The sequence below is a fragment of the Prunus persica genome, chromosome G2, assembly GCF_000346465.2.
Source record: "Prunus persica cultivar Lovell chromosome G2, Prunus_persica_NCBIv2, whole genome shotgun sequence".
Classification (NCBI taxonomy): domain Eukaryota; kingdom Viridiplantae; phylum Streptophyta; class Magnoliopsida; order Rosales; family Rosaceae; genus Prunus; species Prunus persica.
The window spans coordinates 13,603,837-13,672,461 of NC_034010.1; the positions used below are offsets into that span (position 1 = coordinate 13,603,837).

At 37.8% G+C, this 68,625-nt stretch overlaps 4 protein-coding genes and 1 pseudogene across 4 annotated transcripts in view; 3 read left to right on the forward strand and 2 right to left on the reverse strand.

Annotated features, from left to right (window-relative positions):
* LOC18785613 lies at positions 10,384–13,214 on the forward strand (annotated as a pseudogene).
* LOC18785219 (beta-D-glucosyl crocetin beta-1,6-glucosyltransferase) lies at positions 37,485–39,075 on the forward strand. Its single transcript, XM_007219079.2, has one exon. It carries the CDS (start codon positions 37,531–37,533, stop codon positions 38,884–38,886), a length of 1,356 nt encoding a protein of 451 aa, XP_007219141.1. The 5' UTR covers positions 37,485–37,530; the 3' UTR covers positions 38,887–39,075.
* Positions 42,552–43,733, forward strand: LOC18785690. Its single transcript, XM_007220791.2, has one exon. The coding sequence runs from the start codon at positions 42,625–42,627 to the stop codon at positions 43,300–43,302; it is 678 nt and encodes a 225-aa protein (XP_007220853.2). The 5' UTR covers positions 42,552–42,624; the 3' UTR covers positions 43,303–43,733.
* On the reverse strand, positions 45,470–50,632 carry LOC18787392 (RING-H2 finger protein ATL7). Its single transcript, XM_007220351.2, has 3 exons — positions 49,838–50,632; positions 49,168–49,265; positions 45,470–46,390 (listed from the first exon to the last, which is right to left on the reverse strand). Exons 1-3 carry the CDS (start codon positions 49,994–49,996, stop codon positions 45,967–45,969), a joined length of 681 nt encoding a protein of 226 aa, XP_007220413.1. The 5' UTR covers positions 49,997–50,632; the 3' UTR covers positions 45,470–45,966.
* LOC18787311 (cytochrome P450 77A3) overlaps positions 68,424–68,625 on the reverse strand; it is a 2,070-nt gene continuing 1,868 nt past the window's right edge. The window contains exon 1 of the mRNA XM_007218959.2: positions 68,424–68,625. This exon is cut by the window's right edge and continues 1,868 nt beyond it. The gene's annotated coding sequence lies outside the window, so the exon portion shown is untranslated.

Here is a 68,625-nt window from a genome sequence, read left to right on the forward strand (position 1 = left end):
GGTGGAGACACATAGAGGTGATTCACCAGCTGACGGCGCGGAAGAAATCCTGGAACTGGTTCACAAGAACTGCCAGAGCGAAAAGGAGTCAAACCAAGGGCAGCCGAAATAAAGTAGAAACTGAGCGGAATGGCGATTCCACGCACACGCACAACCAAACCAGACAGAGCAACAGAGGCAGCGGAGACATCGGGGAAATTGGCATAAAATTCCCGAACAATCTGGAAATTTGGCAGAGGCAACCCTCGAACCAATGGCAGGAGACGATGCCGAGTAGAGCACACCGGAGACACAAAGCGAGAGACCGGTGGATGAGGAGACTCTCGAGACATGGGGCTGGAGCACGAGCGCCGGGAGGAGGACGGCTGAGATGAGGTGTCAGCCGGAGAGACAACCTAAGAAGGAGAAGCATCAGTCCGGCGGCGCACGGAGCGAGAAGGAGGGTGAGTAGTGGCAGAGGAGGAAGAAGACTGACGGCTCCGTGTAGTGACCATGGGGACGCGACGGAGCAAAGCACAGAGTAGCAAATGCTAAAAACTCTGGAAGACGGCAATGGGGCGGAAGAGAGACCAAATGTGACCGAGGAAGTTGACCTAACTGCACAGTTTTTTTTTTGTTTTTTGTTTTTTTTTTGTTGAAAAGTATAAATAAAATAAAGAATAAATAAATAAAAAAAGAAAACGGAAAAGAGTAAGGAGGAGTCGGTAAGAACCAGAACATAACAAGAACAAAAGCAACATACTTAGGACAGAAGACTTAAAACACCCAAGACATAAAAACACACTTGTTATGCAGACCCAAAGCTCTCTAGAAGATGTAATTATTTTCCAGTCATAAACATGCCAAGTATGTGAGCAAGAAGAGACAGTAGTAGCAGACCCATCGCTGTCTGAAACACATAAGAAGCAAAGCATGCAGAGGCAAAAGGAAGTGACCACATTTAACACACAAACTCACTGATAATCAATGAGGCATACCACAAGCATGGTGAAAAATGAACACCATCAAATGAGTCCACCATCAAGAAGCAAAGATGTGAAGTGAACTCCGTTCAACGAAGCCCAAAAAATATGTCCACCAAAGACTGATCCCACCAAAGATGACACAAACACTGAGTGCACTGTAAGTATAAGCAGATCAGTTTTTTTTTTTTTTTTAATTTTGGTGGCTTACTTTATTTAGCTTTCGACATGATCCATGTAACAGATGGTCAATCAGTGTGCTCACGTCATATGACCGGAAGCAACTGGGTGATAAAGCACCCCTGGGGAAATACTGATCCGAATCATGAAGGCTCCAAAGATAATCAAGGATAGCAGATCATCACAACCTGTTGACTCGAACTCGACGCTGGTTAGACAAGAAGCCCGGTTACTGAGCAATGAGAAGTCACCACCTTTTTATTTTTATTTTATGAGTAAACAGATCAAGAACTTACGCACAGCAGTGTTCAGGTAATCCAAAGAGAGACGAGTGCCTGAGAAGAGACATTCAAGGGACTTCAAGGAAAGGAGTGTGGTGTGCAAATAAAAATAAATAGATGGATGGATCATTTAATGAAGTTTATGAAGCACCAAGACAGTGGAAACCTTTGTGAGAAGCTGTGAGCTATGTTCTCAATGGAGTGCAGTACCAGAGCCCAATCCAAGATCAACAAATATGTTCAGACAACTAAAGGATTGATACGACTTAACAATCCTTGCACGAGCTGGACAGATTTATGAAAGCAGAAAGTAATTTAAATATCATGCAGCATATAATAGGCTTTGGTATTCAGTAGACATCGAATTAATCTTGTTAGTATAAAAATTGTATTGTCATTTCCTAGACTCTAGCATAGGTTGGGAATTAGTGTGTGAACATGTTTTACTGGAAGCTTTGGCGCAACACATTCATTCTGGATCTTTGAGGCATGACTTGACCGATATGAGAAACTGATTTCAGGTAACTCATGACATCATCATACATTCATTATAGGATTCCTAATTGGAGTTATTTTCACTCAAAGTATTTTTATCTTAATCTTATTTTTAATAGGATTAGATTTTATCTCTTAATATCACTTTCCTAGTTGAACTCTATTTTGATTTAGATTAAGAATATTATGTTTTCATTATCTTGGACTTGGAAAGTATGTTTTAATTAATATCCTATTTGGTTCTGTGTTTACATCTTGATATATATTGTTTCATTGAATAAACAATTGATTGGAGTGCAATTGAGAATATGACGAAATCATGTAGGATTCTATGACCATCAAATTAAACGCATGGCAAGATATTGAGTTATGGTTGTGGGTCCTCTCGTGGATTGTGGAGAATAAGTTTTGTATAAATCATTGTGTGCATCTCTTAGGGTTTTGACAGCTTTTGATATTTGTGTTAAGCGTATAGAATTCTTAAGCAAAAGTTGATGTGCATATATTTGAGATAAATCATCAAGTGTTCCATGTTTACTTGGTGATTTATCAAACACTTTAATAATTCATATTGCATTCATATGCATGTCGGTGACTCATACGGTTGAGGGCAACAAGACCGTGGTGGCGGTTTTCCTCCGGTGAGCTTGAAGCAATCGTGGCCAGTATTGCGTTCAACATAAGGAGTGTCGAAGATCATCCCGTGACAGAAGTTGAGTTACGAAGAAGTCGGTAAACATTATCTAGAATGAGTCTAGGATAAGTGTGTGAGTACTTCTTGTAATCATCGTTCTATAGTGGATTTGAGTTGGACTGAGGAGTCCTGTGGATTTTCCCCAGAGGTGGGGTTTTACCACGTAAAATAATTCTCTACGTGTTCTTTTATTTTTAAGCTTTGCACATCTCAGGATTGATAACTAATATCAATCCTGCTTCAAAGGTTGATCATTATTTATTGCAAAAAATTTGAATTAGCTTGTTTAACATTCTCTAGGCATATATAGATATCCTACAGGTATTATCAAATCTAGAGCACAGATACCTAATGACTGTCGAAGGGTTTCAAACCGTAGATTGTCTAGAGGTTTGGTGAAAATATCAGCTAATTGTTTTTCAGTAGAGACAAATTCAAGCGAGAGCACATTCTCTTCCACCAATTCACGAATAAAATGATGACTAATATCAATGTGTTTTATGCAAGAGTGTTGAACTGGATTTTTAGAGATATTAATTGCACTCATGTTATCACAAAACGTTACCATTTTACCTTGATGAATGCCATAGTCATTTAGCATTTGTTTCATCCATAACAACTGTGTGCAGCAGCTCCCAGTAGCTATGTACTCGGCCTCAGCCGTGGAGAGAGAGACGCAATTTTGCTTCTTGCTAAACCAGGAGACAAGGTTATTGCCTATGTAAAAGCATCCACCAGTTGTGCTTTTCCTATCATCAATGCTCCCTGCCCAATCCGCATCAGAATAGCCTGCAAGTTCAACATTTGAGTCAAATGAGTAGTATACACCAAAGGTTGTAGTGCCACTTACATAGCGAAGAATTCTTTTCACAGCAAGTAGATGTGATTCTTTGGGATCGGATTGGAAGCGAGCACAAAGTCCAATACTGAAAGAGATGTCTGGTCTATTGGCAGTCAGATATAACAAACTACCAATCATGCTTCTGTATAGGTTTTGATCGACACTTTTGTCAGATGAATCCTTGGAAAGTTTGGTGCTTGTGCTCATAGGATTCCGAATGGGTTTGGCAGATTCCAGACCAAATTTGGAGACTAGGTTTTTGGCATACTTTGTTTGAGATATGAACATGCCTCCATTGAATTGTTGGACCTGCAAGCCAAGGAAAAAATTTAGTTCACCAAACATGCTCATCTCAAATTCGGTTTGCATTACCTCATGAAATTCTTTGACAAGTATGTCAGAAGTAGATCCAAAAACAATATCATCCACATATACTTGAGCAACCATTAAATCCTGTTTGGTTCTTTTGACAAAGAGGGTTTTATCAATGCTACCACGTGTGTACTCTTTTTGAAGAAGGTGTGTGGACAGTCTATCATACCATGCTCTCGGGGCTTGTTTGAGTCCATAGAGAGTCTTTTTCAGACGATATACATGATTGGGATGGATAGGATCTTGAAAACCTGCAGGTTGTTCCACATGGAATTCCTCTTGTAAAACTCCATTTAGAAACGCACTCTTGACATCCATTTGATAAAGCTTGAAACGAAGATAGCATGCAATGGATAGCAACAATCGAACAGATTCTAAACGCGCAACCGGAGAAAAGGTCTCATCAAAATCCAAACCTTCAATTTGAGTATAACCTTGGGCAACAAGTCTAGCTTTGTTGCGCATGATTTGCCCTTTCTCATCTGTCTTATTTCGAAAGATCCACTTGGTACCAATTACATTTGTGTCTTTGGGACGTGGAACAAGATACCACACATCATTTCTTTTGAATTGATTTAATTCCTCTTGCATAGCCAGAATCCAGTCATTATCTGCAAGAGCATCTGCAACACTCTTAGGTTCAATAAAGGATACATGGCAGAAATTGGTTACCTCATTACAAACTTGTTGTCGAGTCCTCATTTTATCATTAACATTTCCAATAATATCAGAGGGTGAGTGATCTTTCTGAACTTGTTTAGCACCAGGTCTGCGTATCACAGGATTGAAATGCTGGTTACAATCCTCAAAATCAATTCCAGTACCATCTACAGGTTCGTGAGTTTCTAGATCTGTATCTTCACTGCTTGGTTCAACCTGCAATATAAAAGTGTCATTTACAACCACATTAGCTGATTCCATTATTATTTTAGTGCGTCTATTAAACACCCTATATGCTCGACTATTCATAGAATATCCAAGAAATATTCCAACATCACTTCTTGCATCAAATTTTCCAAGATACTCCCTGTCTTTGTAAATGTAGCATTTACTACCAAAAGTCCTTAAGTGCTTGACATTTGGTTTCTTCCCTTTCTAGATTTCATATGGAGTGCTCTTGGTATGTGGCCTGAAAAACACACGGTTAGATGTATAGCATGCAATACTAATGGCTTCAGCCCAAAAATGATCTGTCAAATTGGCACTTTTCAACAAGACACGAGCCATATCAAGAAGGACTCTATTTTTCCTTTCAACTACCCCATTTTGTTGGGGAGTGATTGGAGCAGAGAATTCATGTTTTATTCCTTTTTCAGAACAAAATTTAGAAAAAGCTTGATTTTCAAATTCCGTTCCATGGTCTGTCCTAAGTCTCATGATACAAGAGTTACTTTCATATTTTTCATTCATGATTAGCTTGTACAAAACATAGAAGGAATTAAAAGCTTCTGTCTTAACATGCAAAAAACTGACCCAAGTAAAACGTGAGAAATCATCTACTAAGACAAGGATATATTTCTTTCCTCCTAAGCTAGCAACCTGTATTGGACCAACTAAATCCATATGCATCAGTTCCAAAGTTTTAGAAGTAGAGATTGAGTTTGTAGCTTTGTGAGGGTTTTTGGTTTGCTTCCCCAGTTGGCACCCTTCACAGACACCCTCACGTTTACCTGAAAGATTGGGCAATCCTCTTACAGATTCACAGTTGGACAATTTAACTAAATCTTGATAATTCATGTGTCCCAAACGTTGATGCCATAAATCAAGATGATCTTTACTTGTCCTAAAACACACTTGAGAAACTTCATTAGTGGAAAAACAATAACAATTGTCAGGTGATCTATTTCCAGTCATCACATTTGATCCATCTTGATTATTGACAATACATCGGGTTTTAGTAAAACTTACCTTACCCATTTCATCACAAAGTTGACTTACGCTGATGAGATTTGCTTGAAGATTTTCAACTAATAAAACATTGTCCAAGTTAGGTGTACCAATTGCCATAATCCTTCCTTTGCCCAAAATCTTGGATTTTCTTCCATCTCCAAAAGTGACCATTCCACTCACACCTTCTGTAGAGATTTCTGAAAAATATGATTTCTCACCGGTCATGTGTCTTGAACATCCACTATCAAAATACCAAGATTTAGATTTAGAGTCAGACAGAGCAGTAAAAGCAACAAAACATTTCACATCTAATATTTCAGGAACATTAGTTTGATGTGTATCGTTTGAAATTGCCACCAAGCAGTTTTGATTATCCTTTCTCCTCCACACTAGATTTGAAGTTGGTAAAGATAAGGAACGAGAAAGTTTTGACAACCTACTTACCTCTTTTACAAGATAAGCAATCTTGTGCTGAATTCTTACCTGTCCCTCCTTGGTGGGTTTTTGACTTACTGAAATCTGTTGAAGCAGTTTGCATTTTGGTCGGATGTGTCCAAGAGTTCCACAATAGTGACACGTAGGTATGAATCTCCAAGGTGTTTGAGAGGTTGAACTACCAGTAGAAAGTGATGGTTTGACAAACTTTGTGACGGATACAGCGGAAGGCTTGTTTACTGAATCAAAACCTAAGCCACGTTTGTCTCCATCTCTTCGACCCATGCTCATCATTTTGTCAATCTTTTCTGCACCAATTGTCAAAGCAATAATCCTTTCCTTTGAACTTTTAAGCTCAATTTCAAGAACTTTTTGTTAGAGGTCAAAGAATCAATCAATTTATTTTGATCAATGCATTTTTTTTGTAGTATTTTCAATTTTTCATACATACCTTCACCAAGTGATTCTAGTTCAGCAGCAGAGGATTGTAATGTCCTGGCAATCCTACTGTTTTCGAGCTCCAGCACAGCAATCTTTTTGGCAAGCTCTTTGTTCTGTTGATTAAGTTTCTGAGAGGCAGCTAGAAGATCGTCATACTTTTCCAGCACATAACCAATATTTGGTTCTTCATCATTCCCATTGTTTTGCTGTGCCTTATCCAAACTGACAGTGGTGATTAATGCAATGGTATTTTCTTCACTTTCTGATTCTAAATCACTATCACTCCAGGTTATATTCAGTGCTTTGGCTTTGCCATTTTGCTTCTTTTGTGTGTTGGCACATTCAGAGGATATATGTCCATATCCTTCGCATTCATAGCACTTGACTCTCTCTTTAGTGGTTTTCTTCTCAGTGAACCTGCGAGATTTTACATTACCATCAGCATAATCACCATGTTTAACTTTTGAATTTATACCTGAGTGATTTCTTAAATCATAACTTCTGGAATTTTGATATTTGAAAAACTTCTTGAATTGTCGTGAGAGATAAGCAAATTCCTCCCTATTGAATTCTTCAGATTGGTGTTCACCATCTTCTTTATCAACTACTTTAAGAGCAACGCTTTTATTCTTCTTAGGAGCTAGATGCTTCATCTCATAGGTTTGAAGCGACCCTATGAGTTCACGAACTTTCATAGTATTCAGGTCACGAATCTCTTCAATGGCTGTGATCTTTGGTGAAAAAAGTTGAGGCAAGGACCTTAAAATCTTTTTCACCACCCTATCTTCTGGAATTTTTTCACCTAAACTTGAACATGCATTCACAATAACGCAAAGTTTGGCATAAAATTCAGAAAAGGTTTCATTCTCATCCATCATGATTGTCTCAAACTGTAGAGTGTGCATTTGAAGCTTGGCTCCCTTAACAGTATCTGTTCCTTCATGGGTGACCTGCAAAATATCCCAAGCTTCCTTAGAAGTATCGCAACTAGATATATATTCAAATTGATCGGAAGAGACAACAGCAAATATAGCATTTAACCCCTTTTGATTATTGGTACTGTGTGTGGCTTCTGCAGTGGTCCACTCCTCTCTAGATTTGAGAACTGTGGTTTCTTCATCTCCTTTTTCGATCTTCTTTGTGGGATCAGAAAATCCATGAAACACTGTATACCATACACGTTCATCTAAGGACCAATGAAAGGACTTCATTTTAGCCTTCCAAGCACCATAGTTGTGGCCATCGAAGTATGGTGGGTGTGCAACAGAACCAGCGGCACGATCCATCCTAAGGTATGTTAGATCTAGCTGAGTATGTCCAGCAACCTGCTCTGATGCCAATTGAGAATACCTGTAGGATATCTATAAATGCCTGGAGAAGGTTAAACAGGCTAATTCGAATTTTTGCAATAAATAATGATCAACCTTTGAAGCAGGATTGATATGAGTTATCAATCCTGAGATGTGCAAAGCTTAAAATAAAAGAACACGCAGATATTTATTTTACGTGGTAAAACCCCACCTCTGGGGAAAATCCACGGGACTCCTTAGTCCAGAACGAATCCACTATAGAATTGAGATTACAAGAAATACGCACACACACTTGTCCTAGACTCAATCTAGACAATGTTTACCGATTTCTTCGTAACTCAGCTTCTGTCACGGGATGATCTTTGACACTCCTTTTGTTGAATGCAATACTGGTCACGATTGCTTCAAGCTCACCGGAGGATAAACACACAAAGTGTCTTGGTGTCCTTAACCATATGAGACACCGACATGCATATGTATGCAATATGAATGATGAATGAATTCGATCAATCACCAAGCAACCAAAGCACTTGATGACTTTCCGAATAAACTAAGTGCATCAGCTTTTCCCAAAATATATTCAATATGCATCAATGGTTTTGGACGTTGGAAAAGCTCACACTTACAAGAAGGCAAAGCCTCCTTTTATTCACAGCAAGTTTCTCACAGGAGAGAAACTTGCGAGACTGCACTTCCAAAACAATTATAACTCTAAGACCAATTGAACTAAAACTCTTTGAACCTGGTGCAATATGATCTCCTCAATGAGACACCACACAAGGGCCAAACACTTATCAAATTAACAATATAAATTCTGATTCAATAAAAATACAAAGTCTAATTCATTAAGGACTCTTAATGATGTCACCAACCGACTCAAATTTTAACTTCAATTACAAAGACCCAAAACAAAACTTCAACTATAACTCCTATCATGAATGCATGATATGTCATGATTTACCTGTTGTCAAGTTTCTCATATGGTCAGGGTATGCCTCGGAGGTATGGGATTGAAAGAGTAGTGCCAAAACTTCTAGTAGCAATTCCTCACAAACTAATTTTCATCCTATACTACAGTCTAGGAAATGCCAATACGATTTTCGTACTAACACTCTTCAAACAACACCAAGCCTCTACAAGTTTTGGCTAAGGTAAGAACACCCTTAAGGCCATGGCAAGCATTGGCCATTATACTAAATTTGGGTTTGAGGACCATTACCAAGCACCAACAACAGCAGCCCAACCCAAATTTAAAAATCTCACCTTAAAGTTGCAAACTTTAATATGAGAAATAAACAAAATGATTTTGATGGATTTTGATTTTGATTTTGATTTTTTTTTTTTTTTTGTGGGAGATGTCATGTTGTTTCGGGTGTGAAGGACTGGCTCTCTCAAAATGATAAGAGGGAGGGTTGGATTTGGGGCTGCAAGTCTGTGATTATTCGAAGAGAGAAAAAGTTATAAAAAAAAAATAATATGTTGAATGGAGTGAAGTAAACATTAAAGTCAATATATCAAATAAGGGTAAATATGGAAAACAAAAAGTAGGTTGTTCGATATATTAATGACATTGTTTTAAATGTAAAATAACATATGTCATAAAAAAAAAGAAAAAATATCGAGAGAAGGTTGCTAGCATTACCTATAAAAAAAAATGGGAAATAGCTTAAAATGCCACCTTTTTTATAATTTTAACTGAAAATACTACCCCTTCCCAATTTTTTTTATAACTACCACATATAAATACATCTTTATTGTGAAATGATTGTACCCATATCAGTTTTTCAGAAATTGGGTTCTCTCTCAACTCTCTTGGCTCTATCTCTCTCTTCGGCCTTTCTCTCTCCCTTGTGTAACTCTCTCTCTCTCTCCGACGCAATCGTCTTTCTCCCTCAGCGGTGGCTATTCATCCAAGCTTAACTCCACGGTTCACATCCACGATGTATTGTTCATCTTCCTTTTCTTTGAAATTTGGGGTTTTTGTGAATTTGGTTTATGGTGTATGGATTTGTAAGAAATTGATTTAAGGGTTTCTTCGAAATTGGTTTTGGGTTTTAGGGTTTAGGGGTTGCTCAGAAACTGGTTTAGGGTTTATGGGTTTCTTTGAAATTGGTTTAGGGGTTTCTCTAGGGTTGAGGGTTTATGGGTTTCCATGAACTGGGTAATAACTCACACCCACTCTCACTCGCTCGCAGACACTCTTCACAAAAATCGAACTCTTCATTTTGTCACAGAACATTTGGGCTTTGTTCACCTTTGTCTGGGTAAGTCCCAACTATATATATTTTTTGATGAGATTTTAAGCTCTGGGCTCTGTGATTTCTACAAGAATTAATTCCACAATATTCTTATTTAACTATTCAAATCAAAGCAAAGGAAGGAACGTTGTTTATGGATGGGTAATTGTCAAAAACGACTTCTGGAATCTACATGTTTATAATCAAATTCTGCATATGGATTTATGGGATGGTTTCGGGTTCCCTGTAATCTTTTGACAATGTTTTGTTTATGGCATTTTTAAATGGGCTTGATTTTTGGTTTGGTAGAATGCATTTGATTGTGGTTTGGGTGATACAGTGGTGGAGATGCAGATGGAGGTGTGGGTACTTTGTCTCTGTTAAAAGGAAATTGCAGGTTTATGGTTTGGTTTAAACAATTGTGTGACTGTGTGTTCGCTTTAGATGTCCGTATCGTGATGCAAAGGAGACTGTGTTTCTAGGTTTAAATTCAGTGTTTCTATGTACATAATTGGGTGATTTCTTAATATTTCTATTAGGTTATTTCAGTTTGTTTTCTGTTTGATTTGGAGAGCTGCACTTGGCATAATTGTTTTCTTTAAACTTGGTTGATTTAGGTTTGGCCAGAAGGTGCTGGCAATGGCTACAGCGACATATCCACCACCACCACCGTATTATAATCTCTACAAAGATTACTTGCAAGATCCCAAATTAGCTCCGGAGCCGCCCCCTCCGATTTAAGGGACATGCATTTGTTATGGTGGCAATTACACTATGAGCTTTTCTCATTCTTTGCATTCTTCCTGTCAAAATTTATATAAACTGTGTAATTTGATTTCTGAAAATTGCTTTTGTCACTAATGACTAGATGCTAGAAGTTTTTGTGAAAAGTAAAGTTTGTTGAATTTACAGTTTGAAGAATGCCATCTCTCCTTTATAGCAGTTGCTTTAGCTAGGAATGTCATATATGTACCTTTAAAGTTGTTGGCTTTGAATGTTGAGTTTGGAAAATATGTGTAATTCTATAATCTACTGTGTTGATGTTATCAATGTATGATTTCTTTGTTTTCCTTGTAATCTCTTCTTAATTAGTTTTATCTTATTTTATATAGACTGAAGACATTCTTCCGAGCTTGGAAGATCAGGGAGTGCGTCAATTGTATCCAAAAGGCCCAAACATTAGTATGCCTCCCTCCGTTCTAGTTTTAATTATTTGTATTGTCATGTGAAATTACTGCTCTTGAAATTTAGGAATTAATGTGAACTTTTTCTTGCTTCAAGCATTGTTGCAATCATCATTTATTGCAGTTTCTTCTTAGCATTGGTTGAATTATCTTATTATTATTTATCATTTTTATAAACTAGTTAACTATAATTTTCTTTGGAAAGATGTTAGCAAAAGAGAGATTTTCTTTGCTAAGTTAGAACACGGTTACTAGACTGAGAAATGTTCTCTTGGTTACAGTTATCTACAACTTTCTTGGTTACAGTTACTCCACATTTCTGATTGATTGCCATAGTTTTCTAGGCTATGGCATATATCCAATCCATACTAAAAAATGTTGTCATGCATGATAAATCCGACATTACGACTAAAATATGATCCCTTAATGAGCCTTCTTTAGTGCAATACAAATGTCCTCTCTAGAAAGAAGAAGAGTGATAGGGGGTATGTATCATCTGGTTTGCAGAGCATGATTTTATTGATAATAACTAACAAGAAACAAATAAGAACTGCCTGTGCACATGCGTGTATGCCTGTTTATTCTAGTGTCTTCTTTACATATATATATATATTTTTTGTGCATATGCATGTGTTTGTTTTTCGCCTCTAAAATGTTTTATGCTTCTCTGACAAAAATTGTGATCCTTCTTAGATTTTAAGAAGGAACTGAGGTCACTTAACAGAGAATTGCAGCTGCACATTTTGGAGCTGGCTGATATTCTTGTAGAGAGACCATCACAGTACGCGAGGAGAGTGGAAGATATATCTCTTATCTTCAAGAACTTGCATCATCTTCTCAACTCATTGCGTCCCCATCAAGTAAGATAGTTTTGGGTCTTAGAATGCATTGTATTGGTTTGTGTTTTGAGGTACTTTATTTTGTAATGTATTTTATCAAACAGGCTAGGGCAACATTAATTCACATTCTAGAACTTTAGATACAACGTCGTAAACTAGCTGTGGAGGATATAAAGAGGTATGCTTTCAACAATTACTGGAAATATTTGTGGTCTGAGGCTGAAATGTTTTTCTTTGTTTTCCAAAACAGTTGAAAGAAAATTTCTTTGTCCTTCGTTCATTTAAATGAATGACTTATATAGCATTTTATTTAGAGTAAAAGTACTTGAATCTACTAGGCTATTCTTTTGGTGCATTGTAGAAGTTGTTGTAGAAAACTCCCCTGTTCTTGTATGTGAGGCATCGAAATGTTGATTTTTAGTTTCTTTCAACCTTGAATTATGAGGTTAAAAGTAAACTGCGGTGTGTGCATGGTCAGTGTAAGAGTTTGAAGATGCATATAAATTCCTTAAATCTACTGGTACTGTGACTGTGTAATCAATCTGCCATGTGGATTGGATGTTACATAATTGCTTGTGACTATTTGCTTCACTTTCTTGTTTAGGAGGAGAGAAGAAGCACGGAGACTTCTCAAGGAGTCTATTGGAACGTTGGAGGACACCGACGCATCTTTTGTGCTAAAGTAAGGGCGTATGCTCATGTTCGTTCTGCCGCCGATTGAAGCCTCTTGGACAGTTGCATCTCAATACCTTCATCATGCTTCATGTATTAGAAAAATTATAGGTTTAATTGTCATTGTAATCAGAGTAAAAGCAATTTGATAGCGTGCATGATAGTGTTCTCTCTTGCTCTGCTGCTATGAAATTCTTATTTACCGATTGGCAAAGAAGAAAACATAGTTTCGACAAAGTCAATAGATCATTACAAGAACCTTAGAATACACTAGCGGAACTAGGACAAAGGCTACAGTGGGCTGTAGCCTAGGGAGGTTTTGGGGTTAAACAAAAATCAAACCTATATATTTGCCTCATTTGAAATGCAGAGCAATAGGCTCTTTAAACACACAATTTTTCAAAGCAAAATGTGCGTTTAGATATAAAAAAATGCTCTTTTGAATACAATAGTAGGGTAATATGCTCTTTGAACACAATGATATAATAATAGGCTCTTGATAAGTGTTGAGTTTGTTTTGTTTTATTTTGTTTTTTAAATATGTGAGCTTAATTATGAATTTGAATGCAATAATTTTGAATAATTGATTTATAATAGAAAAACAACATGCATACATTCTGAACAACGACTCTTTGATCATAGGATATTGGTATTGCTAGCAGCTAGTTATTAGTATTTGTGTTCAAGAAGACCCCATTGTGAGCACAACTTTGACAGAGTGGTTATATAGATAAGAGGTGCTAAGAAATTAGATATTTTGATTTGTTCAATTACATTGCACCATCTTATTATAGTTACAGCTAACCTTAACTGGCTTATTGAACAATTGTAACTGATAAAAGAGTTATAACCCGCACTATTTATTTGGATATGACAATTTTCTAACTGGCTTTGAGCCGTTGAATTAGTAGGTCAGTTGTAAATAGCTGGGGTTTTGTTTATGCTCTGTATTTTTTGTTTATTTTTCGCTTAATATCCTATAATAGGTTGTTGATAAGTGTTGATTGTTTATTGCTTTTTATTGTCTAGATTGCAACGAACTCAAATTATTTTTATAATATTGGCGTGCATGGAAATATGGTTTCTCCAATTAAGTTGATGATTACAGAGGAAGAAAAGTTCCAGGAAAAAGCATTGTCCCTATATACTTCAGACAAGTTCCTACATATGACTGAACCTTCCTACCATTTCTGCAGCATAGGCACCTTCTTAACGGGAAATGTAACACCCCGACCCCAAATTTCCCCAAATTTTACCCTCATTTAATTATTTAATTATTTAAGGGTATTTTAGTCATATTTTTAACCGGAGAGAGTTTGGGACCGTGACTTATATTTTTAGATAGGTCGTACTGAGACGAGTTCATAGACACGTAGTGGGCTCGAATCGGAGTTGTAACGAGAGAGATATGGTCAAAAGAAGTCCAGTGGCACAATCGTAAATATTTCGAAATGGGATTTTTTTATAAAAAACCTGGTTTTCTCTCTCTCTCTCTCTCTCTCCCCCCCCCGCGGGTCTCTCTCTCTCCTCTCCCTCGCGCGCGACAGCCGGCCACGTTTTGGCCGGCCGTGCTCTCCTCCGGCCACCAATGGCGACGGGACCGGTACCAAAATGACCGGGCCGTCGTCCTCTTCCTACCCCAGCCATCCCCCGCCTCCAGCCGCCGTGGTTTCGCCGGAATTTGGAGAAGAAGCGGCCGACGTCGCCGAATTTTCAAAGCCGTCGATCTCCCTCCTCCGGCCACCAATTTCGTCGATCCAGGTATGGATTTTGAACCTCTCAAGCTGCTCTAGCTGATGGTTGGGTAGGATTAGATCGATTCTTAGCGTAGATCACTCGATTTTCGAATTGAAAATCGGCCGAAACTTCGGCCGCCGTGATCGGCCACTTCCGGCCAGTTTTTGGGGTAGGTCCAAGAACAAAAGTGACTCCAAATGAGGTGTTTTACCTAGGATAGGAGTTTGGAGTCTTGGTTCCGAGATTTTTCGACGAACCATAATCGCTTTGGACACCCGATCTGCCCGCGCGTGTGGCAGCGCGTGGGCGAGGGTGGTGGAGTGACTCTGGGCCGTTTTGAGATCCTCGTGCCGTCACGAGCGCGTAGGATTTCGCGGATCTCAATTCGGACGTCGTTTGACTATCGAACGGAGAATCGCATATTGCGCGTTATCCGGGTTCGATAGGTTGGGACCGTTGGATGGTCCCGAATTTAATATATATGAATCTAGGAATTTCTATGATCGTGTAGGAATTCACGGATTTTGAATCGGAGCCCCGGATGTTCCGAATAATAATTTAAAGTTTATATTTTATATTAACTGTCAGATCGTGCGATCGTGAGAAATCCGACCGTCCGATCTGAACCAAACTTGCAGGACAAGTGTCCTATACCTGGTAGAACCCATAGAGACTTTCAGATCAGAAATTGGAGGTCGTGGGTTCTGCAGGTCCGGTTGACCAGGGTTAGAATAGTTTGACCCTCGGTTGACCGAGAGTCTCCCGGAGTAATCTCACCCTTCCAGGGGGAATTATCGGGAGCTAGACTATTGTGGAGGGTTACACAATATTAGAATTATTTATATAAATTATGTGGTTGTACAAGGGTACAACAAAGTCTAGATTGTCAGTTTGGAGTGCTATACGCACTACTTTAGGTACCTCCTCGGATGTTGGATCCACTACAAGTACCACCAAGTGAAAGTAGGTCCCACGTGGCGTAGGTTATCCGGCGTTGGGACAGACCCCATACGTGGCGTTGGTTGTACCGGCGTATGGGGAGCTATGTAATATTATGTTGAGGTCGCACGTGGCGTAGGTTATCCGGCGTGTCGACAGACCCCATACGTGGCGTTGGTTGTACCGGCGTATGGGGAACTTTGCGATATAATATTGAGGTCCCACGTGGCGTAGGTTATCCGGCGTTGGGACAGGCCTCATACGTGGCGTTGGTTGTACCGGCGTATGGGGAGTTATGTGATATGATGTGCAGGTCTCACGTGGCGTAGGTTATCCGGCGTTGAGACAGACCCCATACGTGGCGTTGGTTGTACCGGCGTATGGGGAGATTATATGAAATGAAATAAGGTATCGCCCAAGTGGGGAATTGAGTTTTAGGGAAGAACTACGTGTGGCTTGATCCCTCAAGGAGGGTACGTAGGCAGCCTAAGGTTAGGTGCAGCCGCAGACTAAATGTTAGTCATTTTTGGTATTGGAATGGTTTGGTAGTTGGATAGGAATTATTGAAAGGCCGAAGGCCATTTGTGTGAATTGCATGAAATTATATTGTGCATGCTGCCAGTTGGGAATATTAAATGTGTTTTTATGCAGGTTGAAATTTTGGGAAATGTCCAATCTATAGGGGAGACTCTGCCGAAATTTCGGCAGGAAGTCTCAGTTTTTAGTAAGCGGGCCTGACATCGGGGTGATGTCAGGAATTCCAAAGGGTTCGTCTCGGGTTTTTGAGAAAATTCGGGGCGGGTCCTTAAAGGAAAGGTAATTATTCTTCATGTTATTGTTGTTTAAAAGTGTTGAAAACGTCAAACTGGATACTAAATGTACCTTTATTTGTTTTTATGTAGTCTGCAGTTCTGAATTGTCCCCACTGATACTTAAAGATGTCGGATGTACCCCCTCCAAACGAGCATGTCAGTTACCCGGGAGACCAGCTGTGGCATGTGCTGTTCCCATCTCCACCTCTGACTCCCAATCATGATCCCACTTCATCTGGAAGTGAGGCTGAGAGCAATGATCCACTTAACAAAATCTCTGCCATCAAGCACGACCTCCGATATTTGTCTAAGGCAACAGATTGGTGGGAGAGCAAATGTGATATTCATGGCCAAGTTATGGGAAACTTGGCCAACAAGTTGAACAAAGCATTGCTGGAGAAGTGAAGCAAACTCTAAAAGCAATAAGTCAGAGCAAAGAGTTAGAGTCCCTCAAGTTAAAATTGGAAAAGACAAAGAAATATGTTGTCGAAAAATTCACAAAATCTGAAGAATATAACCATGACATGGTTGAATGTTTCAACAACGGCTTCGAAATATTCCAAGATTATGCTTCGGTCATCGCACCAGACTACAATTGGAGTGAAATTGATGAAGATGGTGTCTGGCAGGTGCTGAATATAGGTGGAGAGGGAATGGCTCATCATAGCCTCGTGCATGCAGCGAGGAGGAAGGGCAAAGACATAGATCTTTTGACGGACCTCTAGTAAGGGTGAGTGCTGATTCAGTTCATGCGATGCTGGGTGATGCGATGTCAAAGTGTTGCCTTCCTTTTCCCTTCGCGGGATAGTATTGTTAGGGTTTGGTGGCGATTTATTTTGCATGTTTAAATTGTAGTCTGTAATGGATGTGTGTGTATTGTATGTAGATTGACTTAATTTGCTCTCATATTGCATGTGTATTGTACTACTATTGCCTTTGTATTGCATAGATATTGTATGCATATTGCCACCCTAGTGCATGTATATTGTGCTACTATTGTTGTTGTATTGCTGTTATATAACTCTAATATTGCCTCTCTAGTGCATGTATGTTGGCCACATATTGCCATTATATTGTATGTATATTGAGTACGGCTTATCAATGGGTTTACGGTTTAGGTCCTACTTCATTCAAAAAGAAGACGATGACGAGAACGAAACAACGTGCCTTTCAAAAACAGGCAATTAGATGCATAATAATTGCACCGTAAGACATTGTAAGAAATTATTTTTAAAAATAATAACTAAAAATAATGTACACAAAAAGGAAGGTATGAATAAATATGCAAATGCTTCGTGATGGGTTGAAGAAAAGGATGATTACATTTGGTGGTTTGATTATGTTTGGTGATACGATATGTTCTTCATCTTAATCTTCTTCATATATGTACTTGTTGTATTACTAATTCACACAAATTCATCTCGTAATCATCCAACTATTAAAGCTAAGTAAATGAAATGAAACAAAAGAAGAAGCCCAAAATAAACAGAAACAGCAATTTCTAGCACCCTTTTATCGCCTCTCTATTACTACTGTATCACCAACCTATCACCAGTTTATTGCGTTTTAGGCATAAACAAATTATGCACTTCCTCTGTTTTTCATTTTTGACATATGTCCATTGTTTGACCTCCATTTTCCTGTAAGGAAAACAAAGAACACATGAATTTAATTTGCAATGATAGCTTTCCAATAAACCTTTTGACAAAAAAAAGTAAACAGCAGAGCTTCTCCGAGCAAGCGAAGGCAGGATTGGGTTGATGACCATTAGTTCAAACATTATGTGATCTAATAGGGATAACTAATTTTGGGAACAAGTAATGAATCTTCAAAACGATAAAGAACAACTAGTAAACTAATTTATACATTTTAACTTTGCACGGGTCACAGCGCTGAACATGATATTTGGTAACCATCTCTATACTTAGGGGTTACAGTGCTCAACATGATATTTGGTAACCATCTCTATACTTTACAGTTATGAAATTGACATGTACATTTCTTTTCCAAAAACCAAAGGTTTTTAAAAATTCCACAAAGTTTATGTATAATACTTGACTGTATGCAAACTCAAAGAATTCGATTAATGTATGAATAACAAATAATTCTTCATATATGCAAAAGTCAACCACATGACTCGAAATTAGAAATTCTCACCGCACACAAATCCACCATTACTACATACAAATAAACATCCACAATTCCATAAGGCAAAAGGCAAGTTCTAAGGGATACACAAGGAAAGAAAGAAAAAAAATATTTCCAAGAACAGCCAATGAGAAATAATGTTACAGACCAAAAGCAAACAAGGCAAAGTTAAACCACCCTTCTTAAGACAAAAAGCACCAGACAATTTCTATTTATTGAATCAGCTCACAAAAAATGGTCGATGTGTATCACTTCAGGTCTCTCTTTGTCTAGATCAATTCATTAATTTGCCATTGCACTTCTGATATCTAGGAAAATCCATTGGCTCAAAAGACACCATCAGCTTCAACTCTGAAATTATGCATGGTTCACTACACAAGTTGTTTTGACCTCCAAACATGGAAAAATTTCTCAAGCCTGCAAGTACGCATATAACATCTCAAGAATGGAATGATAAACAAACTTTGCGAAAAATAAAATAAAATACTACATGTAAAAAAAAAAAACAAAAAGATAATTAAACTGAACACAATAACTTACAGCAACATTTAGTAATCTAATTCATGGATACAAAGAAAACATTGACTTGATTTGCTTTCTCTTATGAGCTTTAGTATTATTAAACTGCAGCATCCTATCAAGTGCATACAAGAATCGGAAGATATTTTCTGAAACCCTATATTTTTAGAATAAATAAAGAGAAAACAACATCAGCAAAATTGTTAAAACATTAGTCAAATTGTTGAGAATATAAAATCTCACATCCACTATTCTAAGCCTTGCATTTCAATATATAAAATTATGAACCTCTTCAGCCATTATCACCATAGTACTAGACTTCACTGACAAATAATACATAACAAATGGATATCGCAACAAGTGGATGTCTCATCAAATAGACTTTGTAGCTAAAGGAATAATTTATTACATGATACATATGCAATAAACAAAGGAGCTGGAAATTAAATGAAACCAGGATGGGCAAATCTATTTCTTCAATCACAGAAGCATTTAATGGGTAAATTGAACAAACAACATATAGGTTCATGGGCTGAGGTAGAATTTCTTCATTCATCGTTAGCCACCTTAGTCCTTAAGAAGAAGAAATACATTAATCCCTAACCCTCCTCTTCCTCAAATTTCTTTCCTTCCATGCCTTGAATTCTATCCCTATTCATGCACCCATGACATGATCAGTCAAAGAGCAGTATCAACAAGCTACAAAAACAAGTCTCCTCATTACCCATTCGAACCATGCTCAAATGACACCCAAAAACAGAGTGATGTTAAAACAATTCCTTCTGAGCCACAAAACATGACGAAGAAGTAACCAGGCTAGATCACGGGCAAAAAGTACTTCATAATGAGAGCAGCAGAGTCACTGCTCTGTCGAAGAACTCTGTACTAGAAAACCATCATATGATGACAGTCAAAGTGAGGATTTGCAAGGTTTGTCATGTCATGCAATAATACCAGTCCATCGAACACATCTACCTAGTGAATAAAAAAAAAATACATTCCAACCTTAAATATGAATGGAATTGATTTCGTTTAGATTTGAAACTCTGCACCATCTTACAAAGTAAACAACCTATATTTTCACATAAGAGGACTAGTAAACATCTAACAAAATTTAAGACCCTGTTGCACCACATATGCACTTGTTTATTTGAATTGAACCTAGAAAGAAACCTCACCCATAATTTTTTAGCAACACCTATAATACCCAATTAACACACAAATCAATACCACAAATCAATCTGTCGAAGAAAATCATGAAGAAAGTGCACACACAGCCCAATTGTATAGTGCCATCTGCTCTGCACTCCTTTTCATCAATTCATGATTTTGTGCAACGAAATGCAAAGAAGTAAGAACCCCTTGAACATCATCCATGGCTCGCATTTGAAGTTTTTTATTCCATTTGAAATACCCATTTATTTACTTTAACACTAACCAAAATCATAGATATGAAACCAATCTCAAAACCATATCAGATGACCCAAAACAAAAACCCATCACCCAATCCTTAGCTAGCAGGAATAAAATACCAATTTATTTACTTTAATACTAACCAAAATCATAGATATGAAACCAATCTCAAAACCATATCAAATGACCCAAAATAAAAACTCATCACCCAATCCTTACCTAAAATCACAATCACAATAAAGAAAAACAAATTAGGGTAATCTGAAGCCTAGATTAGATATCTCATCAATTCCAAACCCTAGACTCTAGAGAAACTCCTAAACCAATTTCATACCAACCCATAAACCATAAACCAATTTCAGAGCAACCTCTAAACCCTAAAACCCTAAACCAATTTGGAAGAAACCCCTAAACCAATTTCATACAAATCCATACACCATAAAACAAATTCACAAAAACCCCAAATTTCTAAGAAAAGGAAGATGAACAGTACCTCGTGGATGTGAACCGTGGAGTTAATCTTGGATGGCTGAGGGAGAAAGATGATTGCGTCGGAGAGAGAGAGAGAGAGAGTTACACGACAGAGAGAGCTGAGCGACAGAGAGAGACGGGCTGAAGAGAGAGACAGAGCCAAGAGAGTTGAGAGAGAACCCAATTTCTGAAAAAGTTATATGGGTGCAATCAGTTTACAATAAAGATGTATTTATAGGTGGTAGTTTTAAAAATTTTGGGGAAGGGTGGTATTTTGACAAAAAATTATAAAATATGTGATATTTTGAGCTATTTCCCAAAAAAAATTGAATTATTCTAAACCTATATCGAAGAATCGGTATGTTTCTTATGCCTCCATGGCCACATGTGTCCCTTCAGTACTGTAAACCTCATCTCAATGCAACCCAAAACTCCTTGATACCCTCCATGCATTTAATTTGTGACACATCATCACAACCAAAATCATGATACTTCTTCAATAAAGAAATATTAGTGTAAAATAAAAATAAAATTCTCTATGCATCGAATTTGTGCCACCTCACTATAACTACAAAAATCTTGATAGTTCTAACTCAAGTTTTCTTCTGGGAGATCATCTAAGTCAAGGTGCATGGACATTCTTTTTATTATCTGAATATTCCCATTAAATGAATTAAAAAGTTTTTTTCATATATAGGAAAAAGCGATAATTATATTTATAAATTAGACACAAAAACCATTAGCCACAAAGACAAATACAAATAGCCACAAAGTGGTAATATAAATGTGAAAGCATGTAGTAACTAAAAAGAGTTAATCCAGATATAGGCCACATAAGGTTAGAAAAACTTCAGCATAAAAGCTGCAAGCAAGACATGAATTGCATCGTTCAAATCTAATACGGCTACAACTTTTAAACTCTCATCAGTACGAAAAAAACAAGTTGAGGCTAGAACAATCAAGCCAAATGAGAAAAAAAAAACGCAACAAAAAGCCAACATAGCCACTGTTACCGCTTCTGTCTCTGCCACCATAATCGTCGTTGCCACTTTAAAGATTGAGAACACCACCAAGATTGCAGTCACCAACCAAAAACAGATCTAACCACCAAAATCACATATCCAACACACATATGGGTAACCTGAAAAGAAACAAACAATATGTAATTCACTTAATAACTTTATAAAATGCATTAAAACATCACTTAAATATCACTCGTCTTACATTTTTTCATTAAAAAATATCAGTTAACTTTACATAATCAAAATTTCACCATAATTTTTTCAATGGATAACATAGCTAAGTCATTCAATCTTTCTTGTGGCATAGTTTACTATGGATACCAAATCTCATTTGTTGTGGCTTAACCCATATGCCACAACCAAAAGACATGGGATGATCGAGCTTCCCTCCCACTAGAGAAGTGCGGAGCGAGGGAGATGCAAATCACTCATCTGATCCCACTTCCATGAAGTGGGGGACGGGATGTGCAAGGCTAGGAAAGCATGGCCAAACCCAAGAATTCGAAAGGCTATAACAACCCGGCTAGACCTCCAGCCAAAGAGGGACAAAAATTGAATTAAACACTAAGAGTACGCTGCGCAAATACAGACTTGAACGTCGGAGTGACTTTTCCAGGTACTCACCCCTCTTCCATCGTTCGACCTCGGGAATAAAGTCCGGAGTTCTCTTTCGACCAAGGAAGCGTGCGGACTTCAGTCAAGAACCTGTGGAGGTATTTCTTCTTGAAAGAAATCCTGCTCCAACAGTTGGCGTCGTCTGTGGGAATCTCGCAAAGTTGATCATAAATATGACTGAACCTGCACAGGGAACTCCAAACACTTCCATCCCGGGGAATGCGACGTCCACTCCTCGACCTGGAAGCGGTTCAACTCCCAGGATGGGGAACCAAGCCTTACTGTTATCCAATTGAGGGAACTCATGAAAGAGCTGCGTGAAACGAGAAAGGTAGTAGAGAAAGCTCTGGAGAAGGCGCAGAACACTGCTCGCCATGAGGGCCCAAAAGAAGGCAAGAGAAAGCAGAGACATGAGATCTTTCAGGGAGACTCCTCTAGCAGCACACACTCGAGCGTCCGGGACAAGGCCACGGCAGAAGATCAAGACAAAGATCGCGACCTGCATGAAATGGCGAAGAGGGCGAAGAACACTGATTTGTGCAATCAGATCGAGAAGATTGTCAGAGGGTACAAGCCGCAAACACCCGCGGAACTAGCTTTGGAGGCGGCGAAAGGAATTTGCAAGTCGCCATTAACGGAAGACATCCTGAAAGCCAAGAAGCTAGTTAAGTTCCCCCAACCTAAGTTTAAGTTGTTCGAGGGCATTACCGATCTCATTGAGCATATCTACCATTTCCAACAACAAATGGTGCTCGAAGGAGATGACGAGGCCCTATTATTTGAGTTGTTCCCCTTAAGCTTGTCAGGATCGGCCCTGATCTGGTTTAGACAGCTGAAACCAAGGTCTATTGGCGGTTTCACCCAACTCTGTGAAATGTTCATATCTCAGTACATTTGCAATCAAAAGAGGAGAAAAGATGTCACAATCCTATTTAGCACAAAGCAAAGTACTGAAGAAAGCCTTAAAGACTACTTGAGGCGTTTTACGAAGGAAATGTCTACTCTTGAGGAGTGCGATTCTCATACTGCTTCATTGGTATTTCGTGAGGGAGTCATACCTGGAACAAAGATGCACAGGTCTCTAGTGAAGACCCCACTAGTGGATATGAGGGAAGTAATGGCCCGGGCGGATGGAATCATCATACTAGAAGAAGAAGAGCTCACCCAGCCAAAACGAGCCACTTCCACCATTGCGATCCCAAAGCCTCCATCGGAGCAAAAGGTGAAGACGAAGCGATATTCCTTAAGACAAGGGCCTAGCAACGAACCTAGGCAAAGCCGACTCTTCACCAGGCTCACGGTGAGTTTAGACAAAAAATTTCACGAGAACAAGGGCAAAGGTATATTTCGAACGCCGCCTGCGATCCGTGAATCCCCAGAAAAGCGAGATAGGAACAAGATGTGCGCCCATCATAACGACTTTAGACATACTACTGATGAGTGCCGAAGTCTCAGGTACCAGGTGGAGGCAATGCTGAGAAAGGGAATGTTATCCCAGTACCGCGCTGAACCTGAGAATAGGGCAAATGAAGAGGGTGGGTCAAAAACAATGACAGACAATATCGCAAATGAAGAACTGCTGGAGATCAACACCATCCACGGTCGACCGAATCCCGTGAAAGGAAAATAGGCTCGATTCTGGTTCGAAAAAAGACGAGCCGAAAAGGTGAGACGCATAAACGGGATGGCATTTGCCTCTGAATCTGCCAAAGCCTTAAAGAAGATTAGAGTCATCTCATTCACGTAGAAAGATATGGAGGAAATTGAGTTCCCTCACAATGACGCATTAGTGGTAACCCTCCGCGTTGCCAATTTGATGGTAAAAAGAGTGATGATTGATGGGGGAAGTAGCGCAGACGTGTTATTCTGGAGCACCTTCAAAAGAATGAAGCTGGATGAAAAGGAGATTCAGCCAAACCCAACACCAATCCACGCGTTTGAAGGGACAAAAGCTCAACCGATCGGAGACGTGACTCTGCCGGTTATTGCCGCAGGTAAGACCCTATTTGTTACTTTCGTAGTTGTAGACGCGCCGAACTCGTATAATGCTATAATGGGAAGAAACTGGATTCATCAAATGGATGGAGAAGCATCAACACGTTGCTAGGTGATGAGGTGCATGTCCGAAGATGGGAGAACCACAGTCGATATCAAGGGGGATCAAGTGGAGGCCAGACGATGCTACAACATAGCAACTAACCTTAAGGCTGCAACTCCGCAACAGGGCGAGGATTTATAGCAATTAATGGAAGACCCACTAGAACAAGAGAAGGAGGATAACTCAGAGCTTCCGATGATCAAACCACTCAAGGAAGAAGTTATGGATCCCTCTTACCCTGATAGAAAAGTGTTGGTGGGCTTCCTCCTATCTAAAGATGAGGTAGACCAACTAATGGAGTTATTAAGAGAGAATAAGGACGTGTTCGCGTGGTCACATAAAGATATGTCTGGGATCAACCTGGAGATCGCGTGTCTTTGGCTGAACGCTAATCCAAACCACCCCCCGTATCAACAGAAGTAGAGGAGGTTCGCACCTCAGCGAAACCAAATTATTAGCGATGAAGTGGACCGATTACTCGAGGCAGGATTCATTCGAGAAGTATGGTGTCCGACCTGGGTCTCGAATGTCGTGGTAGTAAGTAAAAAGGATGGGAGATGGCGTGTGTGCGTAGACTACATTAACCTGAATAAGGCGTGCCCAAAAGACTGTTATTCGATACCAAAGATCAATCAAATGGTAGATGCCACCGCCAGGTATGAACTTCTCTCATTCCTCAACGACTATTTGGGGTATAATCAAATCCCAACGGCAATTGAGGACCAGGAAAAGACGGCATTTGTCACCGAGCGAGGCTTGTATTGTTACACAGTGATGCCATTCTGGCTGAAGAACGCAGGGTCGACATATCAAAGATTAGTGAACAAGATGTTCAAAAGCCAGATCGGCAAAACAATGGAGGTTTATATCGACGACATGGTCGTCAAGAGCCAGGAAAATTCCAACATATCAAGCACCTGGAAGAAGTCTTTAACATACTGAGGAGGTATCGCATGCGACTTAACCCAAAGAAGTGCACATTCGGTGTTTCATCGGGGCAATTCTTGGGGCAAATAGTGAACAAGGAGGCATCGAGCCCAATCCATCGAAGGTGGAGGCGCTGCGGGATATGCCTGATCCAAGAACACCTAGAGATGTGCAGATTCTGACTGGGTGAATAGCGGCTCTCAGCCGATTCATTTCAAGATCGTCGGATCGTTGTAAGCCATTCTTCCAGGCAATTCGAAATAAGGACAGAAGCCTATGGGGGCTGGAACAAAGAGAAGCCTTTGAGCAGCTGAAGAAGTACCTCGCCAGTCCCTTGACCCTGACTATTCCAAAGCAAAGTGAACCTTTGTACCTATACATGGCTGTCATTAAAATTGCTGTAAGTGCTGTACTGTTAAGGGAGGAAAATTCAATCCAGCAACTTATATTTTATGTGAGCAAGAGCTTAATTGAGGCCGAGAAAAGATATACACTGGCTGAGAAACTCGTTTTAGCTTTAGTGACAGCCAAGCGGAAACTTCGCCAATACTTCGAGGCATACACGATCATAGTATTAACGACCCAACCAATCAGAGCGGTCATGTCAAAGCCTGACCTCTCAGGAAGAGTTACAAAGTAGGCCATCGAGCTCAGAGCATTCGACATTAGATATCAACCTCGGACAGCCCAGAAGGGTCAGGTAATTGCCGATTTCTTAGTAGAATGCTATCCACCTGACAAACAACAGGAAAATCACGATGAAGTCAAGGAAGCAACAAACATGGACAAGGCCCAATGGGAATTGTATGTACACAGATCATCTAATCATGCAGGAGCCGGAGTAGGAATCGTCCTCTCGTCGCTTGAAGGAGTGGACCTGAAGTATTATGTCCGATTAGACTTCCCCGCTTCAAACAACGTGGTGGAATACGAAGCCCTAGTGTTAGGACTCCAACTAGCAAGGACACTGAAGGTGGGACGCTTAGTTATCCATATCGACTCTCGCCTCATAGTCGGCCAGATAACTGATGAATACGAGACTAAGGATGAACGAATGGGGGCATATCAACGGTTGGCAAAGGATTTAGCCAGCAAGTTCAAAAAAATAGAGTTCGAACGGATACCAAGAGAAATGAACGTTCAGACAGATCGCTTGGCCCACGCTGCATCAACATCGGTAGAGGACATGAGGGTCTCCCTAGTGGAACTCTTATCGAGCCCCAGTATACCAACTGGCCTTGGAGTTATGCAGATTGATGCCGAAGAAGAAACGTGGATGACTCCAATCATGAACTATCTCACAAAGGGAACCCAACCCAATGACTCGATCGAGGCAAGGAAATTACGAATAAGGCTGCAAGGTATGCCATTATAGATGACACACTTTTTCGTAAGTCTTTTTCGGGGCCATATCTCAGATGTCTCGATCCACGTGAAGTCGAATGGATGCTAAAAGAAATACACCAAGGGACATGTGGGAACCACATGGGTGGGAGGAGCTTAGCCCACAAAGCGCTGACCCATGGATATTTTTGGCCTTACATGGCCCGCGATGCAAAATAATTTTCACGAAAATGCGACAAATGTCAAAGGCATGCACCCCTTATTAGACAACCAGCCGAGGAACTTAACCCTGTTGTAGGGCCTTGGCCATTCGCCCGCTGGGGGATGGACATCGTGGGACCACTTCCCACCGCAGTTGGGGGCAAGAAGTTCGTCCTTTTGGCCACTGACTACTTCACCAAATGGGTGGAGGCCGAGGCTTACAAGACAGTGACCCAAACAGATGTGGTAAGATTCGTATGGCGGAATATAATTTGTCATTTTGGGATACCAATGGCCATCTTGAAGGACAACGAAATTTAGTTCGATAACCGTAAATTCAGAAGTTATTGTGAGGAAAAAGGGATCATTCAACAGTTTTCGTCCCAGAGTTATCCTCAAGGAAACAGACAAGCCGAGAAAACTAATCGTACGATCTTCGATTGCTTGAAGAGAAGGCTTGAACAACGCAAAGGCAAATGGTCGAAGGAACTGCCAAATGTATTATGGGCATACCGTACTACCAAACTGAAACTAACCGGCGAAAGCCCTTTTTCCTTGGCATATGGAACTGAAGCCGTCATCCCCACAGAAATTAGATTACCCACAGTCAGGACGTTGGTGATAGAGAGTAATGATAATGAACAACAACTAGCTCATAACCTTGACATGCTTGAAGAACAGCGAGAAGCTGCAGCATTACGACTTGCCAACTACCAGAACCAGGCAGCCAATTACTTCAACAAACGAGTACGACATAGGAAATTCAAAATAGGCGAGTGTACTCAGAAAGGTCATGGAGAATACTAAGGATCTAAACGCAGGAAAATTCAGACGGACATGGGAAGGACCGTACGAGGTAACAAAGGTTTATGGAAAAGGGGCCTATATGTTGAGGCATATCGAGAGCGGTCAATCTGTACCGCGCCCTTAGAACCCAATTCATCTGAGGAAGTATTTCATTTGAGTTTTTTCATTTCTTTCTGTCATTTGCGATTTTTCCCTAAATTGTCCATCGTTCGATGAACGCTTAATGGAACATGTATTTTCTTTACATTCGAATTGTTTAGTCGAAGGCCACGTCTGTTTAAATTAGCATTATTCGAACGCACGTGGTCGAAGACCTTGTGAATAAGAAAATGAATATACTACTCCATGGGCATATAAGGTGCATGGCCAAAAAGCAAAAAGTACGATTGAAGATCGCAATTAAGACGTTGCTGAAGATCACGCATGAAGAAGAGGTTGAAGATCGCGCACAAGGACGCGATTGGAAATTGCGCATAAAGAAGTGATCGGAGATTACGACATGATCGGGGACCATGACATGGTTAGAGATCAAGCAACATGAATAAGAATGCAGATATGACAGGGTCGAAGACCTCATGATTAAACATAACACTAGCATTAGGCCATTATGGCCATAAAAGGAAAAAACATGAAATGTTTTTTGGAGGAAGGCCTCCGAATTATTCAAAGCTGGAGAATACATAAAACTACCGATTCTACAGGTACAACCCACAAGTAGCACAAGCTAGTCTGACGGCAAGGGGAGACGATCCCAATCCACGTAGGGATAAACCATTTGGGCCTTGGTACGGAAGTGGTGGATACCCTGTCTAAATTCGTCTCGTATGCCATCAGAATGGGCGGTGGACACGGCGCGATCTGCATCAGCAAGATCACTCTGGAGACGAGTCACTTGGGCACCAACACATGCCAGATTCTCCTTGAGTAGGTCGCGTTCCATCAGCAACATGTTATGGTCAAAGTGGCAGGAGTAGCGAGGAACACGAGATGGACTGGCTTCATCTCGCGCCCTTGGGGTACTCCTTCTCATCGTAGCCTTCCCTCCACGTCTGGCATCACCAGACCGAGACCTAGACCCACGAAGTGAATCGAGGACTCCCTCTTTGACAGAGGTTAAGCCCTCCTCCTCGGAGAATCTCCTTTCTTTGGAATATCTGTGCAAATGCGGAAGTAGAGTTTTAGCTTGCATCTATGAGCCATGAGTGGGATAGGTATGTACACCTAAAAATCGAATTAACCTTTATATAGAAGTTCACTTAGAGATGTAGCTTACGAAGGAACGCCTGGTAAGGGCGTAATGCGGAGGTGATAGGATATCCAATCCTTGCTTTTTGAATTTGAAAATGGCAATTTATCCTGAGAGGATCTTGGTCAAGTTTTTATATTATAAAAATAAAAATAAAATAAAATAAAAACCTTAAGCCTCAGGTACTTACATCAAAGTTAAAATTCAAATTAACTGGATAACTTATAAAGTTTGATAAAGTGAGCTAGGAAGTCTGGGAACGAACCCAAGATAACCAAGTACATCAAAACAAAAACAAAGCTAAAAGGAAAATACAATAAGTAATGAACGAAGCAAAAGCAACCTAGGGCGCATCATCAAATGGGTCAGGAGTGGCCTCCGAGGTAGGCCCAGCACAAGTGGAAAATTCAGCAGGTGAAGTAAAGCCCGAAAATCCAAGGACGGGCCCCGTACTAGCAATAGACGATGCAACATTAGCGTTAGGGACAACGGTCCCAACTGACCTAGAATGGGTTGGCCCATGAAGGGCTGCCGGTGGGATCCTGCAATGAGGGATGTAACCCGAACATCAGGATGCATACCTTGAAAGAGTTCGTAGCCAGCAGGGTCAAATTCCAACTCATCATCATAGTCATCTGGGCCCGCCACAAACCTGTGCTCAGAGGGTTGTTGGCCTTGAACCCAATCGTATCGGAATTGCCTGGCCATCTCAACCCTGATCTGCTTGGTGTTGGCCTGATACTCCTCGTCCCTATTACGTGTGGCATCCATCAGTTCTTTTTAAGGCGGTCAACCTCCATCCGTACAATGCTTTGCCGCTTCTCAGGTTTCGTAGTTCGTCCCGTTGCTGTTCAAGCTCAGTCTCACATTCCTTAATACGATTCCCGCTAAGTTCGAAGGTTGCCGTTTTTTCGCATATCTCACGGTTCAAAGCCTGAAACCTCACCATTTGCGCGTTGCGAAGACCAACCATCTACGAGAAGTTAAAAGTGTGCATTAAACAAGCAACTATTATAAGGCATGGCAATTGGATGATACCAGCACAAATCCCAAACGTACCACATTCAAGCACTGTGATTGGTAGCCCCACATCTGTTCATCAGTCATGGTCATGAAATCATTCTCACCTAGTGAGCTAGAGGAAGTGGGGGCATGAGGGACTTGCTAAGGCCGGGATGGAGTACTCGAAGCAGATACATTAGGTGAGCCCAAACCCAAGATGACCTGTGAAGCATGGCGAGATTTCTTCGCAGACCCGGAGAGCTCGGGCTCTTTTCTTGGTCTCCTTTCGCTACGACCCGGGACCGACAATGAGCGTGGCGTTGACATATCTGACTAAACAAACTCAGACCCGAATACGCAGTCCTAGGAGCTGCTGTGTTGAGCTAACTCAACCTCCCTTTCTTGAAAGCTGGCCTGGATACGAGACTCTGAATCTTCAGTGCAACAACGGTCAACGTCGACGGAGCAAATGTCTTTGAACAAGTTTATTCCACGCAAGCTTGGATTAGCTAAACTGAATGGGAGGTAAGTCGCCGAACGATGAGCAATGGAGAGACGGATGAGAGTAGCAGGGTCAAGAAAGCGTGTGATATCCCACCCTCGACCAGCTAAGTTCTCCTCCAACCAAGTGATCCGGTCCTCAGAAAGGAGACACCTTTTGTCCGACGGAAGTACTGCAAAAAGGAGGTTAGTTAGACCTGCAAAAACACAATAAGCTGTATTTCAAAGACATAAATATGTATGCCAGGTTTTCGGCCAAACTCCAACGGGATAGGCATGTTAGACATCTCAGGTGCCGCCTACTCCCCAGTGATTAAGAGAGGTTGGTTTTTCCAGTACTTGGTGGAAATGGGCTTACAAGTAAATACCTTTTTACCAGACCCGGACGTAAAAAAGAAGTAGTGACTTTCCCCCCTAACACAAGCCAAGTCGTAAAGGTAAATGAAATCCTTAAAACTAAGGGACACACCCCATTTCAAACCGACGGCTAGAAACCCAGATATGAGAATGTAAGAATTCGGATTTAGCTGCATGGGGTGAAGGCCTAGGAAGAACAAGAGCATATGAAAAAGGGGGTAGAGTGGAAACCTAACATACTCTAAATGGGCCGGCGAGAGAATTAAGGAACTCCGAGGGATATGGCACCGGTGTACATATCTAACCCCAAAGGCAGAGGATCGATCCCCACGTCATCGGGAACACATCCTTTAGTGCGAGCCTTAAGTATCTCATAGTTCGGTGGGACACTACCGGACTTGGGCCAAATCTCGTGGTTCAACATGAAAATAGCAAAGATGAAAATATTACTTACTAGGTAGTGGCAAGAACAAGAACCCTTTGGCGGAGTTCTCAAACGTTTATATGTGAAGAACAAAAGCAAAGTGTATACGGTTTTATAGGTGAGTGCATCTTTATCAATCAGCCTTTTTATAATAGGGGAAGAATTGGGAAAATAATTCACAGAAGTCACGGGAAGAGGTTTTTCAAAAGCAAAGATAAGGTTCGCACAGACGGCTCGGATATTTGCCTTAGGCTTTGGCAACAAAGCCTGGCTTGACATGACCAATCAGAATTATTTTTACCCAGAGCATGCGCTTCTTCACATAAAGCTGCATGCGCTTCGACAAAAGACAAGTGAGAGCAACAGATGTAAGCAATAAGTGATGCAAAGTAGTAAGTACACCTACAGAGCAAGGTTTGTTCACCCCCTCATGCAAAAACTAGATCGTGGACCGCTTGGGAGTCGGCAAAAAAAAAAAAAAAAAAAGTCTGTGAATACCTCGGGTCGATTGAGAAACCTAAGGCCCACGGGTGAGGAAGGACAGCTAAGGAGTTTTTGGGGCCCGTAGGGACAGCTCAAGCATGCAAAAAAAAAATCATCATGAACACCTTGGGTCGGTTGAGAAACCGGAGGTGCACGGGTCCAGAAGGATAGCTAAAGGGTTTTTAGGCCTGCGCTGACGGCTCAAACGCAAGAAAAAAAAGTGCGTGAACACCTTTGGTCGGTCGAGAAACCGAAGGTGCATGGTTCTGGAAGGACAGCTAAGGGGTTCTGGGCTCGCGCGAACGACTCAAACGCAAAAGAAAAAGAGAAGAAGAAAACCAAAAAAAAAAAAAGTGCGTGGACACCTTAGATCAATTGAAGAACCAAAGGCGCATGGGTTTGGAAGGTGAGCTCATGAATATTGGAATCCATTTGAGATCAGCTAGCAAAGAGCATGGGGCCCACCGGATTAGCAAAAACTCAAAGTCAAGGGGATGGGATCGGCCAGGAGAGAGAAACTAAGAGACATAACACCTGAGGATGGGATCAGCCAGGAGAGAGAAACCAAGAATTATGGGACCCACCGTTGGCAAACACTCAAAGCCAAGGGGATGGGATCGGCCAGGAGAGAGAAACTAAAGCACATGACACCTGGGATGGGATCAGCCAGGAGAGAGAAACCAAGAATTATGGGACCCACCGAATTGGCAAAAACTCAAAGCCAAGGGGATGGGATCTGCCAGGAGAGAGAAACTAAAGCACATGATATCTGGGGATGGGATCAGCTAGGAGAGAGAAACTAAAGCACATGACACCTAGGGATGGGATTAGCCAGGAGAGAGAAACCAAGAAGTATGGGACCCACCGCGTTGGTAACAGCTCAAAACCAAGCGCACCACAATTGGGGTCGGTCAGCCAAGAGGAAAATGCCCAGGGCCCCACCAGATCAGCAAAGGCGCAGAAATCCAAAATAAATAAAAGGGCCCACTTGCACATGGATCGACTGTCCGCACTTGGATATACCACATAGGGGTAACAGTTCATAGTTGGAACTTGAAAAGTTAGCAACGTGCATGAAAGTCCACATTTGAATATTTCACATGCAAGGTGCGAAGGCAACATGCATGGGTTGGTGATAAGCCAATAGGAATCATGTTTTTGGGCTTGACCAGCAAGCCCAAGGGAAAAGGTATGGCCTATTTAGGCTCAGCCATGAGCCCATCCGGATGACATGTGCTCAACCAAAAGAAACCCTGTTCCAAAATCCCACTTAGATCATTTTTCCCTCTCCACTGCGAAGAGTGTAGAGAGGAAAAAAGGGGGGTACTGTGGGGACCAAATCTCATTTGTCGTGGCTTAACCCATATGCCACAACCAAAAGAAGTGGGATGATCGAGCTTCCCTCCCACTAGAGAAGTGTGGAGCGAGGGAGACGCAAATCACTCATCTGATCCCACTACAACTCATCTGATCTCACTGCCATGAAGTGGGGGACGGGATGCGCAAGGCTAGGAAAGCATGGCCAAACCCAAGAACTCGAAACGCTATAAAAACCCGACTAGACCTCCAGCCAAAGGGGGACAAAAATTGAGTTAAATACTAAAAGTACGCTGCGCAAATACTGACTTGAGCATCGGAGTGATTTTTGCAGGTACTCACCCCTCTTCCATCGTTCGACCTCGGGAATAAAGTCTGGTGAGTTCTCTTTTGACCAAGGAAGCGTGCGGACTTCAGTCAAGAACCTGTTGAGGTATTTCTTCTTGAAAGAAATCCTGCTCCAACATTTACCGAAAGTAAGATTTGATTAACTTCAACTTTAAAAAGCTTCTCTCTACAGAGGCAACTGTGACCGGTATAGTTAACAAAATTTTGTAAGCAATCCATGCATTTGGGAAACAACTATATGCTACTATAACAACTCGCTCATGCCTGTATTTTATTTATTTAGGCTAACTTTTCTTTTCTGCTGCCATTCAACTAGGTTAATTGACTTAAGCTATAAGTATAAATAATAATTGGTCCTTTATTGAGTTTCCACTTTTGAAGTGAAAAAAAAAAATGCAAGATTCTTGTGATACACGCACACTTTGATAAAATTGGGTGATATTAAATTGGTCATTCATAAAGAAAATTCCCAATCCCACTTAAATAAGGAATTGTGCAAGCCCTATTAAAACCCAATTAAATAAAGAGAAGAACTCCCAATTAAAACCCAATTACAGAAGGAATTATAGAAGCCATTTTAAAAGCCCACGAAATGGCCTAGCAGTTTCCTTTTTTTGTTTTTTTAAAACCATGGTCCAAAACAACGTCGTTTTGGTGGCCAGTCGTATTTATATTGTTTTCCACTTGTCTGTAGGGATGGCAAAAATCCCCACGGGGACGGGTCCCCAACCCTAACGGGGGGGAGATTTCGGGACCAAATGGATATCGGGTACGAGGATCCCCGAACTTGAAAAATCCCCGACAGGTATGGGGAGGGGATGGTATTGGAGTTCCTATCCCCGAACCCAACCCGAAAATATATATGTTTATTTTTAAATAAATAAATACATAATTATAATATTTATATTTAACTTTACGTTAACCTCCCTCTCCTAATACTTCCTGATCTTCTTTGGAATTTCATATTGAAGTGATTTTGAATAGTTGGGTTGAACTTTATAGTTAATTTGGATGTGTTGGATGATAAATTAATATGAAACTTAATGTTAAAATGTATGATAAAAAAAAAATTTATGCAAAAAAAATCGGGGATTCGGGGATGGTATGGGGGATAGTCTCCCGACGGGGACGGGGACGGGGACGGGAATTCCCCGAAACCTATTAAACGGGGATGGGTTCAGAGACGAGGGCAGGAATGGAGAGTGGGGACAAGGATGGTATTGTCATACCCAGCGCTTACCCAACCTGTTGCCAACGTTTTCGGAGAATGTTTTCTTAGAATATTTTCAAAGAATGAAAACAAGAAAACGAATTCGCATTTTCAGGAAATAAAAATGTGTCTAGTAAATTAATTAGAAAAACATCTTCAGAAAATAAAAACAATAAAAACATGTCTGGTAGTACAATTTGAAATAATAATATGTAAGTTATTTTTATGAAAACGTTTCTCATGAGAATGAAAATAACTTTTTTCTGTTTGTTACAAGTACACATGAACTTGTTTTCATTTTATGAAAACATTCTCAGTGTTTTCTGTTTTTGGGCCACCGAACGTGTTTTTGCCTCATTTTTGTTCTCTGAAAATGAAAACAACCCCTTAAAACGTTACTGAACGGGACCTTAATTTCTAATTTCTTAACACCTTCTGGAGTGTTAAAGTCATAGCAAACTATATGTTTGTGCACACTACTAGAAAACCATGGTATAAACGACAATTTTGTGTTATCTGGCCAATTCGTGACCAATACTCTTTAATCACATGTTATATGTGGTCAACATAAATATAGACCACATGTAATCTATGATTAATAAGTCCGTTTTCTAATAGTGTGCGTTTTGGTAAGTTTGTTTGAGGCTTTTTGAACAGAAAGAGAACTGCACAATATTCATATCATGATGGGAAATTACTCAGCATAACTTTATACAAAAATTATCTACTTTGGCATCACCATTTAACTTTTCAGAATAGCTTGAAGCAATAATGATACACTCCCTAAAATAAAATGAAGGGCAGAACATCAAAATTTAGGTTTCTTACTAAAATTTGAACATCAAAAGGTGTTTCTTAAGGTCTGTCGTCATCATTGGAGCTGGAATTTATGGAAGCACTTCCACCAATATTGTCTGAGTGAAGCTTCCAGGTTTCTCTTCTTCAAACAGTTTTTTGTCATCGCTCACACCTGTCACCAACAAAGGAATAAAAAAATTGGATTATTCTCAGCCTATATCGAAGCATCGGTATGTTTCTTATGTCGATGCAACCCAAAACTCTTTGATACCCTCCTCCATGCATTTAATTTGTGACACATCATCACTACCAAAATCATGATACTTCTTTAATGAAGAAATATTGTTATAAAATAAAAATAAAAATCTCTATGCATTGAATTTGTGCCACCTCAGTATAACTACAAAAATCTTGATACTTCTAACTCAAGTTTTCTTCTGGGAGATCATCTAAGTCAAGGTAAGAGGACATTCTTTTTATTATCTGAATATTCCCATTAAATGAATTAAAAAGTTTATATATAGGGAAAAACGATAATTATATTCATAAATTAGACACAAAAATCATTAGTCACAAAGACAAATATAAATACCTACAAAGGAGTAATATAAATGTGAAAGCATGTAGTAACCACAAAGGGTTAATCTAGATATAGGCCACATAAGGCCAGAAAAACTTTAGCATAAAAACTCCAAGCTATACATGAATCGCATCATTCAAATCTACCAATACAGCTACAACTTTTAAACTCTCATCAATACCAAAAAAAACAAGTTGAGGCTAGAACAATCAAGCCAAATGAGAAAAAAAAAAAAAAAAAAACAGCAACACAAAGCCAACATAGCCACTATTACCGCTTCTATCTCCGCCACCACAATCGTCGTTGCCACTTTGAAGACTGAGAACACCACCAAGATTGCAACCAAGAGCTAAAAACATATCTAACCACCAAAATCACATATCCAAGCACACATATGGGTAACCTAAAAAGAAACAAACAATATGTAATTCACTTAACAACTTTATAAAATGCATCAAAACATCACATAAATATCACTTGTCTTACATTTTTCGATGCAAAAATATCAGTTAATTTTACATAATCAAGTTTTTACTATGTCTTTTTCAATAGATAACATAGCTAAGTCATTCAATCTTTCTTGTGACATAATTGACCGAATGTAAGATTTGATCAACTTCAACTTTGAAAAGCTTCTCTCTACAAAGGCAACTGTGACCGGTATAGTTAACAAAATTGTGTAAGCAATCCATGCATTTGGGAAACAACTATCTGCTATAGCAACTCGCTCATCCCTGTATTTTATTTCTTTAGGCTAACTTTTCTTTACTGCTTATAGCTTAAATAATAATTGTTTGGTTTCCACTTTTTGGTTTTGGAGTGAATAATTGGGGTTTTTTTTTCAAACAATACTTGGGCCTAACATAATATCCTAATATTAATATAGTACAATTTTTTTTAAAAGTAAATAAACTAAATAATAGGTAAATTTTATTTTTCTAAAATCTGTTTTGTGGTCTTTTTGGTGGTTTTCTCATTGTTCTTGTGTTTACCTTTTTGTTGCATTTAATTTGTATTTATTTTATATTAAATTTATTAAAAATTAGTTTATAAAGTTATTATGAACTAGCATAATTTACATAATTTAATGTGTATTTTTATTTCTAAAAATATATATAAATTGTAAGTTGAAACTTCTTCTGTATCGTATAAGTATTTTTCATAAAACTTTTTTCCTCTTGACTCTGGAAACTTAACTACGTATGCATGCACTGTCACGAAGACTCCACGCGTTTCTTCCAACTTCTATATCATGCACTATGCACTATGCACTATGCACTATGCACGCACCATGTGTGTGTATGTATATAGCTAGCCATAAATAACCTACCTATCAACCTATAATCGAGCAACCTCAAGCAAAGACTCAAAGAAAAAAATGGTTTACTCTGAGCGAAGAACCCTTACTATTCTTATGCTTCCATGGCTAGCTCACGGCCACATATCTCCCTTCCTAGAGCTTGCCAAGAAGCTTACCTCTAAGAGAAATTTCCACATCTTTATTTGTTCCACACCTGTAAATCTCACCTCCATCAAGCCAAAACTCTCTCCAAAATACTCTCATTGCATTGAATTTGTGGAACTTCATCTTCCGCATGATGATTTGCCTGAACTCCCACCTCAGTACCACACCACCAATGGCCTCCCTCCCCATCTCATGTCCACTCTCAAAAGGGCCTTCGATATGTCCAGCAATAACTTCTCCACCATCCTCACAGCCCTAAAGCCAGATTTGCTCATATATGATTTTCTTCAACCATGGGCACCCTCTCTAGCTTCGTTGCAAAATATTCCATCCGTCGAGTTCATCACCACCAGTGCTGCCTTGACCTCATTTAGTGTTCACCATCTCAGGAACCCTATTGACAAGTTTCCTTTTCCTTCGATCTATCTTCGGGATTACGAAGCTAAAAAATTCAACAATCTCTTAGAATCTTCATCAAATGGCATCAAGGATGGAGACCGCGTACTGCAATGCAGTGATCTATCTTCTGGCATCATTTTGGTGAAGACATCTAGAGAGATTGAAGCAAAATATGTTGATTATCTCTCTGGTTTAATGGGGAAGAAGATCGTGCCAGTTGGTCCGCTTGTTCAAGAGCCAATGGATCTAAAAGTTGATGAGGAAACATGGATCATGAAATGGCTGAACAAAAGGGAAAGGTCTTCGGTTGTGTATGTTTGCTTTGGGAGTGAGTACTTTTTGTCCAGGGAGCAAATAGAAGAGCTAGCTCATGGGTTAGAACTTAGCAAAGTTAGCTTTATTTGGGTTATAAGATTTCCAAAGGAAGAGAAAGGTAACAGGGTTGAAGAGGTGTTACCAGAAGCGTTTTTAGAGAGGGTGGGAGAGAAGGGAGTGATAGTGGAGGGTTGGGCCCCGCAGGCGAAAATATTGAATCATTCTAGTGTCGGTGGGTTTGTGAGTCACTGTGGATGGAGCTCAGTGTTGGAGAGCATCAAGTTTGGTGTTCCAATTATAGCCATGCCTATGCATCTTGACCAGCCAATTAACTCTAGACTAGTAGAGGAAGTGGGTGTTGGAGTGGAGGTTAAGAGAACAGCAGAAGGCAGTTTAGAAAGAAAAGAGGTAGCAAAGGCGATCAGAGATGTGGTGGCGAAGAAAATTGGAGAGGGAGTGAGAAAAAAGGCATTGGAAATAAGAGACAACATGAAAAACAAAGAGGATGAAGAGATTAATGGGGTGGTGGAGGAATTGATGCAACTTTGTACCTAAACGTGTAGGATGATTATTATTGTGAGTTGCTCTCGTCGGTGTATAAAAATCAATGTTGGATTTCACTACTTTCAAGTGTTGTTCGTTTTCTTTGTACGTAGTTTGAAACATGTTGACCATTCAATACTCTTTCTAATGATTTTGAATGCTCACATCAGCTTATGTATGTATGTTTGAATTCTCGCGTCAGGATTGTATATGTATGTAGACATAGGATGTATTTGAGAATAAATTTTTTGAATATTATCTCTTAATTATCCTAGGAAGAAATTAAGTTGACTGGTAGTTCTTAGTATTTTTAAGTTATTAGAAGTGTGGTTGTATATTATAATTAGAAGGACGAGATAGCCTAGCACGATTAGATAGAGTATAATCCAATCGAAACAACCATATAGTCCAATTCAGGTTTTTTTAAGGCCACCAAATATTTTAACCAGGATTATGCTTATTTGGGGATTGAGTGAATGATGTGAATTGTTCATACGTAAAATCATAATTATTGATACGGGCCTTTTCCGGACCTATAATTCTGCCCACCAAATAAGCAGTAGCTGAACAAACCTTAACATATATTTGTGGTAATTGCGGCACAAATGCTGAGTGACTACACAATTCAAATCATAGTCTATTAATAAATATCTCATTAGGTAAAAATTTAAGAGTGCTGCTAAACGAACTTTAAAATTAACTGAGTACACCTTATTACTACAAGAGTATTTATTGAATTACTAATTTACCCTAATATAAAATTACCAAAAAAAATATATGAAATTGTGAAATAAATATAATTTTAAAATACACCCTACTCACCATAGTAAATCCTCATCAAACCTAATTTATGGAGACATAATCACATCATATCTTGTTGCATTTTTATTTTATTTTTTTACAAAAAATTTTGTGCATTTGATTCTAAGCAATTGCGAATCCTTGCCTGTTATGATAGATATGTTCTTGGCTTACACATGTGCTATTTAAAACTGAGTCAAAAGGTCCATGTCGTCCCAATTGCAAATCACGCCACGAAACTGGCCCAGATTTGCATATTTATTTATTGGGCTCAAAGTATTAACTTATGAATATTTGCCTATGAGGTAAAAATAAATAGGAGTTAAATTATAATGATTCACATGGGAAACCTTGCATAATGAAAATAAAATAAAATAAAAATAAAAATTTTGGAAAATGAGAACTAGTGATGCAGCCCCATAAAGTGATTTCGAAAATAGAAGCATATTTCAAAAACTGTTTGAAAACCTCATATTCATAAGTCATGAACACTCTCAGACAAACCAAAGAGCAAAATGGTGCGAAGGAAAGAGATGAGAGATTAAAACTTTGATATACAAAGCTATGTTCAGATTTTCTAAAAAAGAAGTAGCTTTCAAAATAAAATTTAGAAAACTCATTTCTATGTCATGAACACTCTCAGACAAATCAAAGAAAAAACCAAGTTTTCCAAAATGGTGAAAATGAAAGAGATGAGAGATGAAAACTTAGTATCCCTAACAAAAGTTTGAGAAATGAAACTTCAATGAAAGCCCAAAAGGAATTCAAGAACCCGTGAACTCTTCTCCCAAAAAGCAAAACCAAATTTATGTACAATCTCTCACTAGAACTCTTTTTCTCTATCTAAAAGCCCATATGAAAAATGTAAAATGAGAGAGTTGGTGAGTCCAACCTAGCCCCAGCCTTTTTGGCATGTCAAAAGGACACTGGCAGCCAATGATTGGACTTATAATAAGCAAAATCACGTGCCTTGATTAAAAATCTTGTGCTGGAAATACTTAGCCTATATGACTAGTCATCTAGACAAAGTATTGTGATGTAGATGCTGATTTTCCTAATGATGCCCATTATGAATGAACACAGTCCAGCTCCTCGCCGGCGCCCGCCCCCCCCCCCCCTCCCACTTTTTAAAAGCCTGGTCCAAAATAACGTCGTTTTGGTGAAGATGGTTTTATTTATTTATTTATTTTTATTAAGGCTCACTGGGTGCTGGGTGTTGAGTGATGAACACTATAATGCATGTGATGCATACATAAAAATGTTACCTTCATTGAGCTTGATTGCATTGGGAAATTATGAAGTTGATCTCAGCCACAGTAGTCAACTTTGCACTAACTTGAACTAACCTAAATTCTTTGAGCTTGATCATACGTGTGAGACTACATGTTTGTCAAGAAAACCTAAAAACATTAGCTAAACAAAACCAAACAACTTCCTAGGCCTTGCCAGGCTAGCAAGCCCAAACATGGGCAAAGAAACCATGTGGGCCTAAGATGAGTCCCACTTGGGCTCCACAGAGTAAGTCTAAATAGGACTAATCATTTAGCAGCATGCCTCTAAGATGGGTCAACACTGATCCACAAGATCTCCCTAATCAGCAACAACAATCTAAGAGATGATGCCCATATATTTTGAGCAAATATCTCACACGTCCCAAGTCAAATGGTTAATTGACTAGACGTGTGATATAACGAGCAATGACACTCCAATGAATGTCATACGCAGCCTTCCACAACAATAAATCAGCCACCTATGAGTCATATAAAATTCAATCACAACCACAATAAGGTAACATTCCAACGCAACCTAAGAAACCGTAATTCTTATTGTCTGAAATTGACTTAAGCATCAGAGATTTTTTGGTCAACACAACACCAGTGTGTTCAAAAGGCTCACAATCTTTCATTTTCTCTCAACTTTCACAGGTCAATTTTGTCCTCTTCAAGAGCAGACAAAATCATTCCCCACAAAACATTCTAATTTTTGCAAGCGACCCAATTGCCTTTGTAAGAGCATCTTTAAGAGAGATGTCAAATGAAAAATATTAAATTTTAAATTTGCTAAGTTGCAATTGATATTGTGTAAATTTTTTATTCACCCAAAATATCAAATACTATATTATTATTATATTTATAGAAAAATAATAATAGGTATCGTAAAGCTTTAAAATAGAGCAACGTATAGGTTCCAATATTTAATAATATTTCAATACCATTTGACATCAAGTTTGCAATGAGATGTGAAACGGTCAAAGATACGCTTATTTATCTGGCGTGGATTCAAAGTTGACAGCAAATTCTTCCATTGGTGACAAAAGCTTGCAAATTGGTCTACGTCAAAGTTGGAGACAATTAGCTTTATTGACTAAGGTTTGTTACTATGTGCATCATAGCTTGGAATGCAAAAACATGAAAGAAAGGCTGCGTTTTTCATTTGAATAAATTCCATGGCAACTAAAATTTTCTAAGTACTCAGTCAATGTGCAAACTGGGTCCAAATTAAACCTGTAAACAAGTTTCTTCAAAAGTCGCATGAGAAACACCAAGACGTGGGACCAAAGAAAGCATCCACCAAATGAGCAGCCTCAGGGTGGCTCTTCTTCTATGGAAAGTTTCAGGGTCAATTTTCAAGTGATCCACTGTTTTCAAGAAACACGAAGATATCCATTTTGACTAGCTTAACCAATTGGCTCATAAGACACCCTATTATGGCCACACGATCAACAAGTTGACCAGTTCTTCCCCTTTATAAAACCCAGATGTGTGGCCATGATTTGACTTTGATCCAAATTCCAAACTAGTAACATGGTCAATTTGTGTAGTGCGTCTCCCAATCCAAAAATTATCTAGACTAGTACAAGAAAGCTACGCGTACCTTAGTTGGCATGACAAAGTCATGGAATAGATATCATCGAGTCAATATCTCAACACCTATATATATGTGCACAATATGGCCATTTCTAAAACCAACAACACAAACGCTTCAAACACATTGAGATCAATTTGGAATTCTAAAAGCTCAGCAAATCTTTGTACAAGCAGCTCAATCTCATCCTTCTTTTCTTCTTCAATTCAGAATATCGGAAAATCGAGTGTTATATCCATGGAGAGGCCAGAAGGATATCCACAAGTAGATGATGTTTCTACATGCATCGAGGCACCAAGCACAAGCACAAGCACATCGTTTTTGGGCACCAAGAACGATATGTCACTTCTTGAAAGCGGTCTACTTAGAAGAAATTTTAGTGACGTAGGTGAGAATTACTACAGGTTCCAATCAAAAGTTGGTAAGTCAGTTGATCCAAGGTTGCTAGCGTTGGTAGAATTCTTTAGGGAGCTCTATTTTCGAAGGTTGGAACTATTCAAGAAAATCTTTCCGGGTGGTCATGATGATAAGTTTCTTGAGGTGCCAAAGAAATTGGGTTTGATATTAGCCAAAGTGAAACCAGATCAAACCAAAGCGGTTCAGACTATGCAACGGAGTTTAAGCATTGGTTCACCGCGAGATTTCAAAGGATACGAATCGGAAATGAGGCTTGAACGATTCAAGGTCAGAACTATTGATGTAGATGATGGTGGTGTACAAGGTGGCCAGGGTAATGAAATTAAGTCCAACGGTTCTAAATAGGAGTCATTCTCGGTATACAGCAGCCCTTCTGCACAGGGTCATTCACCTGTGAGAGGGCTGCCGTATGGGGGAGCTCTACTCAAGAATTTCTCGTTGGGGGAAACAGAAAGGAAGAGGGTCAAGATGGTGAATGGATTATGAGCAAGTTGTGAGAATATTTTGACTTTTTGATAGGATATTCTTTGTGGATATAAACAAATAATGGTGCCTGACTCTGCAGAACTGCACCAAATTGAAACAAGTATCTGCCAAAAAAAAAAAAAAAAAAAAGAGACAATGAAACAAGTATGAACCTGAGAAGTTTCTTTGCATACATTTAGCTTCAACAATTGGTTTCGGCTTTTTATTGTAAAATGTGTTCAATAATTTAGTTTCATTCTGTACCTTTCAATAATGCAAGGCATTAATTTGGAGCCAATCTCAGCTGTTAACCCTATTCATTCTCTTTGGATCTAATTTTAACCCTATCATTCCCCCAAATAAATTCAAAAAGATAAAAAGAGCGTGCAAATTAACATGAATTAGTTAACAGCAAGAAATTGAATTAGACTGCACAAAAAAAATCAACAAAATTTCTTAGTTAACCCAAAAAATAATAGGAAAAAGAAGTCTGAAGCAATAATTTTCTATATATCTATCATGGAAAATTTTAGACATACCACCTAAATTTACATCAATTCCAAATTATCACCTTAAAGCAACATACCCTAACCACATCTCATTTTTCATAAATAAAAAATTAGTGCGACCCCCTTTTCAAGGGTATTTTAGATTTTTCCAGACCCAAATTCTGTTTGAAATTCCTTAGGCCCATTTGGTAACGTTTTCGGAAAATGTTTTTACATGACATTTTCAGAAAATGAAAACGAGAAACGAATTTGCATTTTCAAGATTCAAAAATGCGTATTGTAGCTTAATTTAAAAACAATTAAAACGTGTTTGGTAGTACAATTTGAGAATACGAGAAATAAAGAATGTTGCATGTAATCAATATGTGAGATTCGCAGATCTCTCTCTCTTCTCTGGCTCTTTTCTCAAACTCTCTCTAGTTCACTCTGAGATTCGCAGATCTCTCTTTCTCTTCTATGGTTATTTTTTCAAACTCTCTTTGCTTCACTCTGAAATCCGCAGATCTCCCTTTGGTTCCTCCTCATATTCGCTGATTTCGCTTTGATTCCACTAGTTGTTGGTTAATGGTGGTTCGATGGGTAGATTGGTTTGGTTGGATTTGACGGTGGTGGTTCAATTAGGCTCTTAATTTTTCAGAATTCTCCAAACATTTTTTATTTTTTATTTTTTATTTTTTGTTTTTATTTTTACAAACTATTTTTTGGAAGGGGAATCGAACCTAGGACCTCAAGTGCAAGGGTAAATGCTCTTAACTACTTGAGCTACAAGCCCCTTTGCAAACGTTTTTTGTTTTTGGAAAAAAGCTGAGGACATGTGGATAATGTGTTTCTCCTTCTAATAACATTCTCTTGCATTTATACACATTTTTTTTAGAAGTATTTAGTTATATATTCATTCTTAGCACTAATGAGATAGATAAACCCTACACCATTTAATTTCTATAAACAAACCCCAAAAAAACCCAAAAAAGAATAGCTGGACCTGTTGAATTTAATTTTGATTATTAAATTACTTTGATGCCCGGTTGAGTGTTTTGGATTTTTAGGAGGTTTTGGGGTTGAGCTTGTTTTAAGAAATTGATGGAAGTTTTGTAATTTATAGGAAGTTCGAGGCCTCTTTATTATATTGTAAATGAATTTTGGGTGTATTTCTAAAATCCATATCATGTAGAGTTTTTTAATAATTTGAGCCCTTATATTGGACATAATACTGAAACTCCTTTTTTTTTAACTACATTTAAATTAACCAAATGCAAATGGAAATGACAGTTCCTAAACTTATATCTTTATCGGAAATTAATTGCATCCTCAAATTCTCTCTTGAGGGAAGAGAAGTACCTAAGAGCCGAATTTGAGTACAGTGGTTGAATAGAAAAATTAAGGATGGAGAGAAGGGACACTGTCGGCAGCTTCAATATCCAAGAGCATTTGTTGTAGCAGGTGAAAAGAAAGAAAAGTTATAGCATCAATTAAAAGAACAGGAATATATTTGCGTTGTGTTGGAAAGAATTTTAACTATTGCTTTTGGGGCATTTTTCCAATCAAATAAAAGTTAAATGTTGAATTGAAATGTCAAATTTTGGCTCAAAATCACTCTCAAAAGTTCTTTCAATCTTTTTACCTATGCCTCAGACTCTTCTTATCCAAAATCATCTCACTGTTGATTTAAATCCCTAGCGTTTAAAGGGGAGTGCTTGTCGCCCATCCGAACATATCCCTTCTGTCGATTTACATGTGACGATGAGGTGACACCAACGAGCATACACGGAGACAGAATTAAAGGAACCACAACCTCCAGCACTCTTTATCTATTTCTAGTTTTACAACTGATCTAACAAAACTGCCCAAGATCAGCCACCCTAAAATGGAAAGAAGAAAGAAATCATTTTTGCAATATATACAGCAAGCACAAGAACAAACACCCAACTCCCTAAAAGGATGTTTACTTCCACACTTTCTGGGCATATACCCGTTCTCATTCACAGCCTGATCAGATGTTCGCGTTTGAAGCTTGAATCCCATGGTACCATTGTATTTAGGGATTTGATGGGCTTTCTACACGCTTGTTTGCTAAGTCCTTAGAAACCTGAATATTCTCAGTTAAGGGGGGCGCATTCTCCCTGGTATCTGCCGCATCACCCTCCGATGGTAAATTATCTTCTTGAATTGGGTCCATGCCACGGTTGTCATGGGTTCTTGATCCACGATTATTCAACATATAGCGATAAGAATGGGTATTGAAGGACTCTCTACCATAATGAGATCGAATAGCTGAACTGAACAAGGGTTGCATGCGCCGTTTTCTCTCAGGAAACTCGCGCAATGATATTCTACATACAGGACATGTGGAATGCTGCTGAAGCCATATGTCTATACAGGTCACATGGAAGGAGTGCCCACAATAGGGGAGAATCCGCAATACATCATCACCATGGTATTCCATGAGGCAAACAGTGCATCTGCCACATAACAAATCACAATTTTATTAGCTCAAAATACAAGGATTAAGAGAAACATGTTCAATCATTTCGATGGAAATTGAAATTGTTGAGAACTGAGAGAGAATTATAGGTGAAAGTCACCAAAATATTAACTCCCTCCTATGATTCTTATATACTTCTTTCTTTTCTTTTTCCCCCAAAAGAGAGACTAAAGAGTAAGAGGGAAGGAAATTGCTGAAACATCTATTGAGGTACCAGAATAGAGGTTCTGTCTTTTCTTCATTTGAATGTAACTGAAAGTGAGATAATTCTTACAGATCACAGGAAGATTGAAATGAATGGGATTATGGAACCAAAATCTCCATAACATTGCTGGATACAAAAATAAGCATTCTGACCAACACAATAGAAAATCAAGAAAATAGGATAGTGAACTGATTCAGGGCATAATGCAAAAATGCCAATATTCACGTAGTGTGTTGGACTCGAAGCAGTATTATTTGGTCGGTTCACATTGATAGGCATGAACAAAGATAACTAGCAGTGCAGAAGAACACTGCATGATCGTAACCGGTGTTTAAACCACAGGCATACTTGCCATGTTTAGATAAGTATAAACTTCTAGCTAATGTGTTTCTTCTTTTTCCAGTTTAAACCCCTCATCTGGGAAGTAGTTAACTGAATCAGTCTTTACGTAACCTTATATTGTCAACCTCATCACATCCTCCCCTATGTCACACACAGAGAGTCAAACTGATCCTACATTGTTCCAGATAAACTTTAAATGTCAAAAATCAATTACTCAATAATTTCCAATTCCAGAATTAAAACCGATAACAGGGGCCCACCACAATTCCTAAATATGCCATTACACAAAAGCAAATCAAGGGTTGCATCAGAAGGGCTGCAGTATTTAAGAAATGATACAAACAGTACATTTTAATTCCTGAATACACGATGGCAAAGAATAAGTATAATGATCAACAACTTCTTAACATATTTTCTGGAACACTACATAAGCGCCCGCTGGCTTTCAAAAATATAATAGAAAGATCTATGATTATACATTGAATACAACCCAGGATGGATTAGAGGCTAGATAAGATTGACGCAGACATGTAGTAGGACCTCAACTAGTCTAAGCTTCCTTCTATGTGTGTGTGTGTGTGTGTGTGTGTGTGTGTGTGTGTTTGTGTGTGTATTCACACAAACCATCCAGTCTTCATGGCATAGTAACCTCCCTAAAAGTATAAAGAAATCTTTATTAAGAAAACAATTAATCATCACAAAAATAGCATGTTTAAGATATTAAAGTTTTAAACCCACTTTTCACTTCCACAGTCCAAAACAAATCTGAATTTTTCCATGAGGAAAGAAGGGTATAAAGCTTAAATTCTTAGCTTTAAGCATCCTAGCTGGCAAATGAATTAATATCATCAATCAGCTTGAATCCAATATTTTCATGTGCGGACACTTCTCTAGTAAGTCCAACCTATGGAATTAGAACTAGAAGCAATCAAGACCCTGATACTTCTTTTTCACTGGGCAAAAGACCAAAGACCAGAGAAACTGAAAGGGCTTCGATCAAAAAGTTGCAGACAAAAGTATAGGAAGAAAAGATTAAGATTAAGAGGGTATTAATGACTTGTTTTAGATGAAATCAATGAATCACTATCATAAGACTTAATTCAGGTTTCCAACATGACACCATCCACCATTCCATTCCAAGGATTGCTAACTTTGTGGAGGATATTAGAAGTTTCATTTCCTTTGAACTTGGTCAAAACAAAGTAAAACTACAAGGTGTGAAGTTTTTGGAAGATTTATATGGTGTATCATGTAACTAGACAGAAAAAAAAATATACCCCAACAAAAGGTGTGCTTCCCAAAAACACACACTATCATTGCTCAGGCATACTTGTGATGGTGCCTCAAATGGAAAGAGAAGACTAGTATTGTAAATTAAATAAAAGAAGTCAATACTATCTTTAAAGTAACTGGCTTTGCAACTCTCAACGGCTTAAAACCTGGAGTTCGTAGGTTTTTCAGTATCAAATAACGAGAAAATTTAGAATCAATGCTATGGTTAACAGAACAGATAAATCCCTGTCAGGACTATCAGGAATAACAGTAAAAGACAAACATCCTAAAACAGTCTCCATTAAATTTACTGCTAAAGTTTCAAGGGAGAGCTAAGGAGCAATGCAATGAGTTGTGCTTTAACTTAAAACTACAACCGTTTAAATGCTTATGTTCTTTTTTATTCCTCTGTCTCAATTCTATGAGATATATCCCTTCAACATCCCCTTGATAAGCACTCCCCTTTTATATACTTGGAAACCACAAAAGTGAACACTGAATATAAACCTGGAACAAGTCTTCCAGGAATAAGAATGTTCTCTACCTTTAAACCTGTACTTTTCAAACCTCTGTCATAGGAATTTCCATTTTGAATGTGAACCTATCAATTATTTCATTTATGGCCTACATATGCCACCCACTGGAGACTCCAACCCTTCACCTGGTCGCCCTATATTTAGAAAACTATGGTTGAGAATCTAAATCCAATTAGCTTTAAAGTACTTCAACTCCATTTTCAATAACAATTCTATCCCAAAAATTGTGAAATAAAAATACACCCTGCAAGAGTGAATTATTTCCAAATTTGATTTACAGCAAGCCTGTCAGCTGGCCGTTGTAAACAAAGAAAACTCATCATATACCTTGCAGTCATTTCAAATTACAAAAACTGAAAACATTAAGTGAGCAATAGAACAATAAAAGAAATAACATACTGAGCATCTTCTACGACTGAAAAAAATGCATCACTGAACTTCTTTGTTGGGAAGTTGGCTACTACTACAGGTTCAACGCCATGTAACCCCCGTTCCAGCTGTACCATGACATAAGTCAACCATTTAAATTCATGGTGAATTATAAGTATTCCACAGAAGTTATGTGTGTTACTATAAAAAGAAACAAAAGTGGGCAAATGTAAACCTCAATTGCAAAATAAAAGCGTGTTTGCATATTTTATGTGGATTGACCAGAAGTAGTCAAGAGCTATACAAAAACCAAAAAAAAAAAAAAAAAGTCTCAAATGGCACGAGACTTGCTATCAGTTGAAAAGGAAAATACTAAATTCGGCAACACACACCAAAAAAATATATATATTAGCATAAATCCAAAAGCCAATAACCTTGTTTAATGTAGAAAATGATAAAATTACATAATCTAAATAAATATTAAATAATAATTTAACAAGAAAATAATTTATTGCAAGAGTAGAGATCTAACTGACAGTGCAACCAACAACAGTCATGCCAAGCAAATTTACATTTCCAATGGAAAATGACAAATACACAGATGCTATTTTATCTTAATAATGTGAAATACAAGGCAACTACTGATTATGAAAATTCCATGATTGAAATTAAAACTAAAAAAGAAATAAAAAAAACTTACAATACTGAGATCGGATCTGGAAGCTATGGGGAAGGAGCGTCTTGAAACGTTGAGGTGAATCCGAGCACAGACAAGCCTGGTGCACACGAACACGATGAACATGGTGCTCACCGCGAACCCAATCACCGTCATCACCAGATTTATCCCTGACGATATCATAGCTCTATTTGGGTTTTTTCCACTCAACGCAAAATAAAAATCCAAAAATAAAAATCAACACCACTCAAATCTCTTTCATATCCAATTTGGGTTTTTTCAGCAACACCCAGAATTCAAACCCAGCTCAAAAATACAAAAATGGAAATCAACACCCCTCAGTCTCTCTCATATTCACTGCACTGAACACAGTAGGATTGTCCACTGACCTAGTGAAAAATGTTATTGAACTCTGTTGGTATTATTTGAGGAAGACTAATTTGGCTGTGTGAGTGAAGAGAGGGGTGGAGGGGACTGTTCTATTGTTGGAGGGAAGAGGAAGAGACCAGAGAAGAAGGAAGCCATGGAGGGATGGAGCAGAACCAGGGACTGAGGAAGCCCATGTAACTAGAGGCGCAGAGAGGAGAGAGATGGACAAGGAGGATTTGATAGGATTTGCTCAGATCCAAATCAAATCCAGGTTTTGGGAGTTGGGTTTAAGATTAGAGACTGAGTTAAGTCACTAATCAGTAATCACCAAACAAATGGAATCAAATTTTCTTCTTATTTTTTTCTTAATCAATCAAGTTTAACATTTTTATTTTCTTTTCACATATGTTAGTCTATATACATGTCGACATGGCAACTTTCTACTATTTGTTTTACACAAATATTCATTGGTGCTTAGGGATTTCGTATCTCTTTAGAGTATCCGTTAGGAGATGTAAATTCGGATGTGTAAAGCCACTTTTATATTTCCTTTACACCTCAGGGAGATACAAATATCATTTTTGCTCCAATGGGTTGGATGCAAATTCAAAGATGTAAATTCAATTTTCTTGTATTAATTCGTTTTTTGTGTCAAATTTTTTTTATGTTAATATTTTTGTGTGTTAGGTTTAATTATTTTTTCTAAACAAATCGACGTAAAATTTTTAAAATTCCAATAAGATATAATTTCATTCAATATGATGTAAATGAAATTACATCTGAACCGTGGGCTTTGATATGAATTTATTCTTCATCATTGGTCAGTGTAATTGTTAGTTTCATATTTCAATTTGAATGAAATATGGCCGTATATTAGAGAGTTGTTGGAGAAGAACTTTGTACATTTGCATCATTTTAATAACTTCCCCATCTTTTAGGCAGCTTTCCTCTCTCCTCTCTCTTGGCTTTTCTGTTATGAGACTCACTTGGCTGGGTATAAAATTAGATGTACATTTGCATCTTTTTTTTCCCATCTCACAGCTGTGATGTACATTTACAGTCGTATACACCTTCCCATTATAGGACATTCCGGCCACCAAATGTGTATATTTGACATATACTTCCATATACACTTTACCATTGTGGATGCTCTTATCACATGGGTGGATGTATTTCATTGACAGAAGTTTATTTATACAAGTAATATGGAGTGGGGGAGAACCGAACCTTGGACCTTAGATTAGTAGCTCAAGTGATTAAGTGTATTTACCGGAGCACTCGAGGTCTTAACTTTGATATCACTTGTATAAATAACATTTTGTTTTAATTTTCTCACTCCTCTTTTGTTCACTTAGGCTGTGTTTGGTATGCCTCACTGAACTGGACTATGCTAAATAGCACTTGCAACCCATGTTTGGTAAAACAATGGACTAACTTAAATGAGATTGTATAGTCGAAGAGTGAAAAAGACACGGTACTTGCTCATCCAATACATTGAGGATGAAATGGCGAGCATGCTCTTATGAACAAGGGAGTCCGACCAACACAGTCAAACCGTCATAGCCTCCACTCTCTCCTTCTCTCCTTCTCTTCCTCTCTCTCTCTCTCTCCCTCTCTGCCTCTCTCTCTGACAAGATGCTCCCAATGAGATTCATCGTATTCTTTAATGAACTAGAGGATAGCATCAATGACCTCTATGCCATTAGGAATTCTATTGAACATCTCCACGTGCATAGTGGCAGACCCAAGATTTTACATTAGAGGGGACCATTCATAAAACTTGTCTTCTCTTCATAAATTAATTATCATGAATTTCATATTTTTAAATTGGTTAAATACTAATTTCATTATCTATACTATTAAAGACTTAAAAATTAATCATTTATATTCCAACAGAGAAAATAAATGAAAAACAAAAAAGAGTTTATAAAGCGCAATATCCTAACTCATACATGAAAAAAATGAGAAAATTAAAAAATTCACAAAGCTTTAAACAAAAGAGGAAGAGAAAAAAAGGTTAAAACTTTGTAGTTTATATTGCAAATATCATAACCTAACCTAGAATATTTAAGGAAGATGAGTAGAAGAGAGATCAAGAAATTTTAAGGTTTATTTGTAGACAAAAAGAACCTAATATATTAATTTATTTGAGGGTAAATATCCTAAAATTAATATAATAAATTATAATATTATATATAATATATAATATACAAATAAAAGAGGTAAAAATGGAGTGGGGGCCTAGGACCACACTGGTCCCATGTTGGCTCAGCTCCTGCCTGTCCATTACTCTTTCCCTTTCTGATTATCAAGTATTCAAGTCAGTAGTATATATATAATTTTCAGATTTCAATTTAGGCCTAAAATTTCAAGTTTTCATATTTCAATTTGGGCTTACAAGACTACAGTGATGATGAGGAAGCTGATGAAGGCTTTGAACAATTAGAGTGAGAGAGGGGCTGCACACTTCCTTTTGGACAGATAATTGGGTTGGTGATGGGCCATTGATAAGTCGGTTACGGAGGGTGCCTCAAGATAAATTACAGTTGAAAGTTTATGACTATCTATCTCATGGCACTTGGGACCTAGAAAAGCTAAAGGAAGCTTTACCACTTGAGATGGTAGGTCATATTACGTGTGTACATGCTGGATTAAGTTGTAAACCAGCTATTCCTATTTGGAAGCGTACTACCAATGGCTCTTTCAGTGCTAAATCAGCATATATGGCTAATTGTCAGGAGTCGTCGAGTATGGATGTTAGCTGGGCTTTTATATGGAACATTAAGGCTCCCCCAAAAATTAAATATTTCCTTTGGTTGCTGCAACAAGATAAACTCTTAACAAATTATCAAAGAGTTAAAAGGAAGATGACCATGACTGCCAATTTTGATATTTGTGGTGTCCCAATGGAGAATGCAACTCATATTATACGAAATTGCCCAGTGACAATTTCAGTTTGGCATCACTCCCTTATGCCTATGAATATGAGTTTGCTGCAGGCAGTTGATCTTCATACTTAGGTTGTAAAAAATTTAGACAACTCTACAATTTTGGCTTATGGAGTGGAGTGGTCAACCATGTTTGCTTTCACTTGCTAGTTTCTTTGGAAATGGACGAACAAAATTTTTTTTGATCATGGGTTTGTGTTTCCTAACAACCCCAGACACGTCATTCTTATGGCTGCTGCAGATTGGACACAGGCCAATATTGAAAAAACTAGAACACCCACCCGCTCTCTCGCTATGCTCTCTTGGCAATATCCGAATGAAGAAGTGATTAAAATCAATACTGACGGGTGCAGAAAAGGTGAGGATGGACGCATTGCTGCTGGGGGTGTACTAAGAGATAGTTCTGGGCAGTGGATGAGAGGCTTTGCTGTTAATCTTGGTGTAGGACAAGTCTTGGAGGCTGAGTTATGGGGCATCTATCTTGGACTGAAAATGAAGAACTGGTCTAATTTATGTGCTTGAAAAGTCAAATTCTAAGTCTAGAAAAAGAAAAGTACGAGACGAAAAATAAGTTTGTGCGTCTGATGATGTCTCTTCTGATGAGGTTTGTATAGGGGCATTCATTAGCCCATAGACTAGCCATTAAATGGCAGAAGGTCAACGTCATTCAAAATCTGTCCTTGTAAAGCCTTCAAATTTGTGGGTTCACATTGATGGAGATCTTCTGATTGCTTGATTATCTCTTCTTTTGGAATACTTTGGATTGTCATCAATCTCTTTGATTTCCTTCCTTATGAGGCCTCCGTCACATGCATGCAATTCTCTGGAAATCTTGGGTTTGAATCCGTGGTTTGGGCTTGGACCTCTAAGTCTTTGGATTGACATTTGGCGAAACCTTATAACTTCTGGATTTTTAGAATTCCATATCCTAGGAGTTCTAAGTTTTGGTTGAAAATCTACCAAGGTGATGAGTTCTTCAAATATTTGGATAAGTACTTAGTCCCATGTTAGGCCATCTTTGAGTTCTCTAAATATTTGGATATTAACAAAGATCTACCCCATATCCATTGAGTTCTCCAATTATTTGGATGTTGGTCACATGTTGGACCATCTTAAGTTCTCCAAATATTTGGATATTGACAAAGGTCTATACTATATCCATTTGAGTTCTCCAAATATTTGGATGTTGGTCATGTGTTGGACCATCTTGGGTTTTCCAAATATTTGGATAAGTACTTGGCCCCACGTTGGGCCATTTTTGAGTTCTCCAAATATTTGGATATTAGCAAAAATCTACCACATATCCATTGAGTTCCCCAAATATTTGAATGTTGGGGATTCTAGATTTGGTTAAGAATCCGAGAAAATTGACATGGAAACTCTAAGATTCACCAAGAAAACTTTTATTTAATCTTCATATATATATATATATATATATATATACAGAGAGCTTCCATTGAGGGATCCCTCAGAGGGACACTCCTTGTAGGGTCCATTCCGGATTGTATTTCACTAATCCAAACCGTCTATTTTGTAGATACTCATTCAAAGATCATCTCTACAAAAAATCACTTGAATCTGATATCATTTGACCATTCAATTGAGTTATTGAAATTTTAGTACTTTCTTGAAGCACCTTGTTCATTGATGTTGTAGGACACAATTGGATGTTGAAACGGTTTCTGATTTGTCTAATTTTTTGTAAGGATGATCTATGAATGAAGACCTAAAAAATATATGGTTTGGATCATTAGAAAAAAAATTGTAAAGTACCCTAAAGAGCGTCCCTCAAATAAAATTATTTGAGGGATCCCTCAATAGAAGGGGACTGTTATATATATATATATATATATATATTTCTTTCTTTCTTTCTTTCTTTATTTGAGCAAGGCCATTTTTGGTCTTCTCATTTCCGTTCGAGCACCCCAGGCCATAAGGCCTAGAACTAAGGCCTAGTTTGGGATTGCTGTCACTTTTAAAAAAAGTTGCTTCTGCTATGCTTTAAAAATAATTAGCTGTAAAGTAAAGCAGCTCCATGTTTGGTAAACACTATTTTTAAAGTGTTGTTAGTACAAAAAGCAGTGTTAAAACTGTTTGGTAAATTTTAATATAAAATTGTTGTAACTGTGAATAATGACTAAAATAGACATGATGTTAAAAGTGTTATGCACTAATCATGTGGTGGTAGTGGTAGTGATGGAGTGGAGTTGGTAGTGGAGATGAAGGCGGAGTTGGTGGTTGTGGTGGTGGGGATGGCAGTTGTGGAGGTGGCGGTGGTGGTGGTAGTGGCAGCATGGTGGTGGAGGTGGAGGTGGTAGTGGTGGTGGTGGTGGTGGTGGTGGTCGTGGTGGTGGCGGTGGTGGTGGTGGTGGTGGTGGTGGTGGTGGTGGAGGAGGTGGTGGAGGTGGAGGAGGTGATGGTGGATGTGGTGGTTGTGGTGGTAGTGGTGGCGGAGGACGAGGAGGAGGAGGATGTGGTGGTTGTGGTGGTGGTGGTAGCGGTGGCAGTGGTTGTGGAGGTAGTGAATGTGGTGGTGCAAGTGGTGAAGTTGGATGTGGAAGTGGAGGTGGTGTCATTTTTTTAAAATGAATGATGATATTTTGGGAATTAAAAAAATTCATTAAATGTTCATCTCTACTTCTTTTGAAAGTAACTTTGAAAAGCAACCCAGAGTCTGCTTTTAAAAGCTGCTGTCAGAAGGCCACTGCTTTTAAAATAATCGGGATATTTTATTTTTACCAAACACCTTAAACTGCTTAACTTTAAAGTTAAACAGGTTTTTGGCCAAAAAAAGCAATCCCAAACGGAGCCTAATTATATAAATATAACATATATGTGTATATGTATATGTAATAAAAAATAGTATATGCCAATTAATGGCCTTTGCATCCAGGCTGCATGGCCTCTTCTTATTATCTTTTTATTTTGCAATATATATATACATATAGGGACGGATTTATAATTTAAAACTGGGGTAGGCTAAATTTATTTTACGTACAAACCTACTAAAAATATAAATGCATGTAATTGTCATCCATGAATATTTGTTCAAAAATACAAGGCTAAATAAAGTATTTTTTTTAGCATATCAAAATAAAGTAATTTAAATATAACTAAAAATACATTAGAAGAGGGAGTTTATTACAAGCTAGAAGGTTGGAAAAGATGTGTAGCTATTGCTTTATGGAACTTGAGTGTGTAGTGAGAAGGAAATTAATTAATAAAAACGATGGGTTGGGTTTCATAAATTTAATTAAAACGACATCGTGTGTATTAAATATCCCTCTTATCAAACTTACTATTTCATTGAAAAAAAAAAAACAAACAAAGCTTTTGTTGTAAATGTATGAGTTGGTGGATGACCACTATACCTGTTAGCATTCAACCTTTCTAATTCTATGTAACCTATGCACTAAATACTATAGTTATGGGCTTGTAACTTATGAGTTGTTAATGTCTTCTTACCATTGTAAGCCTATAAATAAGAGGTCTTAACAAGATGAGAGATACAAGTTGATTGATGCAAATTCTGTTGTCTCTCTCTACTTTCGAATTCTCTCTACAATTTTTCCTTATTTATATAACAGCCCAGGTTAGCCATATGCACGGTCCATCCATATAGATATAATGCATCAGCATAAGACCTCTTTGGGGATTCAAGGGACCTCATCTTGGCTCACCTTGGCAAAACTCACTTTGGCGGATTGGAGGTCTCGGAATTGGCAGATAAAGGGAAATTTGACAATCCTAAACACACGTCCAAGTCACTTACCACATCATCAATGTCGACCATCTAGGTCCTCTTCTCTGCATTTTCAATGTTTTCCCAAAGCTGTTAGAAATGTCAAAAAGTCAAGGATTTGTTCAAGAAGGAAGATAATGGGAAAGTTTTGTTCAACTAGGAGAAAGAAATTGGTTGTGCAAATCAGTCAACTTCATGGATGACCCTTCCGTCATAATGAACCATCTTATGAGCCATACACTATGGAAACATCTGGAAGTCAGCTTTCTAAAGAGTTTTACAGTTCATGATTTGGATTTTTTCAGGAGGAGTTGTCATTGTTTTGGTGCAAGATGTTTAAAAGAGGAAATTTGTTGTCTTCTTAGAGAAGGGAAACATAAATCAATTTTGAAATGGGAGACTTTGGAAAAACCCAAAGGAGAGAGAAAATTTTTAAAAGAAGCAAAAATGGACAAAATTACCCTTATTTATTTTTTAATTTCCTAAGAAATCCTTTACATTTGCATGTCTTTGGTTTGAAAGTTGAGAGGTTATTCTGTCTTTTTTGAAAAAGCTTTGGCTTTTTCCAAAAGTGAAAATTTTTTTATGGGTAAAACCTAAATTTACTTTTTGAAATAGGGAACCTATTCTAACGTGAATAAAGCTTTCTCCCTTATAAATATCACCTTTTGCTGCACCATTTAACGTACAATTCTCATTACACCACAAAACATAATAAGGTTGAAGCCAATATTACAACCATTAAAAAGAAATCATGGCCATGAAATTAAGATCATCAAATCCTTTTAGCTACTGCTTATACATAGGCAGCAACAGTGGGCATTTAAAAAAAAAAATTATTTAAAAAAAAAAAAGAGAGAGAACTAAAAACAAGAAAGGGATTTGTAAATCAAGTGCTTAAGAGCATTACAACTTTTTGTCCCGAAAAAAAAAAAAAAAAAAAAAAAAAAAGCATTACAACTTGAATGGTATTCTCTAATTCTGTAAAATTCATTTTAGAAAAACTATTCAATTATAACTGGTTACATTTGCCTCTATATCTGGGATAATAACGTATATGTCCCACAACTTTGCAAATTATGTCGAATCAATAAGGATCATACTCATTTTCAGAAAAATGCATTTTAAGTCCCTGTTTAAACCAAAATTTGCAATTTGCCCTGAACTAAAATGGGGAATTTTTGAAGTTATTATCTTGATTTTTCTTAAGAAAACTGATTGGAATAAAAGAAAATATTTTTTAAAATATAATATGGCCAACACATGGCCAAATTTGCTAGTTCATAATCGCCAGTCAGATTGAATCAATCAAAAGAGCAACTTTCAATGCGCCAACGTGATTGATTCCTTCATGAAAGGTGTTCCCAAAGATTTGTAGAAAGTGTTTGTGCCGTTCAGTCAGATTGAGCCATGTCCTAATGGATTTTCCATTTCTCAAATGAAGTTTGTGTGTTCATGAAAGTTGTTCACCGGGATGTCTACTATAACATATACAAATTTGGGAAACTTTACATTAATGTGGCCTTCTCATACTATCAAACATTGAATTCTATGCGGAAAGAATATCAAACGGGCTGGTTGCCAAGCTTTATTGGGGTGGGTTGACAAAGAAAAATATTAAAATCAAGAGAGAAGCTATGAGAGTACTTTTGGGGTTCAGAAAGCAAGTAAATAGTGAGGAATGGAAATCAAAAGTGACAAGAATAAAGAAGGAAGAGAAACAATGACAGATATTTTGAATTACTAGGGAGCCACACCAAAATAAGTTCTATGGCTTTCTTTATTTTCAGCAACCCATTAACAATCCATGACAAGTGGGTATTTCTCATTGGCAGAGCTCGACTAAACACCAAATCCACCTCTATTTCTTTATAAATAAAAGGAGAAGCCATCAAGAAAAGAATCTTGAACTCTCAACACATATGTCTACACACTTCGAACCTCATCTCGAATATTAGAATTATAATCTTCCATTAGAATTCTTAGTGTAAGAATATTTTATACATATTTTGTGTGGCCTACATGAAGTGACTTATGTGATAAATAAATTGTTTAATTGATTTAATAAATATTATTTAGAATAATTATATTGGTCAAATAAAGAGAAGTAGTTTCCTATTTATTATTGTGATGAGTGGTAATTGATTATGGTCTTCACAAGGAAACGGGTCTTCTTTATGCCTATAATAGTGCACATACCCGTCTTATGTGTACACTGATGAAGACATGTATTTCAGTTTTTCTAATGTACAAAAGGCTAGAGAGAGAAATCTATTTCCTCTACATTGACGGCTCGCCTACGGATCGCTCAAGACAAATATCTTGAGATGATAGAAGACTAATCATTCAAGGTATGTATGTAATTTAAGTCTAATTCCACCTAATGCTATTGTGAAAATCATGAAGTTCAAGATCTTGGGTCATGAATTGGGTCTAATGATTTTATCCAATATTAAGTTTACATGTGATAGATATCAAAGCATGGTTAATAACTCTCATGATTTTCCATTATGGATTATTGGGTTTGATCTATTAACTTGATTGAACTGTAATAGTTTCCATGATTTATTATGATTTCGATTAAATTTATTTGATCAAATAATCAGAGTCGTATTTTGACATTGGGTGAATGTTTGGTATATGATATAAGATTTCATTTATTTGGCTTTCGGAATGAAAAGGTTATTTTGCATTTCAGGTGTTTGACAATGATTCAGTCAAAGTCTGTTTAAAGTTCAAGCCAAAACTACGTCGTTTTGGGCTAGGCAAAAAAAAAAAAAAACAAGAGGATGAAACTGGACTGCAATTCATGGGCTTTAAACAACATGCTTAAGCCTGTATTTTGTGGGCTTTAAAAGTCTTTAAACATGTTTTATTTTCTTATTTAAACAACGATTACAAAAGAATTTTAAAAAGAAGGAAATCAATTGGTTCTATTGCTGTCTTTTTTTCTCTTCTTCACTAAACATAAGTCTGTTGTGCTGCGTTTTTCTTTCCATTTTGACCAAAAGCCAATTCGTCTCTTCTTCTTTTCCTTTTTTTTTTTCATTTCATCTTTTTTCCCCTTTCTTGTAATCTACTTCTTATTTTAATTGTTTCTGATTTGTCTCTTATGATTACATGATGCACGACTCGAGGTATGATCAATTATAATTTATTTATTGTATTCAATTTTTTTATAAAGTTTTTACCCTTTTAAAATTACACCTCCGTTAAAAAATTTCTGAATCTGCCAGTATCTGTGAGTTTTATTATATCTTGAATAACTTGAATGTCTCTCTATGCATGCTAAAGTGATTAGTATTAGTTTGTTTTTGAATGGTTGTTCACCTGTCGGGTCCACAAATTGCCAATTGTGAATTGACCATACAGTATTGGCTTTTCAATTGGAATGAATATTCCTATGTAATAATGGTTTTATACTGTGCATGATTTGGTGATGAACTAGTAAATTGGCTTATAAATGAATCCAAGACAACTAGGCAAATTTGCATCTAATGTAGCATTATGCATTGTCTTGCTGCAAAAAATGGATGGATCATTTATAGATAATAATGCTTTGATATTTCCATCTTTTCATGGTCTGCATCATGGGTTCATGTACGAATATAAATATCAAAATGATTTAGATATCCGCTTGTGCATCAATATTAAATTTACCTATTCCCATTATGCCAATTTTGATATATCATTGTATTGGATTCCATATATATATCAAATCCTATGAAAGAGTGAAAATACCTATAGGATGGCTTAAAACACCAAAAGTCTAAAGTTTGTGTTTTGAGTAGTTAAGAGTATCACGATAATACAAATAAAACATACCAAGGGGATTGATACAATGATACAAATAAACCCCACCTCTGGGGAAAATCCACGGGACCTGTATAGTCCAAGGCAAATCCACTATAAAACGATGATTACAAGAAGTATACAAACTTGTCCTAGACACTCTAGACAACGCACCAACTTCTTCGTACCTCAACTTCTCGCAGGATTTCTCCTTCTCTCCTTATGTTGAATTTGATTCTTGACGCGATCGATCCAAACTCACCGGAGGTATGAGAACCTTGTAACTTACGCAAATGAATGCAAGGACAAATCACCAAGATAATCTTGCTCTTGATGATTTATCCTAATCAACAGATTAATTTTTCAAAATCATACTAATTGATTTCCACTCAAAGAAGACTTTTAATGTTCAAAACTGGAAAGCAATTTATAAAATAAATTAATCTTTGTTAAAATAAAAAGTCTTCTTAATCATAATGTTAATCAGATTTCGAGTTTGAAATCATGCTTGAAATACCACAATCAGAATGCATGATTGAATGAAGAATTTACCTCAGTGATCGTTGGTTGACATATGAGCCTTCAGAGCATATCTTGGAATTCAGACAACCACCATCACAGCTAATTTACAATCTATACTTAGTCTATTTGATCTCTAGGAAATGTCAATCACATAAACAATACTAACAATCTCCCCCTTTGGCATTTCCTAGACAAAACATCAAATTACAAAGCAAATAAAATACAATTCAAAGTGGTTTACATCCCAACACTAATTTCAGTAGTGAACCTTTAAATCTGCACAATATCAACCAACTAAACCAGTGAAGAATAATAAAACCAAACGAGTAACAAAAAGTTTTGAAATTAGCATGGTGGCATCACAATAGTTCAAATGTAAACATATCAGAACAGCACATGTGATTTGCTACCCCTAACTAATACAATGTTATACAGCTAAACAAAAACTCCCCCTTGCTAACAAAATTCCAGCTACCACACCTATACCAATTTCTCCCACTTTTTGGCAGGAAATCCAAAGGAACCAGAGGGCATGATCTAGGACAGAGGGAAAATTTTGAAAGGAAACCTAACCAGAAGGAGAGGCCAAAAGATGAGCCTTAATGGAGCGAAGACGGGTGTCCAGAACAACAATCATATCACTTTGATTGGCAAGAGGGTCGTGGAAAGTTCGCAGCAGAGTCATAGTATCATGATGGTGAATACTGAGCTGAGTGAAAAGAGATTGTTGAGGAATGGTAAGTCCACCATCAGGGCATTGGGCAACCTAGAGACTTGAGAGATGACCTTGATCAGACTGGAACAGCCAATATCATTAGTGGGATAAGTTGGAATGCCATGAAACTTAGCCAAAGGTGTAATGATATGAGGGAGAACCAGACTAGCAGATGGACATGAGGCATTTCCAAAACCAATAGCAATAAGGCTTTCATGGAGAAAGCATTCAATTGGAATGAAGAACCCAAATTGAAGAGAGTAAAGAATCGTAGCTGCACGCCAACTGACCTTGCTGTGCTGAGAGGTGGGATTGAGGAAGTTTCGAACAAGTATGTAGAGAACTCTATACCACTGGTTCATCCGACCGAAGTGAAGTTCAGAAGGAGGCTCAGGAGGAGGATCAGTACACAAGAGATGCACCAGAGTGTGGCGTTCCACATTGGCAAGAACAAAGGGATTTGATTCAAGGGAACGGCGCGAAGTCAACCCAAGAGCAGTAGCAATTGAGTCCTTTGTGAGGGGGATAACTAGACCCTGTACTCGAATCACCAAGGCAGGACCAGGAACACTAGCACTTGTGACAATTGGAAAATTCGCATAAAATTCATGCACAATAGAGAAATTAGGAAGCAGCAGACCTTGAACCAAGGGAGTCCAGCGACATTCTGCCATGAAGTGGTTGAAGGTAACCCCAAGGTCAGAAAGACTAAAGTCATATTCAAGCAACAGGGGACGATGGACAATAATGTCATGGTAACGAGCCTTGTGGGAAGCGGATTGAAATGGTTATTTTGCACTTCAGGTGTTTGACAATGACTCAGCCAAAGTATGGTTAAAGTCCTAGCGAAAACTACGTCATTTTGGACCAGGCATAAAAAGAAAAAAGAAAATAGGATGAAATTGGATTGCAATTCATGGGCTCTAAACAACATGCTTAAGCCTGCATTTTGTGGGCTTTAAAAAGTCTTTAAACATGTTCTATTTTCTTATTTAAACAAGGATTACAAAATAATTTTAAAAAGAAGGAAATCAATTGGTTCTATTGCTGCCTTTTTTTTTCTTCTTCACTAAACATAAGTCTGTTGTGCTGTGTTTTTTTTCCGTTTTGACCGAAAGCCAATTCGTCTCTTCTTCTTCTTTTCCTTTTTTTTATTTTATTTTTATTTTTTATCATTTCATATTTTTTTCTCTTTTTTTGTAATTTACTTCTTATTTTATTTTTTCTGATTTGGCTCTTATGTTACATGATGCACGACTCGATGTATGATTAATTATAATTTGTTTATTGTATTCAATTTTTTTTTTTTTATAAAGCTTTTATCCTTTTAAAATTGCACCTCCATCAAAATTCCTAAATCTGCCAGTAACTGTGAGTTTTATTATATCTTGAATAGCTTGAATGTCATCATTTTACACACCAACTTCTCAAAAAACCCTAGCCCCCTTTCTCCCAAAAAACACTCTTAGAGCCTTTTCCACCTTGAGGGGGGAAGAAGCCATTGTTCTTCCCCCCTCTCCTCTCTTCTCTTCCTCTCTTCCTCCTTTCACCTCTTCCCTCATTTTCAAAGACAAAGGGTTTTCCCTATTTGTCTTAGTTTTGTTATGATTTTCATTTAACCATTATTGGCGGCTGCGGCTCAGCGTCGGATCTTCACCTGCATTTCGGCGTCAGATCTCCACCACCATCTTTTTTGCAATTTCTTTATGTTTGGAATAAGTTATAGAGACTCTTTGGGTTCTCTGTGTAGTTTTCACCTCTCCTTTTGTGAGAGTTTTTCATCTCTCCTTTGTAAGAGCTTTTCATCTCTCCTTGGTGAGAGTTTTATTTGTATTGTTATGGCTTGGTTTTTTCAAGCTTTATCTCTTTTTTATTATTCTAAGTTTGCAATCTTAGTTGGGATGCCTATGCCAGAGTTTCTTCGATCTTGCATGATCGTTGGTGGAGACATACCTGATTTTCTTAATTTTGATATTAGACCGCTCCGTTATTGTAATGGCCCTTTTGTGGCTAGTTTGTATTGACTGTTTGTGACTAATGACTTTTTGGCTGAATTATGAATGCAATCATAGAATTTCTCAAAAAAAAAAGAAAAAGAAAAAAAGAATAGGTTGAATGTCTCTCTATGCATGCTAAAGTGACTGGTATTAGTTTGCTTTAGACTGGTTGTTTACCCACCGGGTCCACAAATTGCCAATTGTGAATTGACCACATGCAATGTTGGCTTTTCAATTGGAATGAATATTCCTATATAATAATGGTTTTATACTGTGCATGATATGGTGATGAACTAGTAAATTGGCTTATAAATGAATCCAGGACAACGACTAGGCAAATTTGCATCTAATGTAGCATTATGCATTGTCTTGCTGCAAAAAATGGATGGATCATTTATAGATGCTTTGATTTCCATCTTTTCATGGTCTGCATCATGGGTTCATGTACGAATATCAATATCAATATGATTTAGATGTCAGCTTGTGCATCAATATTAAATTTACCGATTCCCACTATGCCAATTTTGATATATCTTTGTATTGGATTCCATTTTGGAATATATATATATATATATATATATCAAATCTTATGAAAGAGTATATGAGTTTGAATTTGCTACATCTTCTTCAAACTTAATTTAGTTTTTAGGCTGTTATGAGGCAATTGCTAATTAATGAAATCATGACCGCTTATGAACTTATAATACGATCTTAGTGTAGGCACGTACCGTGAATTTAAGTTTATACTTAGTTCATGCTCTTCCTAAAGATTAGCCAACACCTCATTTACTTCATCTAAATCACTAGGTCTTGAGTTTGAACTACTCGGATTAGCTGAACTCCGCATTGATAATTTTCTCTTAAGTCAACAATTGGGTTTCACTAAGTATTTCTAGGACCATGGATGACAACTTAATTTTCTTCATGTCCCCATTCCAGGAAGAATTTCACCACTTCTACAACGGGGAACTCGTCTCATAAGTCAACCCGAGAATCAGCGAATAGAAGATGCTCAGCTCCGCACAACATAGGGATTAGCACGCTTTCGGGAAGAACATAGAATAGTAAAGGATCCAACATGCGGAACACGGCGATCATTAGAAATTCACGAATTAGAGATGCTGTAATATACTCTTACCCTTTTGGCCACAGGACCACTGGTGGTAGTCACCCGTCCACCCTTTTCTTTTATTTAACACACCATGTCCATCGCCATCATTCTCTACATCACCATTCATGGAGATAATCTTTTTTCTGACAAGAATTTTAAAGGAAGTTAAGCAGAGCATTCACGTCACCCTTCGTATTTTATTTCCCAGCTCGAAAATGATGTTCACCTCTAACTAAGGAATTAAAGTGCCGGATTTTTCCCTCTCCACCAAGTAAAATGGTGGACCGATTGTATAGCCAATGAATATCCCATTGAAGTAAACCAAAAGTCTATGACTTGAGAGGATGAGAAATCTTTGCGGAGAACAATCCGCCCAACCTCTTATGCTTCCATTTTTTTACTTCGTTTTCTCCAAAGCCCCAAATCAAGAAACCCTAATTTCGCCCTAACACTTTCTCTCTCTTTGACACCTTTTTTTAAATATATAATACTAGTCACTTCACACGCTTATCTACGCTTACGAGAGGCTTTTTTATTAAAAATTTATTTTTTTAATATGAAAAAATGTGAATTTACTATATTATTTTTATTTAATTAATAATTTCAATTCTTAATATTTACATTAACCAATAGCATTTTTTTGTATTTTAAATATTTCACCATTTTATGCGTTTTGCTTTATATATATAAATAGATTAAACTTATTTGAGAAACTATAAATATAGTAGAGCAAAATGAAAATATTGTCTAAAATTATATTTTTAGGGACAAAAAAATTAACTTTTAAGCCAAACTTTGCAAAAGGTAGATACGATCATAGAATGGGAGATGGGACGTCAACGATTTTTATGCATGTGAGTGGTGCAAAGCGAAACACAAGGCTCCAAATCACTTCATAAAAACGCCAACTAAAGTCTCCGGCTTTTGAATGGTGATGCTCCACGACCCAGACATATTGACATGGTGTGGTCCACATTTCACATCCACTTGTACAATTGGTACAAACAATCACCTCCCTCTCGTGAATTTGTCAAAAAGATTAATCACAAGATTTTGTCCAACATACAAAACCACTTACTTTACAATTCTTTTCCAACATTTCGTTTTAAATTTGTAATTAAAATAGAAAGAAAAAAAACCAATAAGTGAGAAGTGAGAAAAGAAAAAGGAAGAAATGAAGGATAATAGATGAAACAAGTTGCGGAGCAAGTATTCTTCGTATGCAGGGGTTAAAATTTCAAAATTACTTCCGTATAGGTTTTTCATCTTCAATTGAGAGGATCAGCACTAATTTAATTTCAATAATTGTATTGGTATATTATATATTTTATAATATATTACAAGAGATTAAAAATTAAATTGGGGGGCCAGGGCCATGGCAAGCCTTGCTGTGGCTCCACCACTAGATGAAACAATACTTATATAAGAGAAAAAATATTAGAAGAAAAAAAATATTTTTAATTTTGTGTAGCATTCAATTACATCGCTTTCCTCTACCTATTTTGAACTAGAAAAGAAAAGTTGAAAACTAAGAATAAAAATTATACTAATTAAATGTATACCTTCTAATTTAGAGATTTGTTAAGAGTATATGTAGAAACATAAAAGCTATGTTTTCATAACATTAAATTTTTTAGTTTGATGGGGGCCTTTCGTAAAGACGAAGATCAATGAAAAATGTAGTTAGCATTCCCTTTTTGTAAAGAATACATACGTACACAAACTTATAAAGTTCATGTTTAAGTAAAAAACATGTCACATTCAAAAGTGTGACTTTGCGGTCTCCACAACATTCATGGCGGTCACATGCTGTGATTCCATGGAATGGAAGGAGACGCATAAGCTGTTTCTTGGTGAGTTCAAAGTATGTAGCAGTTGGCCGTGGCATAGCACATATGACTTTAATGTGCACAAGTACAGCCTGAAATTCCCACTTTTTACAGAAGCAGTTTGTTAAATTTAACGACTTTTAACCAGAGCAGTCTGCAAAACTTCTAGCCGACAATTGAATAAGAGAATGATTAATTTATTATCATCATCTAACAAATCAAGCTATTAACTATTTTACTTTCAACGCAGGGCAGGACAGTACTATGAGGAGGGACAGGATGCAGAAATAAATAAAGTATTTCAAACTTCTTAATTTGTTTTTAGTTTTCCATTTTTATTTTGTGTAGCATTCCATTACATTTTTTTCTTCTCCATATTCTAGTCATTCCTTTTCCGTTCTCCTTCCTCTTGCCTTCTTTCTCTAATACATTTCTATTCTATTTTTACCAAAAAACAAAAAAAAAACAAAAAAAGTAAAAAGTAAAAGCATAGCAGAAAATTTCATTCACAATATTAATGTTTTAGTACGCTAAGAGAGCACTTTCATTCCATTATGTCATGGCAAAAGGTAAGGGCAAGTCAGGGCAAACATTATTAAGGTGAATAGTGACTGTCCTAGTAATTTTTTAATGCATTCCCACCTATTGCCATGGCAACCCAAAAGCAACCACTATTTACATGAGATATGAGGAGAGGAATTTGTACGTATTTTTGTGTGGGAATTGAAGAATATGACTAGGTATTTATAGAAAAAAAAAATTATGAATTTTTTGGTTTTTTTATAAAAAAAATTGGTATTTAAATTGATCGATGATGTCACGCTAACGTCAACTTGTCCAGACAAGTCTTGCATTATGGTTTGCCCAATTTGGTGGGCCCACTTACCATGTCAACTTTTACTTTGTAGGGGTTGTTTTTGAAACCTAGAGCTCCTTTTGCCATGATAAAAAAGAATAAGTAGAAGTGCTCTAAGAGGCTTTTGCTAGGTGTGATGTTTTATTTTGTGCTACTAATAAAGGCATTTGTAAATTTTTGATGGAACGGGATTCCAAATTCTTGATCGATTGCTTAATATCGGGGCAGGTTCCATTTCTAGGTGAGTATGGATGATCATTAGATACTTCAAAAAAAAAGTATTTCAATTATTTATTGTTTTGTCTACTGACAAAATGATTTATTGATTTGTCCTTGTGCTTTGCCTCAAATTTCAATTCGGATTCAATTTTGCTTATGAATTTGCAACTAAGTTAATGTGCCCTCGTGTCCCACGTTCTCCCATACCACAATTTTTCGAAGTAAAATGCTAAGTAGCTGACGTGACATGAGCATGAAAATTGATTGAGATTTGCCGCGTTATCCAACACCACTATTTTTCAAAAAAATAGCTAAGTTGCTGACATGACATGAGGATGAAAATTGAGATTTGAAGCAAACTACAAGAGGCAAAACAAATAATAAAATTCTTAAAACAACATCTCGTTACTACGTAAGTGTTGTCAAAGAAATTCTCCTATGATCGAGAGAAAGCATCATAGTTCTTCGTACAGAATCAGAAACGTACTATAGATATCAAAATAGATGCAGCCAATCACTAAACTGCAAAACCATTGAAATACATGCGATGAATCTTTGCTCTACTTGAATACCACTTTTTGAAACCAAGTTTAACAAACTTTTTTATTTTTGCCAAAGCGAGTGCAACTGGATCAAGATTATGCTCTTTCCACAACATAGCCATAATTTTATATAAATGAAAAACACAGTGGTCCTGGTCCATATCCGTAAT

Coding starts and splice junctions, on each gene's coding strand:
- LOC18787392 (XM_007220351.2), bottom strand. CDS start 49,996: ATGATATCGTCAGGGATAAATCTGGTGATGACGGTGATTGGGTTCGCG. Junction 49,266..49,837: donor CCAGATCCGATCTCAGTATT/GTAAGTTTTTTT, acceptor GTCATGGTACAG/CTGGAACGGGGGTTACATGG. Junction 46,391..49,167: donor TCAGTCGTAGAAGATGCTCA/GTATGTTATTTC, acceptor GTTATGTGGCAG/ATGCACTGTTTGCCTCATGG.
- LOC18785690 (XM_007220791.2), top strand. CDS start 42,625: ATGGCCATTTCTAAAACCAACAACACAAACGCTTCAAACACATTGAGA.
- LOC18785219 (XM_007219079.2), top strand. CDS start 37,531: ATGGTTTACTCTGAGCGAAGAACCCTTACTATTCTTATGCTTCCATGG.